Genomic DNA, 72,089 nt, shown 5'->3' on the forward strand with positions numbered 1-72,089 from the left:
ATATGTCCATTTAACATTTCCAAAACCCTAGGTTAGTCATCCTTGGGTCCTCATGACCCAATCTTACCCAAGAACACCCAAAATCACCAAATATGGGTTTTATGTTCATCACTAACCCAAACTCTAACCCTTAAACAAATTAAAATAAGGAAATCAAAGTTAGAGCTTACCACCACAATCACAACGTAGCTAGTGATTAGATGAACAACTTTAACACACGCGGTTTGGCCCGAAATCAACTTCTTCCTCCTTGATTTGAGCTCTCTCTCTCTCTCAAAAGGGGTTTCTCTCTCTAAACTTGAAGTAGAAAGATGAAGGTGGTTGAAAGTGGAGTTATGACACTCCATCCACTCATCTTGTGGCCCTTAACTCGGCCTTAAGTGAATTTACCAAAAAGCCCTTCCAAAATATCAATAAAAAGAAACAGAATCCGGCTACAGTAGTAGTGCGCCACGCGCACCCTTAAGTGTGCGTTGAGCGCACCCTGGTCTGGACAGGCACTGACCTCTGTTTAACTGCACAATATTTCCCACACTTCAAGTACCCTATTTACACCACTGTACAATAATTATTCGGGTCTTACACAAACCTCATCTCAAAAACTACAAAATACTCCCCTCAACTATAACTTACTTACAAAAACTACCTTGCACTTCAGGGGGTAAAACATAAATTCTCTCAACTAAAATAAAAAGCTCCACCCACAAACTTCAACATCCCGTATCTTTCTCCTCGTCCCGAGTTAAATTTCACCGACCACACCGTTAAACTCGAAATATTTTTATGAACAAAACAAAACTAACTACATTCGAAACGGACACTTTTTAAAAAACGCTAAACACAACGACAACCTGTATCTTCCCACTCGCAGCGAGTTAAATTTTTTCGAAAACAGCGTCAGACTCGAAATAATTTTACGAACAAAACGAAAATAAGTACGTTCAAAACGGACACTTTTTAAAAAACGCTAAACACAACGACATCCCGTATCTTCCTACTCGTCGGGATTTAAATTTTTCCAACAGCACCGTTAGACTCGAATAATTTTATCAACAAAACGAAACTAACTACGTTCGAACCGGATAATTTTTAAAAAACACTAAAGACGACGACACCTAAAACGGCGCTTAACACATGAGTTGTTTCCCTTCTGTAAATGCATAAAGCTACGTTAAATACGAATATGCAGACCGAAAGCCCCCGTCGCATCGCACGGGCCGGATCCGGAATAGTTATTATTATTATAGAAGTTGTGATGTGGTCCAGCGGTTGATGGCTTGCCTCCTTTAGGGGAGGTCAGGAGTTCAACCCTCGTTGACTACATATTAAAAACATAATTTCATCCCTGACATGAAGTATCCACCCATGGCACCTTTTCCATATCGTTTGGGGGGTAAAGGGGAGGGGGTTTTACTTGATCGTGCCCTTGGATCGGTTTTCAAGGTTTCCTCTCGGGCAGCGATGGGGACAGGGTTATTATCTTAACGGGTGGTTTAGTAACCTCGAGTGATCCCAATCGCTGGTCGTTCCCTTGGATCGGTTTCAAGGTTTTCTTCCGGGCAACGATGGGGACGGAGTTATTATCGCAATGGGTGATTTAGTCCCCTCAAGTGATCTCAATCGCTGTTAAAAAAATAGTTATTATTATAAAGTGAATGAATAATAAAAAATGAATAATAAATATCCGATGTGTGTTTTAATTTCTTAATGATAGTTTTTAGTACTATCAATAGAAAAAATCATTTTAAAATATAGCTTTGAAAAATATGGGCATGTATGTATAGAAAACTAAATTTATAAATTTATATGAGCGTGTAAAGTATCTAGATATTTAGCAAAGGGTTAACACTTAATACATTAAAGGTTATTCTACTTTTCAAGAATATTGGTTTAGGTCATTATATTTATTTTGTGTCTTATTATATTATTATACTTAAAATAATATTTTTTCATTACTCTAATATATAAAAATAATTTATTCGACCACATAGGCATGCCTGAGTAGTCAACGAGTTTCCAATGAAGCACACCAACCGGGTTTGATTCCTGGCTACGTCAAATCGTTCAAAAGGAGAGTGTGACTAGAGGTTGCACATAATGCGCAATTCACCCGGTACCAGATCTCGTGTTCGGAAAACTTGATTACCTGAAGTTTACCCTTTTGGAGAGCCAATGTGCTCGTTCATAATGGATTTTGCTCGCTAACAAAAAAAAAATAAATTATTCTACTATCTTTTCTTTTTTCATTAAGATAACTAAACTAGCAGTTGAAAATATTATTATATGCATGCTTCTTGCACATATGAGTAAACTAGAGTTGTGTATCAAGTAATTTGTGTGGCATTACTTGTTGGTGATTTAATGTCATATAACAATAACAATTGTATTATTTTATTTAAAATTATCTAGTTATACTTAACATCAAATTTGAAGAGTGGAGTATACGATCGTAAAAATTGATTAGATATTATCACTAAAATAGTGGAGGTCAAGGACTTAAGGGGGTGGCAAACCCCTTGCGGGATCCAAGGGGCAGCGCCCCTGGTTGGGGTGTCGAAAATTTTAGACACTATATGTTTTATCAAAAGTTGTCTGCCAACGGATTTTCCCGCCAAAACTGGAGGGTTACACCCTTTGGTTTATCAACCGAATTGAAAACTGATTTCCCTTCGAGAAAATCATTTTACTTGCTTTTCATTCTGAAACGCATAAAATACATCCTCTCTAATATCAAGATTTGTATTGTTTTTGCCAACAATTGAATCATGTTCTTGTTTTGTGCCAATTAGAATTTCGTGATATCCGAGGTTTGTAGTGTCGAAATGCTTAATTGAAAAGGTATTTCACAATTCAAGAACTGATCAGATTATCAATTTTATACTCTCGTTTTCTAAAAGTAGTGAATAAATAGTAAACATTACAAGTATCTAAAAATGCAAACGTTATATCATAATTTTGTTGCAAATTAAATCTTTTTTGAATCATGTTTACAAAAAGTTATTTATATACACATAAATTAACTAGAGAAAGGTAAACTATGTTACACCATGTGGTGTTTTTATTTACTTGTTGGTATATAAACAAATTTTCAATATAAAATGGTCAAAGTTTATTTTTATATTCATCCGTGTGGCATAATGTATTAGACAAACAAAAGTAAGACATAGTCTCAAACGTGTACTTGTTTAACTATTTGCAAAAGTCCAAACATATCAAAGAAGGTTTGGATGATCATATAAGACCATAAGCCGTTATACAACTATTTACATGCAGTTAATACTACATAACTGAGTATTTAGAAGTCTTGTAGAGGAAATAGTAATTTGTATGAATGTAATTATACATTCTGTTGTTACATCGATCCGTAAAGATACTTGAATTTGTTATTAATATAATAGAGTTTCTTTACCTTTTACCTAGTTTCTTTACCACCGAGCCTTTGGCTGAGTGGTATCTTGGAGGAGAACTTTGTGGAATTTCTGCGTCGTCCCGGGTTCGAATCCTAGAGGTGGCTGGACTTTGTGGAATTGTGTGTGTGTTGCGTGGCAAATGATCGCGAAGATGGTCGTTTTTGGTGATGCCGAAACAACCGGTTAAAAAGATAGATTTTATTTAATTTAAAATCTAGTTTTTGTTTCATCTTAAATAATATGTCAACTTTTTTGTCATCTCAAGATGATGGTGAGATCAAATGGGGTGATTTTTACTAGCTGTTTCCAAATTTCTTTACTTTGCAATTATAATGTGCAGATAAACATAAATATTTAAAAAATTGTGTGCAGAGTACCGGAATAAAAATATAGAGTTCAGTTATAAACTGTTAAATTTGTTATATCACACATTGTGATAGTATTAGGAATTGATTTATTTATCAAGCAGAAAGTTCATTTTTCAGTTCAACTTAGATTCACTGATCATTAGTCATTACTTCACTTTTAATTTAAATATATGCATATAGTTAACCACAATAGTATCACACCAAAAAAAAAAAAAAAAAAAGCTTCTTTACGTCTTTATACTGCCCATAGATAATGGTTGGTCCCTTTTCCTTGAACAGTTTTTGTGTAGGCATTTATTCAGAATTATTTAGTACAGTAACTTTTTCTCTAACTGCCTTGTCTTTTTGACTTAGTTTTGGTAAGTAAGCCTTAAATGCCCGTTACTCGCATAATATTTTCGACCTTTTATTATTGTTACATTTGCTAACGTTTTTGTTGCCTGCATGGAAAAAGAAAAAAAGAAAAAAAAATGCTTGATTGAACACACATTTGGTCATCTGAACTATTGTTAATTGTATTAGAAATCTTGGTATCTATCTATTCCATCCAACATATACATCTATAACAACTTTATAATTTGTGTCATTTTTTGGGACAGAAATAGTAGTAGTCTAGTAGATAACTAAAGTAGGGCTTGGCAATTATTATTATTTTTTTATTTTATTTTATAAACAAACACTCCAGTTTCTTAACATCATAGCAACTCTGTACCCGGAGTGTAATTCCTTTTTTCCTGAAAATAATTGCAAAAGATCAACTTTTTGACATCTAAGACCCAAATCTTCCTCATTTGACCCGTGGTAAATGCGTCATATACTCATATTCAACCAGTTCCTAAGTTATTGGGTCAAAATTGTCACCACTATCAAGAAACTTTGAATAGGTTGCCCCCTTTTGACATCCAGTATCATGAGCTAAATACTGCTATAATAACATTGCTATAATAACATGAGAACATACTGAAATTTCAGCTCTATATCTGGATGTCTACTTGGGGAAAATTACCATTTTTTGGCGAAAAAACATAAATTAAATTAAACTAATAAAGAAATCGCAACAATTACAATTGCTATAGACGGTGTTGTTTGTTTTTTAGTCTGCAGATCTTATTATGTCTTATGTTTGCGCGCTCGCGGACGTTTTTAATGCAGACGGTCTGTTTTTCTGAAGACGTAAGATAAAACAATGACTTATTTTGTCTGCAACTTCCCAAACTTAAAATATGTTTCTAAGTACTACATGCATAATTAACTTATGTTGCACACATAAAAATAAACAATCTTCACTATTTAGCATAAATACTTTTAGGTTACATCTTCTTTACAAACATAGTCCGCATATCTTCAGAAAAAAAACATCTTATAAACAAACAGCACCTAACTAGTCTACTTGATAAGATCCACTAATCTACTAACCAATACACATGTAGAACTCAAAAACGTGAGCATTTATTTATTACTTTTAATTTAACATTTTTAATTAATAATTAATATATTGTACTTGTGTAGCATGTATAAACAGAAGGATGCTAATTTTATCATTTACAACTTACAAACTCTGCCTAAGTTGAATTGTGATTCATTTCCAAGCACACGAAGCAACCAAATCGCGATTCATCCACCCAAGAAACAAAGCACCGTCTCGTTCTTCGAGTCTATACTTGTTCGAATAGTTCTGCAACAAAGATTTAATAGTCGAATTCACAAGAGAGCTCAAAGGGTACGGTTTAAATCCCGCCATTGTAAACCGCGACCTCCATTTTCCAAGCAGCTCGTGTCTCTCGACCCTTTCAGCCCCCTCACACGCAATAATATTAACTATATCACGTGCAAGACAATGTTGTTCGACATTAATTCGTTGTTGATGGTCTCTAGCAAGAGTCACATCGATCGATTCAAATATAGCCGTGTAGTAATTAAACGTTTCTTGAAACCTATTAAAAAACGGGGCGGTATTAACATTTGACTCCTGTTCAACGAGCGTTACAACTTTAGGAGATAAACTTTTAGCGAGTCTCAAAATCCGATCCCTATGATTTTGCGGATCGACACTCTCGTCTGGCATATGATGAAGCATAAACGCGAAATTAACAGCTAATGATTCACCAGGTTGAATATCGAGATGTTCAATCTCGATATCGGTACCAGAAACCGACACCCCGTTAAACTCAAACGGAATGTTACAAGATAACGCTAGTTCCGTTAACCGTTTACCAACAATACTAACACCTCCACCTCTAGCGTACGCGTTAGTTGAATCATCAACACCCGTTATTTTAAGCCTAGGAGGGCCCCCAGGCCGAGAAGCAAGAGCCTGGATTAAAGTCGCCCATTGACCACCCTGCGCGATCTGAAAATCAATTATGTGAATTGTGTTCTCGTTTTTCATAGCTTCAGCAATCGCACCATTAGCAGACAAATAACCGAATTTGAAATAAGGGCACGCTTCATATAACAAACGCATATACGAAAAAAGTTCACCGCCAGTTGGTTCTTTGCATCTTAACGCGTTATAAATCGAACTACCTGAAGACGATAACCTAGCAACAAGCCCTTCGATCATGTAAGCAGCTAATCGTTGTTCCGGCTTGCCAGATACAGACACCATAGAGCGTAATTCAGATATTAACCAGTTAGCAGTTATCGAATCGTTTTCTGCAACTGCTTTCGCACAAGCAATAAGCAGCTCTTTAAAGTCTCTTCTTGATATCATTTCAGTCACTGTTGTACTTTCAACAATGTCTGTATGTAGCTGATTAATATCACCCCATGAAGAAGAAGAAACATCGAATGTTTCGATAAAATCTTGATCGGTTCCGAACATAGCGTTTTCGAGTTCTCGCAGTCTGTATTGTAGATCATCGGCGTTATCTGTAAAACCAGCCCGACTTACGCAGTCGGGCGAATTGTAAGTTTCTGGTAGGTAAGAGTGAGCATCTTGTTGTGAAGTGGAGCTGCCGTTTGATGAATAACTGGCTGTTGAAGATGAGTAGTTACCGATTTCGGGTGTCTGAACTGAAAATCGGTTTCCTTGAGTCATATTAGTCGAATATGAATTTCGATTCATCGTCTCAGATTCGAGTGCAATTGATTTTTGAAGATCAGCTGTTTAATTAATAACACATCAAAATTTGTCCAAATCAAAATCACACTAACTTAGTGCACTAAATTAACAGCATATCATATAAGTTAATGAATCATGAATGAATTATAAAGTTACATGTGACATGTCCTAAAAGCAATTAGTTCAAGCAAAAAACTAATCATGAAACTATTTCAAATTTTACCAAATTTCAACAGGTTTTTTTTAGCATGAAGACTAAAAAGGACTAGAAAATTAATAATTAACTGAAGTTAAACGCAATTAATCATTTAAGTATACGCGTATCGAACAACAGCTTCAAAATTGCTAATTAATCTCATAAAGTTGAGATCGAGGGTGAAATTGATTTGACGTACCTCTTGTTTGACGTAATTTGTTTCTGAATTCTTGTTTTTTTGATTTTGAATTTGACTTATAGGGCTTGAATTGATTTGTGGATTGAATTGATTTTTCCTTTTTCTTTTGAGAGGTGAAGAAGCATATGTAATTGAATCAAGTCCACTTTCAATACGAGTACGAGTGTTCTGCTATTTATAGCCAACAATTTCTTTTATTAAGTAAGAAGAGTCAAATAAAAAAAACAAATAAAAAGAGAGAGAGAGAGAGAGAGAGAGAGAGAGAGGTGTTGAATAAGAACAAAAAAAAATCAAAAGTAACTACAAAAAGAAGCGTTGAAAAGAATGTACTGTATTTATTTCTTGTGAAGTAAAAGTAAATGAAAATTTTAGCCTTACATCCGAATTAGTGTAAAGAACAAATTTTCCCAACGAAATCTACAAATGAGATCAATTCTACCCGGGCGTTAAATTAAATCGTTAGATGATGTGGAGTTCGAGTGACGCCATCTGACGAAATTAACCCAGCAACAGCTTCTAACGCTTTTAAGCGTTGGTCCATACACAAATGGAAAAAACTTGCACGTTAAATTGTCTCCATCCAATCAAACACACCCATTTTTCCTTTTTCTAAATTTTATTTTATCATAACTCAACTTTCAATCAGAGTTTACCACACAACCCTATAAAAATTGACACAAAAATCTAACATATTGGGTTAACGAATATCAAATACAGTCACAGTCAAAAATCAATTTTTTCACCAAAAAGGACATGACGTCAACGTCACAGACATGATTAGAGATGGTCTGATAAATATCGTTATTCATAATTCATCAAAGTTATCGTATTTAAAAATAAAACGATAACTCACACACTTAACACCTACTAATTCGCCAATATATTTACGACGAAATTTGAACCCTAAACCTCTTTTGATTTGATTGAAATGCTTGTTAAATACCCAAGTTGTATTAAAAGCATTATAACTTTCTAATACCCACATATTTTATTCTATGTAAAAGTGGGCTTTTTACACGATATCCTTCATAGCAATGACTTTTCAACTTTTAGTGTAGGATGCTACTTGCCAGATTAATTTGTTTTACAAAAATATTTTTTTATTTTTTGGCTCAAAATATAAATAAATATTAGACCACTGTAGAGTGAGGAGCCACTTTCCCGCGGTTTGGTTGAAGAAAAACCTGGATGCTGACGTCGTCTACCGAACCGTGTGAACACCGTTGAACTTTAAACTAGGATCCTTATACTTTGATGAATTTGGATATTAGGCCCCCCGCTTGTTGATATATTCTTTTTGGGTAAAGATTTTGTTGATATACTGTATTTCTTAATTTAATGAATCAAATAGTGGGATCATTTTCACTAGCTTCACTTACATGTCAAATTTACTATGTTGTTCCTGGCAACACGAGCATACACAATGTAGTAAAAAAGTTATGTATACTTAGCTATTAATACTATTTAATAATGTAAATTCTTTTGGGTGACAACATTGAATTGTGTGAGTTTTTTAAATTTTAACTACTTACACTCGTGTCTACGATTTTTAAATCTGCCAGGGCAAACAAACATGTAGTGATTTTTTCATTTAGTTAAACTTGATGCCTTGTCTTTAAAAAAAAAAGGAAAAGTTCGATTCACATAATGCTTGTGATGAAGCTATAGTTCTAGGAATTTTGAACTTTGAATAGAGAATTTGCTAACTTCTAATAATTCAATTCATATGTGCTTTAAACACCCCTAACAATGGAATTGAGATATAAATCTATTGATTACCATGAAAGGTGCAAATCAAACTTAATCGTATATTTGTTGTTACTTGTTTATACACATAGTTTTGTGATACCGTATAAGGGGGTTTACATGTAAATCGGTAGAATCTAAGGGAGTTTAACTGTATTTATAAAAAAGTCTTCTTGACATTTCTTATCGTCAACTTGATGCTATTGACCGTGTTTGTCGCTATACGACCCTTTTCTATGGTCCACGCGAGCTCGAACGTTACCCAAAATTAACTGGTCCACATCGCGCATACAAAACTGCTAAAATTGAATTTGGATTTTGTTTATAAGCGTATCTATTTGTAACATACTAACATCGTGAATATTTAGGAACGTGCATGATGTACCAAATTGTATTCATCAACAGTCAACACACAGCCTAGATCCTATGGTTAATAAATAAAAAGTTCATTATCTGGAAAAGGTTTTAGACCATACGAGCCGAAATTGACCAGTAATGATTAAGAAATAATGTAAAGTCAAAATTTGTAAGCTTAAAATAGATTTATGGGGTGTTTGAAGATTACCACGTCATCAAAAAATAAATAGATATTTAAAATTGTTTGGTAAAAAAGTGATCATTAGTGTTTTACTAGAGAGAAAATATGGTATTTAAAAAGTAGGTTGTGACAAGTTTTTTCAAAACGTTGTTCTGAAAATGTTGGATCCCATGCTAGGATCTTTTGATCAAAGAACAAGAACCAATTGACAATTTGAGTTAAACTATGAACAATATGATGAACATGAGATGAACAATGAACAAATTCAAAGATAATCAGCTGATAATAACCAAGATTACATGTACAATAATGATAAACGATTATAATAACTAGTACACGAATCTAAGCTAATCACTTTGCCATTTTCATGGTGGTTGGAGCATCAATCCACCATGGATCCTCTCCACCATGAAGGTGAAGAGGTGGAGCCCACCTCACTCTAACTTTCAAGTTCTCACACATACTATGGAGGTGCTCAAATGACAAATGAACCAAGTAACTCTTCATATAGAAGGTTTTGTCACATATGCTCATGTGACTAGAGTTTACTTGTTCAATACAATCATAGGTGTACAATGGAATAATAAACGTTATTCGCCCAGCGACGGCCATACAAATATGCATCAACAAATTCCCCCTTAGACGTTGCTGGCGAATTATTGTAAACACCTCTTGCAATTTTCAGTCAATCTCTGCAGTAGTACCATAATCTAATGAATCACAAGCTCCATCAAAAGTCTTCCAGGATACGTAAAAAAGCCAAACTTCGAACATCAATGTTTCCGCTCATTGAAGTCGAAATGCTAATAGTCATCCCGTAGTTTCTTCAAACTCCACTCGTACGTGTTACCCATAGTACTAAAGCAACCAGATTCCCCCTAAGACTGAACTCGAACAAATTTTCGATGATCTAGTCTTCATACAAACCAATAAGCTCAATATCATCAACTGTAGAACCTCCCCCTTTCTAATAGCTGCATCCTAATACACTTTATCAAGCACATATCGTCTTTATGACTCAAACATTATAGGCATATAATAAAGGCTTCAATCCCACAACTAACGATCCCAAACATATCAATAAGTACTCCAAATAGTCACCAAGAATGACAAATGTATGATCCTGTGATTACGTAACAATAACCCAAAACAAATTCCCTCTACAAAGTGGAATCAAAAAAATGCGGAAGATAAAATATAACGTCAATGGCCCATAATAGTCGTATGCTCCAGACTACCCCACAATAATATCTCAAAAAACAAGTGTTTTCGTATTCTGTAAGACCCAAATATTTATTGTACATGGAGTATTTATGGTGTACATAAAGCGTGTGAAGCGTGGAACAAATTGGAAGCTGGCAGACTGTTCTGAACTTTGTGCGCGCCGCGCATGGCCAGGTGTGCGCGCCGCGCACCTCACCTGCGATAGATTTCCTGTTTTGTTTTAATTAGAGTTAAATGAGGGGCTTTTGTGTCTTTTCACTTGGGGACGGATTTGTAGCCTTATTATCAGACTTGGAGTCAATTTTGGATGATATTCACATCCACACAAACACTCTCATCCATTCTTAGAGAGAGAGAGAGAGAGATTTCTAGAGAGAGATTTGGGGAAAAATGAAATGTCCCGTTCTTATTGATTAAAAACGTTCCATATTAATTGATTTCGTTGCGAGGTTTTGACCTCTATATGAGACGTTTTTCAAAGACTGCATTCATTTTTAAAACAAACCATAACCTTTATTTCATAAATAAAGGTTTAAAAAGCTTTACGTAGATTATCAAATAATGATAATCTAAAATATCCTGTTTACACACGACCATTACATAATGGTTTACAATACAAATATGTTACATCGAATTCAGTTTCTTGAATGCAGTTTTTACACAATACCATACAAACATGGACTCCAAATCTTGTCCTTATTTTAGTATGCAACAGCGGAAGCTCTTAATATTCACCTGAGAATAAACATGCTTTAAACGTCAACAAAAATGTTGGTGAGTTATAGGTTTAACCTATATATATCAAATCGTAACAATAGACCACAAGATTTCATATTTCAATACACATCCCATACATAGAGATAAAAATCATTCATATGGTGAACACCTGGTAACCGACAATAACAAGATGCATATATAAGAATATCCCCATCATTCCGGGACACCCTTCGGATATGATATAAATTTCGAAGTACTAAAGCATCCGGTACTTTGGATGGGGTTTGTTAGGCCCAATAGATCTATCTTTAGGATTCGCGTCAATTAGGGTGTCTGTTCCCTAATTCTTAGATTACCAGACTTAATAAAAAGGGGCATATTCGATTTCGATAATTCAACCATAGAATGTAGTTTCACGTACTTGTGTCTATTTTGTAAATCATTTATAAAACCTGCATGTATTCTCATCCCAAAAATATTAGATTTTAAAAGTGGGACTATAACTCACTTTCACAGATTTTTACTTCGTCGGGAAGTAAGACTTGGCCACTGGTTGATTCACGAACCTATAACAATATATACATATATATCAAAGTATGTTCAAAAATATATTTACAACACTTTTAATATATTTTGATGTTTTAAGTTTATTAAGTCAGCTGTCCTCGTTAGTAACCTACAACTAGTTGTCCACAGTTAGATGTACAGAAATAAATCAATAAATATTATCTTGAATCAATCCACGACCCAGTGTATACGTATCTCAGTATTGATCACAACTCAAACTATATATATTTTGGAATCAACCTCAACCCTGTATAGCTAACTCCAACATTCACATATAGAGTGTCTATGGTTGTTCCGAAATATATATAGATGTGTCGATATGATAGGTCGAAACATTGTATACGTGTCTATGGTATCTCAAGATTACATAATATACAATACAAGTTGATTAAGTTATGGTTGGAATAGATTTGTTACCAATTTTCACGTAGCTAAAATGAGAAAAATTATCCAAATCTTGTTTTACCCATAACTTCTTCATTTTAAATCCGTTTTGAGTGAATCAAATTGCTATGGTTTCATATTGAACTCTATTTTATGAATCTAAACAGAAAAAGTATAGGTTTATAGTCGGAAAAATAAGTTACAAGTCGTTTTTGTAAAGGTAGTCATTTCAGTCGAAAGAACGACGTCTAGATGACCATTTTAGAAAACATACTTCCACTTTGAGTTTAACCATAATTTTTGGATATAGTTTCATGTTCATAATAAAAATCATTTTCTCAGAATAACAACTTTTAAATCAAAGTTTATCATAGTTTTTAATTAACTAACCCAAAACAGCCCGCGGTGTTACTACGACGGCGTAAATCCGGTTTTACGGTGTTTTTCGTGTTTCCAGGTTTTAAATCATTAAGTTAGCATATCATATAGATATAGAACATGTGTTTAGTTGATTTTAAAAGTCAAGTTAGAAGGATTAACTTTTGTTTGCGAACAAGTTTAGAATTAACTAAACTATGTTCTAGTGATTACAAGTTTAAACCTTCGAATAAGATAGCTTTATATGTATGAATCGAATGATGTTATGAACATCATTACTACCTTAATTTCCTTGGATAAACCTACTGGAAAAGAGAAAAATGGATCTAGCTTCAATGGATCCTTGGATGGCTCGAAGTTCTTGAAGCAGAATCATGACACGAAAACAAGTTCAAGTAAGATCATCACTTGAAATAAGATTGTTATAGTTATAGAAATTGAACCAAAGTTTGAATATGACTATTACCTTGTATTAGAATGATAACCTACTGTAAGAAACAAAGATTTCTTGAGGTTGGATGATCACCTTACAAGATTGGAAGTGAGCTAGCAAACTTGAAAGTATTCTTGATTTTATGAAACTAGAACTTTTGGAATTTATGAAGAACACTTAGAACTTGAAGATAGAACTTGAGAGAGATCAATTAGATGAAGAAAATTGAAGAATGAAAGTGTTTGTAGGTGTTTTTGGTCGTTGGTGTATGGATTAGATATAAAGGATATGTAATTTTGTTTTCATGTAAATAAGTCATGAATGATTACTCATATTTTTGTAATTTTATGAGATATTTCATGCTAGTTGCCAAATGATGGTTCCCACATGTGTTAGGTGACTCACATGGGCTGCTAAGAGCTGATCATTGGAGTGTATATACCAATAGTACATACATCTAAAAGCTGTGTATTGTACGAGTACGAATACGGGTGCATACGAGTAGAATTGTTGATGAAACTGAACGAGGATGTAATTGTAAGCATTTTTGTTAAGTAGAAGTATTTTGATAAGTGTATTGAAGTCTTTCAAGAGTGTATAAATACATATTAAAACACTACATGTATATACATTTTAACTGAGTCGTTAAGTCATCGTTAGTCGTTACATGTAAGTGTTGTTTTGAAACCTTTAGGTTAACGATCTTGTTAAATGTTGTTAACCCAATGTTTATAATATCAAATGAGATTTTAAATTATTATATTATCATGATATTATCATGTATGAATATCTCTTAATATGATATATATACATTAAATGTCTTTACAACGATAATCGTTACATATATGTCTCGTTTAAAAATCATTAAGTTAGTAGTCTTGTTTTTACATATGTAGTTCATTGTTAATATACTTAATGATATGTTTACTTATCATAGTATCATGTTAACTATATATATATCCATATATATGTCATCATATAGTTTTTACAAGTTTTAACGTTCGTGAATCACCGGTCAACTTGGGTGGTCAATTGTCTATATGAAACATATTTCAATTAATCAAGTCTTAACAAGTTTGATTGCTTAACATGTTGGAAACATTTAATCATGTAAATATCAATCTCAATTAATATATATAAACATGGAAAAGTTCGGGTCACTACAGTACCTACCCGTTAAATAAATTTCGTCCCGAAATTTTAAGCTGTTGAAGGTGTTGACGAATCTTCTGGAAATAGATGCGGGTATTTCTTCTTCATCTGATCTTCACGCTCCCAGGTGAACTCGGGTCCTCTACGAGCATTCCATCGAACCTTAACAATTGGTATCTTGTTTTGCTTAAGTCTTTTAACCTCACGATCCATTATTTCGACGGGTTCTTCGATGAATTGAAGTTTTTCGTTGATTTGGATTTCATCTAACGGAATAGTGAGATCTTCTTTAGCAAAACATTTCTTTAAATTCGAGACGTGGAAAGTGTTATGTACAGCCGCGAGTTGTTGAGGTAACTCTAGTCGGTAAGCTACTGGTCCGACACGATCAATAATCTTGAATGGTCCAATATACCTTGGATTTAATTTCCCTCGTTTACCAAATCGAACAACGCCTTTCCAAGGTGCAACTTTAAGCATGACCATCTCTCCAATTTCAAATTCTATATCTTTTCTTTTAATGTCAGCGTAGCTCTTTTGTCGACTTTGGGCGGTTTTCAACCGTTGTTGAATTTGGATGATCTTCTCGGTAGTTTCTTGTATAATCTCCGGACCCGTAATCTGTCTATCCCCCACTTCACTCCAACAAATCGGAGACCTGCACTTTCTACCATAAAGTGCTTCAAACGGCGCCATCTCAATGCTTGAATGGTAGCTGTTGTTGTAGGAAAATTCTGCTAACGGTAGATGTCGATCCCAACTGTTTCCGAAATCAATAACACATGCTCGTAGCATGTCTTCAAGCGTTTGTATCGTCCTTTCGCTCTGCCCATCAGTTTGTGGATGATAGGCAGTACTCATGTCTAGACGAGTTCCTAATGCTTGCTGTAATGTCTGCCAGAATCTTGAAATAAATCTGCCATCCCTATCAGAGATAATAGAGATTGGTATTCCATGTCTGGAGACGACTTCCTTCAAATACAGTCGTGCTAACTTCTCCATCTTGTCATCTTCTCTTATTGGTAGGAAGTGTGCTGATTTGGTGAGACGATCAACTATTACCCAAATAGTATCAAAACCACTTGCAGTCCTTGGCAATTTAGTGATGAAATCCATGGTAATGTTTTCCCATTTCCATTCCGGGATTTCGGGTTGTTGAAGTAGACCTGATGGTTTCTGGTGCTCAGCTTTGACCTTAGAACACGTCAAACATTCTCCTACGTATTTAGCAACATCGGCTTTCATACCCGGCCACCAAAAATGTTTCTTGAGATCCTTGTACATCTTCCCCGTTCCAGGATGTATTGAGTATCTGGTTTTATGAGCTTCTCTAAGTACCATTTCTCTCATATCTCCAAATTTTGGTACCCAAATCCTTTCAGCCCTATACCGGGTTCCGTCTTCCCGAATATTAAGATGCTTCTCCGATCCTTTGGGTATTTCATCCTTTAAATTTCCCTCTTTTAAAACTCCTTGTTGCGCCTCCTTTATTTGAGTAGTAATGTTATTATGAATCATTATATTCATAGATTTTACTCGAATGGGTTCTCTGTCCTTCCTGCTCAAGGCATCGGCTACCACATTTGCCTTCCCCGGGTGGTAACGAATCTCAAAGTCGTAATCATTCAATAATTCAATCCACCTACGCTGCCTCATATTCAGTTGTTTCTGATTAAATATGTGTTGAAGACTTTTGTGGTCGGTATATATAATACTTTTGACCCCATATAAGTAGTGCCTCCAAGTCTTTAATGCAAAAACAACCGCGCCTAATTCCAAATCATGCGTCGTATAATTTTGTTCGTGAATCTTCAACTGTCTAGACGCATAAGCAATCACCTTCGTTCGTTGCATTAATACACAACCGAGACCTTGCTTTGATGCATCACAATAAATCACAAAATCATCATTCCCTTCAGGCAATGACAATATAGGTGCCGTAGTTAGCTTTTTCTTCAATAACTGAAACGCTTTCTCTTGTTCATCATTCCATTCAAATTTCTTCCCTTTATGCGTTAATGCAGTCAAGGGTTTTGCTATTCTGGAAAAGTCTTGGATGAACCTTCTGTAGTAACCAGCTAGTCCTAAAAACTGGCGTATGTGTTTCGGAGTTTTCGGGGTTTCCCACTTTTCAACAGTTTCTATCTTTGCCGGATCCACCTTAATACCTTCTTTGTTCACTATGTGACCGAGGAATTGAACTTCTTCCAACCAAAATGCACACTTTGAAAACTTAGCGTACAATTCTTCCTTCCTCAATACTTCTAACACCTTTCTCAAATGTTCACCGTGTTCTTGGTCATTCTTTGAGTAAATAAGTATGTCATCAATGAAAACAATGACAAACTTGTCAAGGTATGGTCCACACACTCGGTTCATAAGGTCCATGAACACAGCTGGTGCATTAGTTAAACCAAACGGCATGACCATAAACTCGTAATGACCGTAACGTGTTCTGAAAGCAGTCTTTGGAATATCATCTTCTTTCACCCGCATTTGATGATACCCGGAACGTAAGTCAATCTTTGAATAAACAGACGAGCCTTGTAGTTGATCAAATAAGTCGTCGATTCTCGGTAGTGGGTAGCGGTTCTTGATGGTAAGTTTGTTCAACTCTCGGTAGTCGATACACAACCTGAATGTACCATCTTTCTTCTTGACAAACAAAACAGGAGCTCCCCACGGTGATGTGCTTGGTCGAATGAAACCACGCTCTAAAAGTTCTTGTAATTGGCTTTGCAGTTCCTTCATCTCGCTGGGTGCGAGTCTGTAAGGAGCACGAGCTATTGGTGCAGCTCCTGGTACAAGATCTATTTGAAATTCAACGGATCGATGTGGGGGTAATCCCGGTAATTCTTTCGGAAATACATCGGGAAATTCTTTTGCAATGGGAACATCATTGATGCTCTTTTCTTCAGTTTGTACTTTCTCGACGTGTGCTAGAACAGCATAGCAACCTTTTCTTATAAGTTTTTGTGCCTTCAAATTACTAATAAGATGTAGCTTCGTGTTGCCCTTTTCTCCGTACACCATTAAGGGTTTTCCTTTTTCTCGTATAATGCGAATTGCATTTTTGTAACAAACGATCTCCGCTTTCACTTCTTTCAACCAGTCCATACCGATTATCACATCAAAACTCCCTAACTCTACTGGTATCAAATCAATCTTAAATGTTTCGCTAACCAGTTTAATTTCTCGATTCCGACATATATTATCTGCTGAAATTAATTTACCATTTGCTAATTCGAGTAAAAATTTACTATCCAAAGGCGTCAATGGACAACTTAATTTAGCACAAAAATCTCTACTCATATAGCTTCTATCCGCACCCGAATCAAATAAAACGTAAGCAGATTTATTGTCAATAAGAAACGTACCCGTAACAAGCTCCGGGTCTTCCTGTGCCTCTACCGCATTAATATTGAAAACTCTTCCACGGCCTTGTCCATTCGTGTTCTCCTGGTTCGGGCAATTTCTAATAATGTGGCCTGGTTTTCCACATTTATAACAAACTACATTGGCATAACTTGCTCCGACACTACTTGCTCCGCCATTACTCGTTCCGACACCATTTGTTCCTTTCGTTCTATTAACCCCTGGTCCGTAGACCTCACACTTCGCCGCGCTATGACCATTTCTTTTACACTTGTTGCAAAATTTGGTGCAGAACCCCGAGTGATTCTTTTCACACCTTTGGCATAGCTGCTTCTGATTGTTGTTGTTGTTGCGGTTATTATTGTTGTTGGGATGATTGTTGTAGTTGCTGCTGTTGTTGTTGTTGTTGTTGTTGGGCCGTTTGTTGTAGTTGCGATTGATGTTGCGATTGTTGGGATAATTGTTGCGATTATTGTTGTAATTGCTGTTGTTGTTGTATTGGTGATTCTTATCACCGTTTTCCTCCCACTTTCTTTTGACTTGCTTCACATTGGCCTCTTCAGCAGTCTGTTCTTTAATTCTTTCTTCAATCTGGTTCACTAGTTTGTGAGCCATTCTACATGCCTGTTGTATGGAGGCAGGCTCGTGTGAACTTATATCTTCTTGGATTCTTTCCGGTAATCCTTTCACAAACGCGTCGATCTTCTCTTCCTCATCTTCGAATGCTCCCGGACACAATAGGCACAATTCTGTGAATCGTCTTTCGTACGTGGTAATATCAAATCCTTGGGTTCGTAACCCTCTAAGTTCTGTCTTGAGCTTATTGACCTCAGTTCTGGGACGGTACTTCTCGTTCATCAAGTGCTTGAATGCTGACCACGGTAGTGCGTACGCATCATCTTGTCCCACTTGCTCTAGATAGGTATTCCACCATGTTAACGCAGAACCTGTGAAGGTATGCGTAGCGTACTTCACTTTGTCCTCTTCAGTACACTTACTTATGGCAAACACCGATTCAACCTTCTCGGTCCACCGTTTCAATCCGATCGGTCCTTCGGTTCCATCAAATTCCAAAGGTTTGCAGGCAGTGAATTCTTTGTAGGTGCATCCTACACGATTTCCTGTACTGCTAGATCCAAGGTTATTGTTGGTATGTAGCGCAGCCTGTACTGCGGCTATGTTTGAAGCTAGAAAAGTACGGAATTCCTCTTCATTCATATTCACGGTGTGTCGAGTAGTCGGTGCCATTTCCTTCAAAATAGTTAAATGGAACAAGTTAATCATACAGAATATTAAGAGTAGTTAATAGTATTTCGTAGCATAATATGAACTCATTTATAAAAGCTTTTTCTTCATATTAGCGTTTTATAAGTTTAAATTCGGGTAGTACCTACCCGTTAAGTTCATACTTAGTAGCTAATATACAATTCAACTACTACAATTCTATATGAAAAACTGATTGTAATAATATTTCGCGTTCAACTTTTATACAATATTTTACAAACTTACAATACCGCTTATTTTACATAAAGCATGAAATATAGCACACAATAACTTTGATACAAGATAGTTGTGAAGACAATTCTAGCTAGTACACAAGTCGTTCGGCAAAGGCAATAAAGACACGTAATTCATACGTCCAGAAACAAGTCATGCATTCTGGTTTTACTAGGACTACTTCCCATCCTTGGTCTTGTGCAACATAACCGTTATGGCCGTTGATAAGACAGCGTGTTGTAACGTCATCAAAGGGACGAGGGTTACGTAATGTCCAACAGTCCCGTAATAATCTAAAAACCTCATTTCTTACCCCAATTACCGACTCCGTCACTTGTGGAAACGTTTTGTTTAATAGTTGTAGCCCGATGTTCTTGTTCTCACTTTGGTGAGAAGCGAACATTACTAATCCGTAAGCATAACATGCTTCTTTATGTTGCATGTTAGCCGCTTTTTCTAAATCACGAAGTCCAATATTCGGATATATTGAGTCAAAATAATTTCTTAACCCGTTGCGTAAAATAGCATTTGGGTTCCCCGCAATATATGCGTCAAAGTAAACACATCGTAACTTATGGGTTTCCCAATGTGATATCCCCCATCTTTCAAACGAAAGTCTCTTATAAACCAAGACATTCTTGGAACGTTCTTCGAATGTCTTACAAACTGATCTCGCCTTAAATAGTTGTGCCGAGGAATTCTGGCCGACTCTAGACAAGATTTCATCAATCATGTCTCCGGGTAGGTCTCTTAAAATATTGGGTTGTCTATCCATTTTGTGTTTTTAAACTGTAAAATAGACAAGAGTTAGATTCATAAAAAAATACTTATTAATACAAGCAATTTTTACATATATCATAAAGCATAAGAACACTATATTACACCACACGAATACAACTATCTTATTCCGACTCGGTCGTTTCTTCTTCTTCGGTTTTGGTTCGTTTTGCCAAGTTTCTAGGGATATATGACGTTCCCCTAATACGAGTCGTCGTTGTCCACATTGGTTTAGAAAAACCTGGTGGTTTAGAGGTTCCCGGGTCATTGTTACAACTTAAGAACTTCGGGGGTTGACGATACATATAAAGTTCATCGGGGTTGGAATTAGATTTCTCTATTTTTATGCCCTTTCCCTTATTATTTTCTTTTGCCTTTTTAAATTCAGTTGGGGTAATTTCTATAACATCATTGGAATTCTCGTCGGAATCCGATTCATCGGAGAATTGGTAATCCTCCCAATATTTTGCTTCCTTGGCGGAAACACCATTGACCATAATTAACCTTGGTCGGTTGGTTGAGGATTCTCTTTTACTTAACCGTTTTATTATTTCCCCCACCGGTTCCGATTCTTCTTCCGGTTCCGATTCTTCGTCCGGTTCCGATTCTTCTTCCGGTTCCGACTCTTCTTCCGGTTCCTCTTCGGGAACTTGTGAATCAGTCCACGAATAATTCCAATTTACATTTGACTCTTCATTATTATTAGGTGAGTCAATGGGACTTGTTCTAGAGGTAGACATCTATCACATAATATCAAACACGTTAAGAGATTAATATATCACATAATATTCATATGTTAAAAATATATAGTTTCCAACAAAAATGTTAAGCAATCATTTTTAAAGAAAACACGGTCGAAGTCCAGAATCACTAATGCATCCTAACAAACTCGATAAGACACACTAATGCAAATTTTCTGGTTCTCTAAGACCAACGCTCGGATACCAACTGAAATGTCCCGTTCTTATTGATTAAAAACGTTCCATATTAATTGATTTCGTTGCGAGGTTTTGACCTCTATATGAGACGTTTTTCAAAGACTGCATTCATTTTTAAAACAAACCATAACCTTTATTTCATAAATAAAGGTTTAAAAAGCTTTACGTAGATTATCAAATAATGATAATCTAAAATATCCTGTTTACACACGACCATTACATAATGGTTTACAATACAAATATGTTACATCGAATTCAGTTTCTTGAATGCAGTTTTTACACAATACCATACAAACATGGACTCCAAATCTTGTCCTTATTTTAGTATGCAACAGCGGAAGCTCTTAATATTCACCTGAGAATAAACATGCTTTAAACGTCAACAAAAATGTTGGTGAGTTATAGGTTTAACCTATATATATCAAATCGTAACAATAGACCACAAGATTTCATATTTCAATACACATCCCATACATAGAGATAAAAATCATTCATATGGTGAACACCTGGTAACCGACAATAACAAGATGCATATATAAGAATATCCCCATCATTCCGGGACACCCTTCGGATATGATATAAATTTCGAAGTACTAAAGCATCCGGTACTTTGGATGGGGTTTGTTAGGCCCAATAGATCTATCTTTAGGATTCGCGTCAATTAGGGTGTCTGTTCCCTAATTCTTAGATTACCAGACTTAATAAAAAGGGGCATATTCGATTTCGATAATTCAACCATAGAATGTAGTTTCACGTACTTGTGTCTATTTTGTAAATCATTTATAAAACCTGCATGTATTCTCATCCCAAAAATATTAGATTTTAAAAGTGGGACTATAACTCACTTTCACATATTTTTACTTCGTCGGGAAGTAAGACTTGGCCACTGGTTGATTCACGAACCTATAACAATATATACATATATATCAAAGTATGTTCAAAAATATATTTACAACACTTTTAATATATTTTGATGTTTTAAGTTTATTAAGTCAGCTGTCCTCGTTAGTAACCTACAACTAGTTGTCCACAGTTAGATGTACAGAAATAAATCAATAAATATTATCTTGAATCAATCCACGACCCAGTGTATACGTATCTCAGTATTGATCACAACTCAAACTATATATATTTTGGAATCAACCTCAACCCTGTATAGCTAACTCCAACATTCACATATAGAGTGTCTATGGTTGTTCCGAAATATATATAGATGTGTCGATATGATAGGTCGAAACATTGTATACGTGTCTATGGTATCTCAAGATTACATAATATACAATACAAGTTGATTAAGTTATGGTTGGAATAGATTTGTTACCAATTTTCACGTAGCTAAAATGAGAAAAATTATCCAAATCTTGTTTTACCCATAACTTCTTCATTTTAAATCCGTTTTGAGTGAATCAAATTGCTATGGTTTCATATTGAACTCTATTTTATGAATCTAAACAGAAAAAGTATAGGTTTATAGTCGGAAAAATAAGTTACAAGTCGTTTTTGTAAAGGTAGTCATTTCAGTCGAAAGAACGACGTCTAGATGACCATTTTAGAAAACATACTTCCACTTTGAGTTTAACCATAATTTTTGGATATAGTTTCATGTTCATAATAAAAATCATTTTCTCAGAATAACAACTTTTAAATCAAAGTTTATCATAGTTTTTAATTAACTAACCCAAAACAGCCCGCGGTGTTACTACGACGGCGTAAATCCGGTTTTACGGTGTTTTTCGTGTTTCCAGGTTTTAAATCATTAAGTTAGCATATCATATAGATATAGAACATGTGTTTAGTTGATTTTAAAAGTCAAGTTAGAAGGATTAACTTTTGTTTGCGAACAAGTTTAGAATTAACTAAACTATGTTCTAGTGATTACAAGTTTAAACCTTCGAATAAGATAGCTTTATATGTATGAATCGAATGATGTTATGAACATCATTACTACCTTAATTTCCTTGGATAAACCTACTGGAAAAGAGAAAAATGGATCTAGCTTCAATGGATCCTTGGATGGCTCGAAGTTCTTGAAGCAGAATCATGACACGAAAACAAGTTCAAGTAAGATCATCACTTGAAATAAGATTGTTATAGTTATAGAAATTGAACCAAAGTTTGAATATGACTATTACCTTGTATTAGAATGATAACCTACTGTAAGAAACAAAGATTTCTTGAGGTTGGATGATCACCTTACAAGATTGGAAGTGAGCTAGCAAACTTGAAAGTATTCTTGATTTTATGAAACTAGAACTTTTGGAATTTATGAAGAACACTTAGAACTTGAAGATAGAACTTGAGAGAGATCAATTAGATGAAGAAAATTGAAGAATGAAAGTGTTTGTAGGTGTTTTTGGTCGTTGGTGTATGGATTAGATATAAAGGATATGTAATTTTGTTTTCATGTAAATAAGTCATGAATGATTACTCATATTTTTGTAATTTTATGAGATATTTCATGCTAGTTGCCAAATGATGGTTCCCACATGTGTTAGGTGACTCACATGGGCTGCTAAGAGCTGATCATTGGAGTGTATATACCAATAGTACATACATCTAAAAGCTGTGTATTGTACGAGTACGAATACGGGTGCATACGAGTAGAATTGTTGATGAAACTGAACGAGGATGTAATTGTAAGCATTTTTGTTAAGTAGAAGTATTTTGATAAGTGTATTGAAGTATTTCAAAAGTGTATAAATACATATTAAAACACTACATGTATATACATTTTAACTGAGTCGTTAAGTCATCGTTAGTCGTTACATGTAAGTGTTGTTTTGAAACCTTTAGGTTAACGATCTTGTTAAATGTTGTTAACCCAATGTTTATAATATCAAATGAGATTTTAAATTATTATATTATCATGATATTATCATGTATGAATATCTCTTAATATGATATATATACATTAAATGTCTTTACAACGATAATCGTTACATATATGTCTCGTTTAAAAATCATTAAGTTAGTAGTCTTGTTTTTACATATGTAGTTCATTGTTAATATACTTAATGATATGTTTACTTATCATAGTATCATGTTAACTATATATATATCCATATATATGTCATCATATAGTTTTTACAAGTTTTAACGTTCGTGAATCACCGGTCAACTTGGGTGGTCAATTGTCTATATGAAACATATTTCAATTAATCAAGTCTTAACAAGTTTGATTGCTTAACATGTTGGAAACATTTAATCATGTAAATATCAATCTCAATTAATATATATAAACATGGAAAAGTTCGGGTCACTACAAAAAAGGAGCTCGAATCGATCTAAAGCTCGAGTGTTAAAGTTGTTTATCTCGCTCCTAGCTACGGTGTGGTAGTATTGGTTCTTTCCATTGACGTGTTGCGGATTATTCGGTCGCATCCATCAAGGCGTTAAGGTGAGTGGAATGATTATACATGTGTGTATGTAATGTATTTACTTGTACAAAATGCGATGTGGGTTTTAAGTTCGGGTATGCGAACCACATCGTGTTGACTTATGATATGGGTTTAAAGTTCGGGCGTTCGATACCATATCATTGTGTGCGAGTGTGTGGGTGTAATGTGGGTTTAAAGTTCGGGCGATCGATACCACATTGTACTTTTCATGTAATTAGGTTTTAAAGTTCGAGCGTCGATACCTTATTATCATGAGTAATGCGTAGGATACGGGTTTTAAGTTCGGGCGTTCGATACCATATCCTCATGTGTGTGTGGTGTGATATGTGGGTTTTAAGTTCGGGCGATCGATACCACATTGAGCGTAACGGGTGGTCATAAGTTCGGGCGTCAATACCACTCAAGGGACTAGTGATGCATACTAGTGACATCTGCGTGGCTAACGGTTCATTCGAGAGAATCATTCCCTTTGTATTTTGGTTAACCACGGTTGTGTAGTTGTAGTGTAGCATATTATATTATTCGTGTTATATGCTATTGTTGTGCTAGCTTGTGTTATCGGAGATTTAGCATTATACTTGCGATGGTATGCTAATTAGTTTGCTAGCGTGTATGCGGTAATTGTGTAAGTGATTGCAAGTAAGTAGGTTATATATGTGTATGTATAATTAATGCATTCACTAAGCGTTTTACTTACCCTCTCGTTGTTTACCTTTTTATAGACTCCGGCGTGGACAAGGGAAAGGGTATTCGTTTGGACTAGTGATCCCGCTTCGTTATGTTAGGAGAAGCTTTTGGACGTTTAACTTTTGAAGTTTGACCGAGATTTGGGTAGTTTAACCCCCAAACACCATGCTCAAAGTGTCGTTTAGAATTTAAACTAATGTGGTCGAAACTTATATTTTGTACGAAACTCGTAATTCGGCATATGTGGGCCCGGTTTCGTAAAACTTGTTTTATTATTGAAACGTGTTAGTTTTAACTATTATAATGTGATGTGAAAAGCTTTTCGTCTAAAAGTGTCGGGAAGTGGGAGATCTTTAACGCAAAATTGGAAAATTTGGACAGCGGGCTGCCAGGCCATGTGGGCGCCGCGCACATAAGGGGCAGTTCACCGTATTTAATTATAGAGATCTTAATTTTGCTTAACTTCTGAACATATAAAAAAAAATATCCTTGATAGTTCTATTCTCAGTGATTCTGGTAATTTGACAAATCAAATCGTGTTAATACGTTCTTTCTTGTTTAGAACATGAAGTTCATTCAAAACTCCATACTTACGAATTCTGGACCATTACTCGCTTTACTAAGAGGTCGAGAAGATAATAAAAGGCAAAGAGCTCCAAAAATATAAGAGAGAATATAAAGCCCGATAACAACACATAAATTACAAACCGTTGATATTAATACGAATAGCAATATAAAAGACACGGTATAATTAAGAATAGTATCACCCTAAGGTAATAGTAGAAGTAAACAGATTTTTCTGGTGGAAGATTGAAAAGAAGGATGACAGAAATGAGAATTAGGAAAATATCAAGGATTAGAACGGGATTAAGCATTTTCACAATCTTTTGGATGTATGAACTAAGAAAGAAAGTATAGGAATTGTGAGAATAATGGAACGGAAGAGTTTAATTTATAATGGAAATATCAGACAGAGTAATCGAGGCAGTTCACCGTATTTAATTATAGAGATCTTAATTTTCTTATTCGTCGAAAAATCAAATCTTTTAGATTTCGAATATTTTTCTTAAATCCCTTTAATTCCGGAAATCAACTTTGACTAGGTCACCGGTTAAGACGAGCCTGCAATTATTCATTTCACTCTTTTGTGATAACTTCATTCGTACTATTCGAATTATCGAATTGCTTTATACATATTACTCAATGATAAAAAAAAAACTCTATTTATCAACTCATATTCGTCATGAAAACATTTTTATTGTTAGTCATGACCACCTTGATCAAATTTCGGGACGAAATTTCTTTAACGGGTAGGTACTGTGACGACCCGAAAATTTTCGACCAGATTTAAACTTAATCTTTATATGATTTCAACACGATAAGCAAAGTCTGTTAGGTTGAGTCTCAAAAATTTTGAACTGTTCAATTGACCTACGACCATTCCCGACGATTCACGAACAACTATATGTAAATAGATACATATATATTTATATATATATATATATATATATATATATATATATATATATATTAATTATTATAAATTAAAATATTATATGAGTTAATTAATATTGTATTGTAAATAAAATAATATATGATAAAATAAATCTATATATATGTAAGGTATATTGAATATATATTTATATGGTTTCGAATTTATTTAGTAAGCGAAAATAACACTCGTTTGTCAGTCGATCGATATTAAGCAAATTAAATTCGAACTTATATGATTATAAAATAAACGGTGATCCGAAAATGAGTTCTATAAATTTTAGGCTTACTAAAAATGTATTTAGGAACTATCTGTTGAATTTTAAAAAAATTTATATTTTACTTGGGGTTGAGAGTGAATAATTAATGTAATTTTTATTTAATAGTTAATGATCGAATTTTATACCATAATGACTAAAATAAATAAATATAGTTAATTTAAAAATATGAAATTTTTCTGAACACTTTTATCCGCCACTAATTATCAACGGGATACGAAATCCTACCCGTGAAAACTGTCGGTAGTTTTTAGTGGCTGCTGCACGTTCTTAATTGAATGTAACATATTATTAAATTCTTCTTATTATTATATATATATTTATATTTATTATCCTACATCTACTTCTATATATTTACATATACATAAGATTACACCTACAATATTCAACAACTACAACCGGCTACTTCACCTTCACCGTCCGGCACACCATCACTTCCATCGGCTCATCACCACCACCTTCACCTACAACCGCTACCAACCGCTGTGAACCACTACTCTATCTATTCTCCTTCCTTCTTGATTTTCTTATTTCTCGTGAACTATCATAAATTCATCACCTTCACACTAATATTTCTGTTGTAGCCATCTTTCTATTTTGATCATAAACACCTTCAAACACCATCATACTGCTACGCTTGTAATCTCTGTTTCTGTTTTATGATTGAAAGCCAAACACGCCACCCATTTAACCTGCAATTCTCTTGTGAACTGTTGCTCTTTTTCTGATGCGTACAATTGCTTAACAGCTCAGGCATCAACCAACAACAAGCCACCTCTCAGCCATCAAGCAACCATCACTACTATTCTGTCGCGTTTCTATTATTCTGTCCAACACCATCTTGCAAACTTCAAACAACCTCGATCCACCACTTTTCTCTTAATTCGAAAACCATCACAGTTACCACTTCTTTTGCTTCTTTCTTTTCTGTTTCGTTCCATGAAATCAACAAGACAACCACCACCACAAACTGCTACTGCAGTTTACGTATTTATCTATATTCCTCTTTAATCTTCTGTTTCTGGTCACAATCACGAAGAAGATGATGAAAATAAAGGAAGAAGATGAACAGTAAATAAGGAGTTTGAGCTGTGATGATAACGATGAGATGGGAGGAAGTTACAGCGAGGATGGTGTTATCTTTCCTGTCTCAATCCGCTATAAAAAAAAGAAATTGATATAATTGTTGGGCTACTGTATTTCTGTTGGGCTTCTGTTTCTCTGTTGGGCCGTGAGCCATTTTCTGTTTCTTTGTTGGGCCGTAATCCAAGTTCCTGCTGGGCTGCTGCTGCGTTAGATATTAATTGATGTTCTGTGAAATTTTCTAATAAATTAACTGATTTAAGAAGATGAAATAGAAAATAAATACAGGTTTTATAAATTAAAGTTTAGGTTAAATCAGAAAGATAGGAATGGAAGAGTGGTTTAGAAGGGGTGTCGAATTAGCGAGAGGTCACAGGTTCAATCCCGGTTTGGGGCATTTTTTTTGAAGAAAACCTTTAAAGGTAGTTTTCTAGTAATCATCATCATTATTATTATTATTATTATTATTATTATTATTATTATTATTATTATTATTATTATTATTATTATTATTATTATTGTCAAGATTATTATGATTATGAACATGTTAATAATATAACATAATTATTTTACGAAGTTAATAAAAGATGATATGGTTAGGATTATGGAAAAAGATTATAATTATATTAACACATGTACGATAAAGATTATGATTATGAATTAGAACTGTAGAGTTCATAATTATAAGTAAGGAATTAAACATGAAGGGTATTATGACTATTAATATTATCATTATTATTAATATATATATATATATATATATATATATATATATATATATATATAATTATTATTAAGATCATCATTTTTAATCAACTATCGTTTTTATTAAAAATATCATTTTATTATTATTATTATTAGTATTATTAAAATTAACATTTTTATTTTTATTAGAATTATCATTAAAAGTATTATTAATATTAATATTAATATTATTATTATTATTATTATTATTATTATTATTATCAAATCTATTTTTTATTATTATTATCATTATTTTATTATTATTATAATTATTTTTTTTACAAACAAAAGATATTTATATAAAAATATATATTTATTATACATATCATAAGTATAGTAATAATAGATTTTTAATATATTAACTAATATAATTTATATTAATATAACATTTATTAAAGAATATATATCATATAAGTATTTTAACAAATTATAAGGATTAATTATATTATATATAAGGATATTAACCTATATATATTATAAAATATATAAAATGTGTTAATATATATATACTTGATATAGGTTCGTGAATCCGAGGCCAACCCTGCATTGTTCAGTTCCGTCGTATGCATATTTTTACTACAAAATATCGTATTGTGAGTTTCATTACTCCCTTTTTATATATATTTTTGGGACTGAGAATACATGCGTTGATTTTACTAATGTTTTACGAAATAGACACAAGTGATCAAAAACTACATTCTATGGCTGGATTATGAATATTGAATATCACCCCTTTTTAGCTTGGTAACCTAATAATTAGGAAACGGGTATGACCCCTAATTGACGTGAATCCTAATGATAGATCTATGGACCTCGACAAGTCCCATCCGGGGTACGGATGCTTTAGTACTTCGAGATTATTATTATTATACAGACGAGAGGTTCTGTTTGGGGATATTCTATGCATTAAAGTTAAGTCGGTTATCAAGCGTTCACCATATGAATGATTTTTAATTCGCGAGTTACGCCTGTTATTTTGTACTCGGGTTACGTGTACAATTAAATATATGAAATCTTGTGGTCTATTAAAATGATGGAAATGAATGTTTATGATAAACTAATGAACTCACCAACCTTTTGGTTGACACTTGAAAGCATGTTTATTCTCAGGTTTGAAAGAAATCTTCCGCTGTGCATTTGCTCATTTAGAGATATTACTTGGAGTCATTCATGACATATTTCAAAAGACGTTGCATTCGAGTCGTTGAGTTCAACAAGATTACTATTAAGTCATTTATAGTTGGATATATTATGAAAGGGTATGTATGCCTGTCAACTGTCGATGAAATAAAAGTTTGTCTTTTAAAACGAATGCAATCTTTGTAAAATATATCATATAGAGGTCGAATACCTCGCAATGTAATCATATGCTATTGTATTCGTCCTTATGGATTAGGAGGGGTCGTCTCAGCTTTTGTGTCTTTTCACTTGGGGACGGATTTGTAGCCTTATTATCAGACTTGGAGTCAATTTTGGATGATATTCACATCCACACAAACACACTCATCCATTCTTAGAGAGAGAGAGAGAGAGAGAGAGAGATTTCTAGAGAGAGATTTGGAGATTTGGGGAAGAAGGAGCTCGAATCGATCTAAAGCTCGAGTGTTAAAGTTGTTTATCTCGCTCCTAGCTACGTTGTGGTAGTATTGGTACTTTCCATTGACGTGTTGCGGATTATTCGGTCGCATCCATCAAGGCGTTAAGGTGAGTGGAATGATTATACATGTGTGTATGTAATGTATTTACTTGTACGAAATGCGATGTGGGTTTTAAGTCCGGGTATGCGATACCACATCGTGTTGACTTATGATATGAGTTTAAAGTTCGGGCGTTCGATACCATATCATTGTGTGCGTGTGTGTGGGTGTAATGTGGGTTTAAAGTTCGGGCGATCGATACCACATTGTACTTTTCATGTAATAAGGGTTTAAAGTTCGAGCGTCGATACCTTATTATCATGAGTAATGCGTGGGATACGGGTTTTAAGTTCGGGCGTTCGATACCATATCCTCATGTGTGTGTGGCATGATATGTGGGTTTTAAGTTCGGGCGATCGATACCACATTAAGCGTAACGGGTGGTCATAAGTCAGGGCGTCGATACCACTCAAGGGACTAGTGATGCATACTAGTGGCGTCTGCGTGGCTAACAATATATATACAAGTAATACGTCAAATATCGAATGAATTTAGGGATGGCACCCGTGGGTAACGGGTACGGGTTCTATATACCCGCGACCCGCCCGTCGGGTTTCTTTTTTGCACTTTGAGACCCGTTACCCGCCCGCGAGTAAAAAATTTTCGCCCATGCCCGTGAGCCGCGGATACCCGTGACCCGCGGGTAACCCGTGGGTAATAATAATATACAATTTTTTATTAGAAAATCCAAATAATTTTATTAGTTATAAATTCATATGCACAAGTTATATGTATAATGACATGAAAATTAAGTTTTTTACTTGTATATAATATTATATTTTTAATCATTATTTAAATACTAGTAAAATAGCTTTTAAATTTTATAATTGTAATATTAATTCGTAGGTAAATTAAGAAAAACCTCATGTATTCACGGGTCGGGTTTTACCCACGACGGGTAGTGTATACCCGCGACCCGCCCGCGACCTGTCGACGGGTATAAATTTTTACCCTTACCCGCGGGTAAGATTTAATGATTTTACCCGCCCATCGCAGATCGGGTACCCGCGGGTCACGGGTTTTTTCTCGCCCATTGCCATCCCTAAATGAATTAGATCGACATTCAACTATCTATATATAACAATATATAATATCATCACTCAATTAAATATCCAATTTTCAACCAACTGAATGTACAACATTTTTTAAATGTAGACTTAAAAGCGATGCTTAAGAAATGCAGACGTGCTGAATTTACTTGTACAGTAACAATAACTACCCGGTCTCAACAAATAACTATTCCATAATCAGTGTTGTAAATCTCCCGAGATCTCGTTTTTAGAAGGCAACCGAGACGAGATGTTCGTATTCCGAGATTTCTCGGTCAACGGGGTCAAACTTAGTCAAAGCCATGATTTTTCGGATTTTCTTGCTAATTTGTAAGATTTTCTTGTAAAATTCGTAATTTCTAAGATTCTTTCGCTCACTTCTCGGATATTTTTGTAAATTCTCGTAAAAACATCTATAAATATACATATATTTATGTTTTTATGTAAATTTTTATTAAAAAAAACTATAAATTAACGTAAGTCGACGTCCGAGATCTCCCGGAGAATATTCTGAGATGCCGAGATCTCCCTAAAAAAACCAAACGAGATCTCCCCGATATCCGAATTCTCCAATCTTGTCCATAATCACTTGAATGTATAGCCTTTTATTCATTTAATTTATCATTACTCGTATTAGAAGGTACCGCTTAGGGCTATCAATAGAATCACTCTTATTATTTATAATAACGTCTACATTACAACGTTTTTGCTATACACTAAAGTGTTATACCTTATGTTAGTAATGCGTTTTACTAAAATTTGATGGTAATAAAAATATGATTAGTAATGCAAACAATTTATCTAGAACGATACTAATAATAGCAACAAAATAACGTAAAGAAGAAAGTAGGTACGACTTGTACACAACAGTACACTATAGGGGGCCGTTCAACTACAAAAATTATTTACCTCTATCCGACTATTCTATTCTATTTGATTTGATATATTATAATATAACACTAGTTGTCATCATTTAAGTTTCAATGTCAAATTCAAACTAATCAATGAAAGGTACACTGAGACGTTTGTTTTGAAGTGTTGTTTGGCACCTAAACTTGGCAGCACACCAAGCAGATTACATGACTTACGACTTACTCATGAACATGCTTATAAAAATGCGACAAAATTTCAAGGCCTAAGACCATTTGTATCAGTTCAAAGTGACGCCTGTCACTTGCCTACATGGACTCAAGAAACGCCTAAATGGCTTGTATCCGTGTGTCACTTGGTGTCACTTGAGGCGTTTCCTTTCCCTCCGTTTGATTCCAACGGAAGAAGAAACACACGTTTCTTATTATTTTATATTTTTTATTAATTTAAAAATATTATTTTTATCACCTTTTAATACTTAACCCAATTATATTTTAACACATCATCACAATATTCCTAACCAACACGAAAAAGAAACACCACCACTACTCCACTCATAAAAGAAACACGTCATAATCATCAAAAAGTGAAAAAAGACAAGTGACACGACAAGTAACACCACTCACCAATACAAATGGTCTAAAGGAGACGAGGTCAAATCATAAGTAAAACAAAGCACGGTCTGCAGATTGATTCGAGGGATTATGAACAGGATATATATTACTATATCATATAATTATATCATTATATTATATTATATTTATATCAGATATCATAAGAATACGTTTAATGGACAATGATAATACCCAGGCTAAAAAACAACATTCCTAACTATATGAAGAAAAAAAAACTTGGCTAAAGATTTGGGAAAGGAGCAACTCAAGACCCAAAAATATCCTGGATTGTAAACCACGAATATTAACAAAACATTGCTCAAGATTTTAGTGGACTGCAAATAAAATAAGGGAAACAAAATTAGCACGCAGACTCGTATACATGCTAATTTGGTTCGTGCAACATTAATTATGTGACTTCACATCGTAGTAATCATTTTTTAGAGCTTGTAAAACGGATAAGGTATTCAATGCTCGGGTTGCATGAGGAGGGCGAGTATTTTTACTTAGATATACGCAGCCTAACCAAGTTATCCCGTGACTGTTTACGTCCCTTAACCTAGCCACCCCAAAATATGCTGCTAATGAAGTTTGTACCTGAGACTTCTTGTAAAGATATCAAGACCTCAACCACTAAGCAATTTTTTGATGTTTCTTTAGTGACTGTGTAAACTATAAAATTGACTATAACACAAATTTCTTATTCTTAAAGGTAATATTAATCAGATTTGGACTTTCAAGAATCATGCATGATGTTGCTAGAAGACTAATGGTATGTTTCATAAGGAGCTTTTTATAGCTTTTAGGAGCTTCTAGCTTATATAGCTTTTATGCTTTCATCTAATAAAAAACTTCGTTTGGTTAAAAGAGCTTAAAGCTTTTAGACAAAGGGAAAAAGTAAAAGCTAAAAGCTACTAGAACTAGCATTTGAGGAAAAGCTCCTAGCTTTTTGCCAATTTATGTTATAGCAACAACAACACCTAAGTATATCTAAAAAAATCTAAAAAATCTACCAGCTACTGACTACCAACTACCAGCTAGTTTTACTAAACATAGCCAGATTGTTGAAAATAAACCTAGAATATAGGATTGCCTAACTATACGTAGCTCTAATTATGTGATCATGAAATTCTGGTTTTGGTTCTGGAAGTCACCATTAGAATCCATAAAGAAGTGTATAGGTTATAATTAGTATATACTCATTTACCATTTCACCTAATGCAATAAACTACAGTCATTCTTGCAACACTAGTTTCTTAGATTCAGGACTAGAAGACATGGGCACATAAACATCTAGCACCTTGATAAACATATATGTACTACTAAAACCTTGATCATCTCAAGTTCTACAAAGTCTACATAGGAGATCGATAAATACAGGAACAAGATCTAATTCATGATAACTTGTTAAAAAGTAGAAAAATGAAATGAGTTATTTTTAGCAGCTTATGAGCTTTACCTACTTGAGTTTATGGGCTTATGAGCTTTTATCGGAAAGACTAAGGAGTTCAGCGCTGAATGCTGAACTATTCAACATTTATCGTGTTAGTTTTTGACCTCTGAATGAATGACATATGATGTTGAATGGTTCAGCATTCAGTGTTGAATCATTCATAGTTGAGACACTCTTTTAACCATTTTGCACCAAAATTTTATGTATATTCTCCTTATATCAAATCAAGAACACTTATTAAACAATTATATTGAAAATTTTATTTATTTAAAGGGCTAATTGTCCATTCGGAGTGATTATCAAACATGTTATTATTATTCAGATTCAGAATCTCTGAATTATTCAGATTATGAATCATTCAATTTTATGAAAAGCACCCTAAGTTTAAAGTAATGAGGAAAGTAAACTTATTGCCCTTTTCAAATTTCATTAAGCCGGTAAGTTGTGAAAATACACTTACCTAAACATCCCTCAATACCGCATAATTTCAGATTCCATAACATAAATGCAAACTTTGCAACAATTTCATTTTAAATCATTAATAAACAACATTGCATAAACATAGCAGTATGGTAGCACAACTGTTTCCAAATGCCAATACAACAATGCATCATCAAAATATAAACCATTCATCTGTAGAACTCAGCAATTAGAAACTTTATTAGCAAAATACCAGCTAACACAATTGTCCAGAATTAAAACCCTAAGTTTTAGGGAAAGCACTAACTCGAATAATTGGGGGAAAACACAAATCATTTCTTGCAACGAGCAACCTCACCGTCATTAGGGAAGAAACCCATCAGACGTCCGGCAGAGTTCTGGTAAGCATACATAAACCCACCCATAACTCCGATCAAACCTCCGGTGACCATCGAAGGACCTCTGATTCCGGGCTTAATTCCTGCAAATATCGAAACTTTTTAAGTAAAATTAACAAGATTTAGAAGGTATATAAGAAATTGATGTGAAGATAGAGATGGGTTAGTAACCGGAAAGGTAACCGACGGTGACGGAGAGGCCGGAGATGGTTGTAAGACGGAGGTAATCGAGAGTGTTGAAATTAGCGACTGTTTTAGTGAATGGTGGATTGCGATCTATGACTGGGTATTCTGGTTTAGCTGATGCGGTGATATCTGTGTTCATCTTTTTTAATTTTTTTGATTTTGCTTGTAAACTCAACAAGATACTGAAATGAATCTATATTTCCGTGTGTAGCTTTTGGTGGAGGTGAAATGTCATGATTAATTGGGCTGGTTGGGCCTTTTAGTGTTTATGTTCGTTATCTAGGCTTACGGACTAAAAGCCCATTTTTGGCAAACAAAAATACTCCGTAATGTTATAATAATAATAATAATATAGATATGGATAGTCAATTTTGGTGTATACATATAGTCAATTTTGGTACACAAAGTATGTATTTTTATATTGAGATTTTAGGCTATAAATACTCATGAATGCAAGCATTAAACTTGCACCATTTCTCACACTTACAAAGTGTTTCTTTCTTTCTCTCCATTATCATCTTTGTTCTTACACTTCATTATTAGTATTCTAAATCAAGAATCAAATCACTAAAGGTAGTTATAAGCCTACTGAATTATAACATCAAGAATCAAACCACTAAAGGTAGTTATAAGCCTACTGAATTATAACATCAAGAATCAAACCACTAAAGGTAGTTATAAGCCTACTGAATTATAACACGTTATCAGCACGATAATCTTAATACTAAATATGGTTGTCTCTGCCACCAAAATGATATATGGTCGGTTATACCACCAAAATGATATATGGTCGGTTATACCACCAAAATGATATATGGTCGGTTATACCACCAGAATGATATAGGTCGGTTATACCACCTGAAAAAATATATGGTCGACACTGTCGCCAAATTTTCATTTATGTTTACTAATATTTATATTTTTGTTATATAACATTTATTTATGATTGCTTACACATGGTCGACACTGTCACCTACTTATCATTTATGTTATATTAAATTTATGTTTAATGTTTATATACTTATGAATATAAATTGACTCTAATTTATCATGATGTTTGTTTTAATTTTTGATAATAGAAAATGTCGAATCTGGAAAAGCTTAAATTTACTCCTTTAGAATCAACTGGAAACAACTACATGCCATGGGTTATAAAAGTAAAAATGCATCTTAAATCAATGGGCATTCTTGAAACCATAAATGAAAACAACACTTGTTCTGAAAAAGAACAAGCTACGGCATGTTGCTTTATTCATCAACATATTGATGAATGCTTACAAAATAATTATGTGACTGTAGAAGATCCCCATGTTTTATGGGAAGGTCTCAAAAGCAGATTCAATAATCAAAGAGAAATTTTACTTCCAGCTGCAATGGAACAATGGAGAACATTAAGGTTCCAAGACTTTAAGAAAGTAAATGAATACAGCTCAGCTCTGTATAATACATGTTCACAACTTAAATTCTGTGGACATGAAATTAGTGATGCAGACATGATGGAGAAAACTTTCTCCACAATGAATGCTGCAAACATCACAGTGCAAAGAAATTTGAGAATGCTAAAGTTCAAAACATATCCTGAACTTAATTCATATCTCTTAGTTGCAGAGCAAAATGATGAGCTATTAATGAAAAATCAGCAATCCCGTCCTACTGGTACACTTGCAATCCCTGAAGCAAATACTGCAAATAATTATAAACAGGGACAAGGACGCGGGCAAGGTCGTGGTTATAATAACCATCACCATCATCATGCCAAAAGCCATAACTATGGTAGAAACCATCCTTATGGTAATGGTAATGGGCGTGGACGTGGTCGTGGTCGTGGCCGTGGTGGTCAAAGAAATAGTAATCCACGAAAATATAAATATCAACCACAAAACAAGCCCATTAAACAAGATGTTGAAGAAAATTCTTCTAAAAATTCTGAAGAATCTTGCTACAGATGTGGTAGAATGGGCCACTGGGCTAATACTTGCCGAACATCTAAACATCTTGTTAAGATGTATCAGGATTCGCTGAAAGGTAAAGAAAAGGAAGTAAATTTTGTGGATAATATTGATCCAACAGTCACTGAGAAACCATCTGATTTATATGAAGATTTCTTGAATGTTTAAGTTGTGTGTCTTTTGAAAAATAAACGATTTAATATCGTCTGTCTTTGTCATTATGTTTGCTAAATGTTTCAGTACTATCTATTTGCGTTTAAAATATTGTGTAATATTAATGTACTCACTATTTATTTCTTATATATGAAGTTCAATATGAATTTTGCTGGAATACAACATCAATCAAGTGGTGGAGATCTCTGTATAGCAGACAGTGGAACTACACACACTATACTTAAATCCGAGAAATATTTTATTGATCTAAAACCAACGGAAGGAACTATACATACAATATCAGGACCTGCTAACTTGATAAAAGGGATAGGAAAGGCAAATTTCATACTACCAAATGGTACAAAATTTTTTATAAATGATGCCTTATTTTCTCCCAAGTCAAGCAGAAATTTATTGAGTTTCTCCGACATATACCTTAACGGGTATGATTATCAGTCAGTGACAACAGAAAATGAGAAATATTTAAGTATCACTGACAAGAGTCATGTGGTTGAAAAACTGCCAAGACTTAGTTCTGGATTACATTATACACATATAAATGTACCAGAAATACATATGGTAGTTAACGAAAAATATATTGATCCTGGTGTATTCAGTTTATGGCATAACAGATTAGGCCATCCAGGATCAACAATGATGAAAAGGATTATTGAATGTACTCATGGACATCCACTAAAGGATAGAAAAATCCATCATGATACAATGGTTCCATGTACATCTTGCTCTCTTGGAAAATTGATAACTAGACCCTCACCACTTAAGGTTGAGAAAGAATCACCAATGTTTCTTGAAAGAATTCAAGGTGATATATGTGGACCAATTCATCCACCATGTGGACCATTTAGATATTTCATGGTTCTAATAGACGCATCTAGCAGATGGTCTCATGTTTGTCTGTTATCAAGCCGTAATGTGGCATTTGCAAAATTTCTTGCCCAAATTATTAAATTGAGAGCTCATTTTCCTGATTACACCATTAAAAGGGTGAGACTTGATAATGCTGGTGAATTTACATCTCAAGCATTTAATGACTATTGCATGTCTATAGGAATTGTTGTTGAACATTCTGTTGCTCATGTGCATACACAAAATGGTTTAGCCGAGTCATTGATTAAACGTTTACAGTTAATCGCTAGACCATTGATAATGAGAACAAAACTCCCTGTATCTATATGGGGTCATGCAATTTTACATGCTGCTGCATTGATTCGCATCAGACCAAGTGCAAGTCATAAATATTCCCCCCTACAACTTGCTTTTGGTCAAGAGCCAAATATTTCCCATCTTAGAACATTTGGTTGTGCAGTGTATGTTCCAATTGCGACACCACAACGTACAAAAATGGGTCCTCAAAGGAGGTTGGGAATATATGTTGGATATGAAACATCTTCAATATTAAGGTATATTGAACCTATGACAGGTGACGTTTTTACAGCACGTTTTGCTGATTGTCATTTTAATGAAACATTGTTCCCTAGATTAGGGGGAGAAATGAAAAATAAAGAAAATGATGTTTCATGGTGTGAACCTCAATTAAAGTATCTTGATCCTCGCACAAAAGAATGCGAGACAGAAGTTCAAAAGATAATGCATATACAAGAACTTGCAAATCAATTGCCTGATGCATTTACAGATACAAAAACGGTGACAAAATCATATATACCAGCAGTAAATACTCCAGCTCGAATTGAAATTCCAAAAGCTGGCAATAACGTCACTCATGAATCTTTGCCACGTCAGAAACGTGGAAGACCAATCGGTTCAAAGGATAAAAATCCTCGAAAAAGAAAATCAGCTGATAATGAAGTAAAAGAAAGTGTTCAAGAAGAACCACAAATCAGTACTCCTACTGCAGAGGAGATTGATGATGTCAATACAGAAATTGCAATCAATTATGCATATTCAAAAATATTATGGAACCGAAATGAAATGAAAAATCTTGATGAGAAATTTTCATTTAATGTTGCATATGACATCATGAATAATGATGATGATCCAGAACCAACATCTATGGTTGAATGTCAAAATAGACATGATTGGGCTCAATGGAAAGAAGCAATACGAGCTGAATTAGAATCACTCAATAAAAGAAAAGTTTTCGGATCCATCATTCTCACTCCTAAAGATGTGAAACCTGTAGGATACAGATGGATTTTTGTCCGAAAAAGAAATGAGAAAAATGAAGTTACAAGGTATAAAGCTAGACTTGTAGCTCAAGGTTTTTCTCAAAGACCGGGAATTGATTATGAAGAAACTTATTCTCCTGTTATGGATGCAATTACTTTTAGGTACTTAATCAGTCTGGCAGTTTCTAAAAATTTAGAAATGCATCTCATGGATGTTGTGACTGCTTATCTATATGGATCACTTGATAGTGATATATATATGAAGATACCTGAAGGATTTAAGGTACCAGAAGCATCAAATGCAAAACCCAAAGAAATGTATTCGATTAAATTACAAAGATCTTTATATGGGTTAAAACAATCGGGACGTATGTGGTATAACCGATTAAGTGATTACTTGATAAGCAAAGGGTATACAAATAATCTTACTTGCCCTTGTGTTTTCATTAAGAAAACAACATCCGGATATGTGATCATAGCTGTTTATGTTGATGATCTTAACATCATAGGTACAAATAAAGAGATCCATGAAGCCATTCAACTTCTAAAGAAAGAATTTGAAATGAAAGATCTCGGAAAAACCAAGTATTGCCTTGGTTTACAAATTGAGCATATGCCTAATGGTTTACTTGTACATCAAACAACATATACTGAAAAGATTTTGAAACGTTTCAATATGGACAAGGCAAAACCATTAAGTACTCCTATGGTTGTTAGATCACTCAATGTTGAAGCTGATCCATTTCGTCCATGTGAAGATCAAGAAGACATTCTTGGACCAGAAGTACCATATCTTAGTGCAATTGGAGCTCTTATGTATCTTACAAATTGTACAAGACCTGACATTTCTTTTGCAGTTAATTTGTTGGCAAGGTTCAGCTCTGCTCCTACCAAAAGACACTGGAATGGGATCAAACACATATTTCGATACCTTCGAGGAACTACTGATTTAGGATTATTTTATTCTAACGAATCAAAACAAGATTTGGTTGGTTATGCAGATGCAGGTTATTTATCTGATCCACATAAAGCTAAATCTCAAACTGGATATGTATTCCTAAATGGAGGTACTGCAATATCATGGCGTTCTCAAAAACAAACACTTGTTGCTACATCGTCAAATCATGCCGAAGTGATTGCATTACATGAAGCTACTCGAGAATGTTTTTGGTTGAGATCAATGACACAACTCATTACTGATTCTTGTGGACTAGAACGCGATAAAAGTCCAACAACTATCTATGAAGATAATGCAGCTTGCATAGCACAGATGAAAGAAGGGTATATCAAAAGTGACCGAACAAAACACATACCACCTAGATTCTTCTCATACACTCAAAATCTCATTAAGGACAACCAGATTGAAATGAGATATGTGCAATCTAGCAAAAACTCTGCTGATCTTTTCACGAAAGCACTTCCAACTGCTATTTTCAGAACACACGTTCATAACATTGGCATGAGACATGTTCAAAAGATGTAACAGCTGAAGCGATGTCTACTTGAGGGGGAGTCAACTCCATGCTGCACTCTTTTTCCCTTAGCTAAAGTTTTTTCCCACTGGGTTTTCTTTAGCAAGGTTTTTAACGAGGCAGTAATTTATAGTTGATCTTCAACAAAATAAAATTGCTATCCAAGGGGGAGTGTTATAATAATAATAATAATATAGATATGGATAGTCAATTTTGGTGTATACATATAGTCAATTTTGGTACACAAAGTATGTATTTTTATATTGAGATTTTAGGCTATAAATACTCATGAATGCAAGCATTAAACTTGCACCATTTCTCACACTTACAAAGTGTTTCTTTCTTTCTCTCCATTATCATCTTTGTTCTTACACTTCATTATTAGTATTCTAAATCAAGAATCAAATCACTAAAGGTAGTTATAAGCCTACTGAATTATAACATCAAGAATCAAACCACTAAAGGTAGTTATAAGCCTACTGAATTATAACATCAAGAATCAAACCACTAAAGGTAGTTATAAGCCTACTGAATTATAACACGTAATACTTTAATTAGCATTTTCTTTGGACTTCGGGTGATTCCATCAGATTTTAGGTGTAGAATTTGGTATTTTAGTAGGCTAATTGTACTTGTTTTAGTTTTGGTTATATGTTTTGTATCTTTTTTAACGGAGAAATCTCGACATCAAAGGCTCTTTTTTGTCATCCACACACGCGTTTGGAGGAAACCCACGATGTTGGCAGTATCATCGAAGGTTGGAAAAACCCCCAGAAACCTTCCCAAATCGAATTGATGTTGACAGTACCATCAAATGTTGGAAACTTACTGCTTAGAGTGAGAATCGAACCTGAGTTGGCATTACCTCAAATTGGATCTCATCCAAACCACTCAAGCCAAGCATTGGTGGTTGGTATTGGGAGCATAGCGATATGGTTAGTTCAATTGTTGTATTCAAGTATATCGCGGGATGTATAGGCTAGTTTAATTGTTGTATTCAAGTATATTGCAGGGTGTACATTCTCAAATCGGTTGTACTCAATTTGATCTTCTGATCTATTTTCTTACTACCTTTTTAGCCAAAAAAATATTATATTTTCTTACAAACTATAAAAATTTGTCAAAGATAATATTTGTAAAAATATCCTCGCATAACACAAACGCAAATTTCTTTACTAGTTAGTTCGATCTAACTAACTTTTAACTTTTTAACTGTGACTCGAAAATGAGATAGATGCAACATGAAAAACTCAATTGCTATACGCAAACACTAATTATGTGAACTTAATTTTTTTTCGATCGTCTAAGATGAATATTGTTGTTATTCGTAAGAATTCTTACTTAACTTATCAATGTCATTTTGAAGTAACAAATTACTATGTGAAATCATGCTATAAAATTATTAACTTGAAAATACCGATTAAAGACTACCACATCACATAAATACAAACAGTGTACCCGATCATGTAATAGTATAGAAAATGGTAATATTCACGTATCATTCAAGGATATGGATGTAATTAAAAAATGTAAACTAAAATGCATTTAACTAAAACAAATAAACAAGTAACAAATAAGTAAACAAGTGAGGATTTTTCCTTTAACGATCGGAATGTCAAAGAAACTTATTTTTTAAACTGAATCAAACAATAAAGCGGTAAAAGAAAGCAAGCACTCAGATCAACACAAATATGTTTACCTAGACTATGTTCACTTTTATGTTAGATTATTAAGATTATGACCTAATCAACTTTATATTACGCGTGAAGAGATGTAGCTAGGTCTACCTGTACGGTCATGGTGTAGTTACTTAAACTAACTAAAATCAACAAACCTATTAGCTTAACCCTATGATGCCATATGGTCGCGGTCACAACTAATTGCGCTAACTGATCGTCGCAACAATCCATTAATACCCGATTTCTCGATTGAACTTAATTCGTCCCTTGGACGAGATGGACGAATAATCTATGCGACTAATTGTAAATTACTAAACATAACTGTTGAGTTGTCAATTCAATACAATCAAGCAAAATAACTGTTTAAGTCGAATTATTACTAACGAGCAAAAGTCGTTATTTTATTCAAGCATTAAATCATGCAATACGAATTTAATCCAAGCAAAAACAAAAACAGTTATTTAGTCTGCGTGAACGCAATTAAACTAACCAACAATTATAGTATCCATGTAAACCAACCAAAATTAAAGATCAAATTATTCCAAGACAAAGAATCGACCTAAAATTTGAATGATCTTGAGTTGAAAACGTGATTGTAGCGTGTTCCCTGATGATTAGATTGTGTTGAATGCCTTGAAAATCTCCCAAGAACTCCTGAAAATCGCCTAGGGAACAACCCAAACGGCTAGGGTTGTTCTAAACTTGCCAGCTGCTCAAAAATCCAAAGATTTGTATTTATAGTTTTCTGGACCGACACGCCATAACGGCGCTTTCAATGCGGAAGCGGCGCTTCCATGACGGGAAATCTCTCAAACCCTAGATCAATGCGGCTTTTTACGGGCGCTTTCTATCATCAAGGCGACGTTTTCTTAGGAAAGCGACACATACTTCTTCAGCTCGGAACTCTCGACAATTTTTAGAAGAGGGCTTGATTTCAAAGCGGCGCCTTCTAGCTCCAAGCGACTCTTTCCTCTTCAAAGGGTCGAAGAAGGCTTCCCTCTCTCCAGTTCATAAATATGGTGAATCTTCAAAAAATCAAAGTGGAGTTATGATGGCCGATTACGAAAACTTTATGAAATAACAAAAACTCATAACTTATTGATTTTATATTTGGAAAGGATGTTAATATTTCGAGATGTGATTTTAATAAATTCACTTTTAATATGTTTCAGTATCTGTATATGTGATTTTAATAAATTCACTTTTAACATGTTTCGGTATGTGTATAGTACAAGTAATTTATGCATATAAAGTGAGTGGAAAACTCCTTTTTTCTCTTTAAAGATTTAAATGTTTGATGAGCCAGCGGGTAAATGAGGGTTTAAGAGAATTAACTCAATTAAGACAGTAGTAATCAACGAATATGTGAACCAAGTCACGACAGCAAGACAATAATGCATTCATGGTGGCCAGTGACACTACTGATTCTTCTTATTCTACTGAATCTACATCGGAGTATTTTCTAGGGTTTTAGTTTATCCATATCTCCAAATACTGCTCAAATGACGGTTTCCTCTATCATCTTCCCCTCAAATTCCATTCTCTATTCTCCGTTCCCAAATCACCACTCTGTTTTCTATCTACAAACCTTTACAAGTCACTTACAAAATCAGCTTAATTCAACAATATCATCAACATCAAGAAACAAAAGAGGAAGCTGTACCAGGTCTGCTGCTGTATCTTCATCACATTCGAATGCTAAAATCTTAAAGTCAAATCGCAGGACTAGGTTCGGTCAACGTCTCTCTCCTTATGACAGTGACAATGAAAATGAATCTATGCATGACCATCATGATGATGACGATGATGATGACGAAGATGATTGGCTCTCTGATGTGAGCTTTACGTATATGAGTATTATAATTATTTTATATTATATTCTTGTATATTTGCTTCGCCTGTTTTGGGTTTTCCCAAAGTTTACATTTTTAGGGTTCTACAGCAGCTTTTTTCTATAATTGTGAGGTTTTGAAGTTTATTGAATGGTGTTTTATGCTTATTATTTAATTATTTATTACTGTAGTTGGTTTCTTGAAAAGTTCCGTAATATGAAGTTGGATTCAACAATTGGTATTAAGTGGAACTTTGTAGATTTGTTGTGTAACATTGTATCTAAGTATGTTGCATACAATTTTGAAAAAGAAAGATATGGCACATTTTTATGCAATTAAAGAAAGTAAATAATCAATGATTGAGTTGTTCTAGTCAACACCATTTCATTGACTATTTGGTGTTTCTGCAGGATCCAGGACCAGGTTTTGATGACGATAGACTCAGATGCAAACCACAAGCTGCAAGCAATCGCAATGGAGGTATTTCATTTGCATTTTGAGAATCTAGTAAATATCTTATTATTTTCAATTTCTTATAATTAAATAATCTGTAGGCAGCATGTTTTCACGAACGGGTAGGAAGCAGAAGATCACTAACGGTAATGGAAAAGTCATGTTAGACAGAAACAGCTATATGGCGAAAGATAAGGTAGATCTTACCTATCTAGTTACATTTCAATAGATGTGGAAATATTGATTCGTTCACATAAGGATGGCCTAATGGGTCATTTGGGTAATGTTATCTAACGGGTCATATGGAAAATAAAATAGAATGGCTCAAATGAAAAGGGTCATAATTTGGCCACAATGTATTTATATTATAGTATTGTTTAACACACTTTAAGTTGGTTAATTAATTGATAGAAATCGACCAAAAGAGTATCTTGAGCCAACCCAACCCGATATGAACCATAAATATTCATTTTGACCCGTTACCCAATTTGTTCCTTTTGTTATGTGAGTGGCGCTTGATCTATTCAGTTACTAACAGGATGCAGGGAAGTCTTCAAAGAACAAATATCGACGTTTATTAGAGGAAGTTGATGTAGACGAGAAATGGTTTCCGTTACTCGACTACTTGACAACATTTGGTCTTAAAGATTCTCACTTTATACAGATGTACGGGCGACACATACCTTCACTTCAAATAAACGTTAACGCTGCACAAGAAAGATTGGATTTTTTAATGAGTGTTGGTGTAAAAAGTAAAGATATAAAAAAAATACTTATGAGACAGCCACAGATTTTGCAGTATACAGTCGAAAGCAATCTTAAATCCCATGTTGCGTTCTTGGTCAGTTTGGGTATTCAAGATTCAAGAATCGGGCAGATAATAACTGCTACACCATCTATCTTTTCTTATAGTGTTGAAAATTCGTTAAAGCCTACGGTTAGATATTTGATTGAAGAAGTTGGTATTAAAGAAAGTGAGTTGAGTAAAGTTGTGCAGTTGAGCCCGCAAATTTTGGTTCAACGGATTGATAATTCTTGGAACGCGCGTTATAGATTTCTTACTAAAGAACTTGGTGCGCCTAGGGATAATATAGTAAAAATGGTCACAAAACATCCTCAACTTCTTCATTATAGCATTGAAGACGGGTTATTACCAAGGATTAACTTTTTGAGGAGTATCGGCATGCGCAATTCAGACATATTGAAAGTTTCGACTAGCCTAACACAGGTATATCTTACTGGTTTAGGTAAAAGTGGCAAAATGGGCAGGTTAGCAAAATGGTTTAGGTTGAAGTGGCATGCACAAAATAACTCTTGTGGCGGTTTGGTGAATAGACCGTCCAATTTTGCCTAAAACCATCTATTTAATTGGTCAACGCTAAAAGTCAGGTCAAAGTTGGAAGTCGGTCATCATTCGTCAAACGTTGACTTTTTGTCTGGCCTCGTTCTAGTATAAACGAAAATCCCAAGCCCATTTAAACATTGGCTGGGAAAAACACTGACTTTTACATAGTATCACTTTAAGATAAATTACTCCCTCCGTCTCAATTTCAAGGTCCCAACCGACCAGTCTCCTTCTCGTGTCTTTTTCAACCTTGGTTTAGGTAGAGATGGCAAATTGGACGGGTTGGGTAATTGGTCATAACGGGCAATTTTGGTACCACTTGAAAGGAGTCAGGTTGACTTGAAGTATTTATTATCAAAAATACTAAAAAAAAGATCTGATATTTTGTTATTCTAATGTGTTTAATTTTCTTTTGCTGATACTGCAGGTGTTTTCATTATCTCTTGAGGAAAACTTGAAGCCGAAGTACTTGTATCTAGTCAACGAACTTCAAAATGAGGTCACATCGTTGACCAAGTACCCAACATATCTAAGCTTATCTCTAGACCAGAGAATTCGTCCCCGTCATCGGTTTCTGGTTGCACTAAAAAAAGCTCCTAAAGGACCGTTTCCGTTAAGTTCATTTGTTCCAACTGACGAAACTTTTTGCCAGCAGTGGGCAGGAACTAGCTTAGATAAATATTTAGACTTTCGTCAAAGGCTACTACTTAAAGATTTGGCAAAAAAATATGAACGATCATGACCCCGTCAAGTTATGATGCTTTAATTATCGCATCAAAATTTTTGATACGTTGGTAAGTGTTCGAACTCTATTTATTTATAGTTATTTGCTTTTATGTGCAAAGGTTACTACATTTTTATACCGTTGTGTGATCCTGTTTTTATGGTACTGCAGTGAGCGATCCAACTTCTTTTAACTAGTTTTGAGATAAGTCCTAGTCCATTTGTCAATTGGTTAGTAACGAATCAACATGGTCTCCAAAATGATGCTTTCAAGGTTAGTACCATTTTTTCTACATTTTCAACTACAAAGTGTATATATTTTAAAATAAGGTATTTTTATTTAGATGTACGCGGTTTAACCAGGTTAACCTGTGATGTTTCCAACTCTCAAGGGTCCCTGAAATTCTGAAAAAATATTTTTTGATAAAAAGTGTCTCGAGTTCCTGATACCCAACGTACTTATTTTGCCACCTCTAATTATAACTTTCATACATTTTTTTTTTTTTCCCCTTTTTCAAAGCATCTTTCATACAGGTTAGAATCTTTATTATTCTAGAATTAACCTGTTAAATGATGAGAAAGTTACCTTTGTAATATGAGAAGATTTTCAAGAAGCAAAAGCTTGTAATCTATGTCTGGATTTGATGATTCTGATATACTGAAAAAGAATATGAAATATGATCGACTCCAGGAATTTATATTGTATTATTTGGCACCCCGTCACCATTTTTTTCCCCTTATTAATGCAGGTTCAGTTTGTTAATTGTGGCTCTGCAAGCGAAAAATTGAATCTTTTGTCCACGAACTACCAAGATTAACTATGTCTACTGCCAGATCGATCGTTTTGTATACGTAAGAACATGCCTATATGTTATAAATATTTCTTCTTTTTTGAACTGGAGCGAACAAATTGCAAGTAGGAAGGTATAGATGGTATTTTTCATTTTGCATTCGTATAGTTACTTCACTCGACACAAATTAGCTTGCTAAGCAATATATATGTATAAAAGACACTTGTATTTCGTTTTGTTTATTTCTTTTTTCGTTTTTGATTTGGTTTGCTTAGAATTGTAGAGATGTGATCAAAGATGGTATTTTTGTAGGTTATGTATTTGTTTCAATGTTTGTTGATGATGTATTGTTGATGTTGAATGGTATGTAGTTTTTTTGAACTGGCCTTTTGTAATGTGAAGAGACATAGTTTGGTTAAAAATAATGGAGATATAATCCTACATTCCTACCTCATCAAATGATACTGGACCTTTATTTATGCATTAAGAATTAGAATTAGTTTGATGTGGATTGCTGCATTTGGGCCCAATTTGTGGATAAGAAGTGATCTAGTGATTCAACATTTTGAGAAATGTAAAAGTGAAAGCTAAATGTTCTTTTTCCTTTCAACTATTAGCCATTTACAAAGATCACTACTAAGACCATAAATAATGGTTGTGTTTATGTGGGGTGGATAAAAGGTTTTTTTAAGTTATGCCGCTGATATGATAATGATGGGAGAAAGGAGAATTGTAACGGGAAAGGTTGTTGGGGAATGTTGAGGATGATGTGACAAAATATAATTGAAGTTTGGGTTTAAAAATTGGTTAAATAATAGGAAAAGAATTAAAATCAAAATAAAAAACGCTCATGAATTTCTTCATTTGTCTTTGCTAAAAACATAAACATTTTTTTTTTTTGACAAACGCACTCGCTACATGCCTTTGTGGGGCGTTTATCATGCCATATAAGCGTGGATAAGGACACAAACGTTGCATTATCCATGGTCTAGCCATCACACATTATCTCATCAAAATAGACTAACATATATTAACACTTTCTCACCATCACATAATCACTTTCAACTATCACACACTTCTTCAAAAATACTGAGATTCATTATTTTCATATCAACTATTATATCTAAGTATATGTTATTATATCGAAGTATATGATGGGAAATAAATAGTACATCTCAGATTACCATAAGCTTAGTCCTTGAGTACGCGTGGTTATCGTGAAAAGCAGCACTAAGTGGTGTGGGTTGCTTTGTGCCAACAGTTGCTCTCGAACGCAAGTTGAGGGTGATTGCTTGGCGCCAACAGTCACCCTCAATGACAGTTTGAGGGCGAGACATATTCATAATCGTTGGTACTCGTCTAACTGACTCTCTTCTTATCTTAAATACAGTTAAAAAATATTTATATTTATTTGCTCACTATCCAAATAAATCTTTTTTTTAACATATTTTATCTCTCAATTTTTCGGTATATACATATTCAAACCTTTACATTTAGTTTAACCATATTTTTTAAGCTTACAACACCACAAATAATATTTAAAAATATTATATTATATTATAACTCTGTTTTAGATGGAACACCATGCCACTCTCTTTTACCACCTTAATCACACAATTAACATTGCTTTAACCAAGACAGTCAAACCTCAAATCTCTAATTTCTCATACACCAATGCCATCCTTTTAAGTTTCCAACTAATAATTATATAATTATATATCTATGTAACTAAATTCAGTAATCAAAACATATCCTTATTCTATAACCTATTGACCATACAAGCTCTAAGTTTATATTATTATATATAAATATATAAATATGTATCTAATCGAGTATCTTATCAGGACTTGGAAAAATATAATTAAAACTTAACATTAATATAAGGTAGCTACCAAAATATTTAAGTTTCTGAAAGCTTTATCTACCATTAATAATTCAAAGTTAGCATAAGAAAACACATATCAATCTCATAATATCTATTCTCCTTATACTTTCTTACAATTATATCAACTAACCAAAACTATAACACTTTTTTTCTATTCATTCTTCTTCTTCAGTTTGCTATTACTATTTACTTCCAACTTCACTCTAAACGTTCCGTTCCGTTCCGTTCAATCAAACAGCTTCAACTACATTTGCTTGTTAGAATCCTTGTTGCAGGCAAACGGGCTATCCGGAAGATCCAAACTTTTACCGTATTCACTACACGAATACACAATATAAACCACACAAGTTACTTCACAAAGTTACCAGGCAAAAAAAAAAAAAAAAAAACATTTTAAAGATATTAGTAATAGAGATGAGGCAGTACTCTTGATCAGCAGCATAGTTATTGTCCACATGATCTAACACACACAAAAGAAAGAATCAAGATTAGGCATCAACGATTTAAAAGTTAATTTAAAAATATAAAAAAAGATTTTTCTAATGACAACATGTCTTAACGTGCATAAAGGTATTGTACAATTCAGTAACCGTCAACTTAAAGTCAACATATAACTGTTATGTACAACACATTTATGTACGTTTACGACAACCATCTTTAGAAAAATCTAAAAAAATTTGATAAAATTTAGAACGTGAAATTATGTTACCTTCGAGTGCGTTTTGATCATCAAAGTTGTTTTGAAGGTAGGAAGGTCCCCGTGCCATTTCTAACTGCGAAAGGTGCATCATTTCTAGCTGTACTGCTAACTCATGCTCCTCTACTAATTGTCTACCGAACATTCTAGAACGTTCAAACCCTGTTTTAACACGTTTACGATTCAAAATGGGTCCCACTAACAACAAACGTAAACATTTGTTTCGTAAACAAAAAAAATCTTACTAGCTGGAAAATCAGGATCCATGTCAATATGGTGAGAATGGTAACACATTGGAGACTCGAGTTTCTCAAAGTACTTTCTGAATAACAATGTAAGCATATGTAAGTTATACGGGTATATGTGTATCAGACTATCAGTATATGTATATATACGAAGTAAAAAAAAAAAAATAAGAGAACGAATAAACACGAGGGACTAATAAAATACCTATCAAACAGTTTCAATTTTTCTCTGTAAGGTTTTACAAGAACACGAGCACCGCAAACAAAATGCGGGTTCCCTTTCGATAAAACCATTTGCACAGTTTCAGCATCGTAAAAAGTTACAAAACCGAACATTCGTTGTTGTTGGCAAGGGATTCTCACATCTTGAACAGGACCAAAAGTGCTACAAAAAACCATAATCAACAACAGTTTCAGTTTCACAACACAAAACTAGACCCGCCCATTTTGCCACATCCAAATATTAGTTAGTTTAAGGTTTTACCTGAAGTAGTTAGCAACATCGTCTTCACTAAATGTGCTATCAGCTGGAAAAGTCAAATATATTTGCTTCGAACCACTAACAATAGGACCAGGACTCAAATTATTACGCTCATAGCGGTTTTCGGTGTACCTAGAAGCATCGTCTGCAAGAACTACTGCATGTTGCCCATGAGGTCTGCAACTTAAATTTATCACAAGTTTTAGTTGTGACTCAAACGAAAGGGCGTTGATAAATCCAACACTAAAAATTGATAGATCCGCAACTTTATGCATTGATGAGTTGTACAGTACAACTCATCAATGCATTGATTAGCTGTACACTAAAATAACAGCCTAACTAGATTTAAAGATTCAAGCAAACCTGTCAATCAGTCGAATACTGTTTTTCAAGCGAGCAAGAAGCTTAGTCAAACTATAACCCGTTTTACCATTTCTTTGACTTTCGGTTTGGTACCCTTCAGCTTGAAGTGTCCTCCCATATCTTTCGTAATAGACCATAGGTAACGTAGCAATCGAGATCGGATTACCCCTTCTAGATTTCAAAATTTCCGTTATTTCAAACTCGAGCGTTTCGAGTGAACCGGGTGAACACGCACCTTGATCATCGTATTCATTCGAATTAAAGTCAAACGCGGATTGCACATGAACGAACTTACAATTATAGCCGTGTTTACAATGCCCTCTACTAAAATAATGACAAATCTTATTCGCGTTAACATCTCTTCTTCCTCTAACGCTAATATTTCCATCCGGAGAGTAACAATTTTCGGGAAAATTTCTATTTAAAGATTCGTAATCATTTAAGCCTAAAAAGTGATCATGGTTTTGATACCTACAATCATCATGAACCATGCTAGAATAGTGTAATGGCATATGGTGTGGTATTTGCAAAGCTGATGGGGTCGAAAAGGGTCTATGTGAATGAAACGGGCCGGATTGAAATGATGGTGATATAGGAGGTGAAGGAACAGGTTTCGGGCCCAAATTGAGATCAAGTTTGGCTTTTTGAATCAGGGTTTGAATCAAATTATCGGTGCCAAAAGCTAGACGAATCATTTCGCGATCCGCATGGTCTTGTAAGTATATGTAACCCATGATTTTTCGGGTGATAGTCTCTGTTTCGGTTTCTAGTATTCTGTTGTATACAATTTTTGCAGCCTCAAAAGCTTCCATTTTTACATCTGCCCAAAAAAACCCCAAATCAGACATTGTTCTAAAATGTCACTAAATTCATTTAACTAAATATACATAAATAATAATCTAAATCATATATATATATATATATATATATATATATATATATATATATATATATATATATATATATATATATATATATATATATATATATATATATATATATATATATATATATATATATATATATACTTGATTTCATATTGATGTATAAACACATAAAACCCCAAAATGAGAAATTGTTCAAAAATATAATTAAATACATCTAAGTAAACTCGAGAGTAATACTAATCATTTCAATAACTTAACCATAAAGAAACCCTAAATTAGCATTTCATATGGGCGGAGGGGGGATCAAGTGGGGTCAGCCGCCCCCGACGATCGAAATTTTTTTAGTGTATTTTTGTGTTAAATTTGACGTTTTTTCCAATTTTTTACGTTTTGACCACATCAGCCCAATATATGTAAAAATCTACAGTTCTACACAATAGTCCAATATTAAACATAAGTCTATGATTTTTAACAAAAATACTACATAAACATGAATTGCGTGATACAAAAAGGGTTTTGTTTATAAATATAAAAAACTGAAAAATTTTGAACTTCTTGAAACCCTAGTTCCATTTCTTTCAAGATTTTTAAATTTAATTCTGGTATAAAAAAAAAGCGTAAAGATTAAATTTTGAAGAAAACCCATTTCTTAAAACATGAAACAAATCATAAAAAGTTACAATCTTTAAAAATAGAAAGAAAAAAAAACTTACTCAAGAGAAATAAATCTTGAAAACAGAGTGAGTTTTCAGAGACAACTACACAAGAACACCATGGTTGGTCATCATCATTACCCTTCTTCTTCTTCTTCTTCTTCTTCTTCTTCTTCCAAGTTTTTTGTTATTGCAAACAAAGGGTTGAATTATCTGCAACAAAAGTAGAAAACAACAAAAACAAATTTGGAAAACAAAGAGACAAAAATTTTGTTTTCAGTAGCCAGAGAGGGCATGTGCGTATTGAGTTTAAATCAGTATTATGTGAAAAAATTAAAAATTCACACACTTACAAAAACAAGTGGGACACTTTATTCATCATCTCTTCCTTTTAGTAAAAAAAGAAAAAAGAAAGAAAAATTCACTCAAAAACACACACAGTCAGAGTGTGTGGATGTTGGTGGTGGTGATGTTTTGAAATGCCCCCACATTTTGTTTTTGCTTCACAGCCCACTACAGCTTGGAGACGTGCATGCTCTATTTACCTTTTTGCCCTTTTTATTATTATTTCTCTAATTTTTAAAAACCAATTGACATATACGGAGTACTTTTTATATTTTTAATTTTAATCTTATACTATGCTTTTTCTTTTTTTAAATACAAACGCACTCACACAATATGATTTTTTATACAAATGCATCATGTAAATACAAAGATTTATACTCATGGTCTCTTCTTAATTAAAGGGTCATCTCAATATCAATAAGCCAATAACCCTTTAATATATACTCCCTCCGTCCCTAAATTATTGTCCAGTATTCCATTTTGAGATGTCCCAAATTAATTGTCTACTTCCATAAATAGAAAGGAAAGGAGATATTTCATTGGTGGATATGGAGAGAGAAGATATTTCATTGGTGGAGAAATAAAGTTAGTGGGATTTCCTAAAACTGTGTGTTTTTTGTCTGGGGACAATTAATCTGGGACGGAGGGAGTATATATTTAACCCTTTAATATTTAATCTTATTATTAATCTTATACTAAAACAAAAAATCATTGGTGTACAAGTTAATGCTCACATAACATAATAGTTATAAAAAAATATATATATTTTAAAACAGTTATTTGTGAGTTTCATCCTTTTTCTATATAATGGTTGAAAATTAACAATCATATTGTGGGTTTAGTATGATATTATTTTATAAAGTCGAATTCGTACATTTGTTGTTATGTCACGAGTTTCATTCATATGTTCAAAGATTATGTTTAGGTACGCAATTATTTTCATATACATATCAACCATATTCAACATACTTAAGCTATAGCAACTTTGTTTCTTAAAAACATGCATTTCATTTGCAGTATGAATAAGAATGTTAAATAATACTAATATTTAATATTTAATATTTAATCATATTCAGTGGTAGTAAATGTACTTACTTTGATATTCATATTATTTTGTATAAGACACCTAATATCTGGATTCATTATATGTATTTTGGTCATGTAGCATTAAATAAAAGAAGTCACATAAAATCTACATTTAAACAAGTTGACATGTTAATAAATACATACAATAATAGTAGTAAATAACAAGTTTTTTATATAAAATGTATATAATATTCAAGTAAACACCGTAAATATTATACTTTTATTAATTACACTTACAAACACTTATACCTCTTTTCCTAATTTGTATAAATGGTTTTGCCTTCTCCGATCATCAACATGTAGTACTTGTTTATGCCTTTAAAAAAAAAAAAAAAAAACATGTAATTGTTTACTACTTATATATTTGTCTTTTTATGTGTCTGATTGAGTATCACTTGTTCATTTTTATAGTAAGCTGATTTTGATACATCTTACTTCAGATAAAATGAGTATTAAAAGTAGCCATCTAGCTATGCTTAATTAAATTCATAATACGACAAACAATTCAAAAATTATATTTAATGTATGCATTAGTTGGTCTATTAACTAATGTTAATAAACTTAGATTTTATATGTAGGTGACATACCCACTTGTTTTTTCTTTTCTTCTACATCATTAGTTAACAATTAAATTTAAATTTTAAAAATTTTAAAATCAAAATTTTATAAAAAAATTAAACTTAAAATGTAATGGATAAGGGGTAGTTTAGTAAAAGAACTGAAAAGTGATGAGCGGTTCTACCGGCATGATCAATGGGGGTGTCCATCTCATCGTTAAAAGCTAGGCTTCAGTTAACAAAACCTCCTATTTTCCCGCCAAGTCTATTTGACCATTCATTGTACAATACAAGATGCAGAATGTACAAATTCTCACAGATCCTTCATGTACCACATATTATATTTGTCATAACTCATAACAAAAAAAAAAAAAAATGGTCTCATAATAAAAGTCTATTAACAAAGAGATGAGTAGTCACATATTAACAACTTGTACATAATTGCTGATAGGTTTCACCGTTTTAAACTATTTTTCATTTGAGTTTTTTGTAAAGTGATTCTTACGGCAAAAAATATTATACACCCAAATAACGGTCGTTCTAGAATTTGTAAGCGATCATTAAGTACAAATAAAAGATATGTTTATAAAAATTCATTTAATTATTATCATTTTGAATTTCTGATCTACAACATTATTTAGTGTAGTCAAATTAATATGTTAATAAACGTATATGTCTATAAATGTACCTAGATATTATTATATCGATAAATTAATAAATTATCAATTTAAAAAATTGACCTATCATTGTGAGCAAGTCTCACATTAATGCATCGGCATTCGAAATTATCATGTCCGTTCATTTTACCTATTTGAATAAACATAAATTAGGACTTTCAAAATTCTCATGTATGTACATTCACACATTAATGAACTTGTCAAGTTCAATTTATATTGGAATTTAAAAAAAAAATTAGTAATTATTAATTTATAGTTTCGCTAGGACCAATATATTTACATGGGATTTCAAAAAAATTATTATCTTATTATTTTATCGATTGGGTTACAAATTTGTACTGGTCTAAAGTTGAGACCGGACAAATTATTAATTTTATCGAGGTTATTAATTTATTTACTATTAAATTACAGATGTTTTACTGCATTAATATGTTTACTTGTTGGGCTTCAATTCTTATTTAAAGTAGCTTACCAATAGATTGTATGTCCAATAGAACATTTAATTTAGGCCCGGCCTTTTTCTCGAAATTAAATGGACGGCCCAAAGTTACTCAGAACTCGGAAGCTTTCAATGATAAATTTGGCTGTGTAAAAAGCTTTAACAAAACTTGTCAATATTTATTGCTACTAAATTTTCTTTTGCTATTTTAGACTAGTGATAAGCAATAATCTTAAAAAACTAAAATCAAACTGAAAACGTATTGTTATTAGTATCGAAAGCAAGCAGACAGAGACTCAGTTTCGGTTTCGGTTCTTAGTTTTGGGACTAATTAGTTTCGGTACAATTGAGATCGGTACAGATTAGGTACGGATAAACCAAATAAAGAACCGATATATTGAAATATGTAAACTTTTTTAGGCCCAAGTTTTACAACATACAATGTTTTATTTCAGATAGGTTCTACTTGATCACGAACTTTTCAAACCCAAAATCCACAAAAAATTGTTCGGTTATAAAAAGTCCTCGTCTTGATCGATAATAAGCATTCACTACCAACAAGTATAATGGTTTCTTCATACTCAAGTAAGTATTTATTTATATCAATGATTTCGTGTTTAAACAGATATCATATCCTCTCCAAATACTCAAGAAAATGTTTGCATTCCAATTCAATTGATGTGCATCCATATATATAACTGAAACAATTAAGTTTAAATGTTTCATGATAAAATAGATAGTTATATGGTTGAATCTTTACATGTGCTTGCTCTTTATATATGCATTTTTTCCATGTACGAGGATATCTTTGTTAGACCATTCACAGTGGTGACGGGGTGATGGGGCGTGATGGAGTGTTTTTGTGGGGTATAGTGCTGATTTGGCAAAGGTGATGACGTGATGGCGTGATGAAGTTTGTAGTGGTGGACGTGATGATTTTGTGATGAGTTAAATTGGTCCCACCATTTTAATTTAATTTTCATTTAGTTTGATTTATTTTTTTCACTTGTTTGTTTTTTTATAAAAAAATAATACATATTAAATAATAAAAATTTACAAAAACGCACTTAAATTAATAAAAAGCAAACCATTACAATTTATTAAAGTCCTAAAAATTAAAAAGTACGATAATTTAAAAATCCTAATACAATTACTTTATTAAATTCCTAAAACTTAAAACGTAGTTCATAATATAAATTACTCGTCGTCACTTGAAAGCTCGATATAATCTTTGTATATCTCGGCCATCTTTTTCTTGAACTTTAAAGCGGATTTCCTTTCTTTCGGATCGGCAATATCTTCTAAATTAAGTTTAAATAATTTTATGACCTCCACTGCAGATCGTGTTCGTTCTTCCTCTACAATTTGATCCATAATGTTGTTTCGCCTCTCCACTTCTCTTTCCTTATTGTCTGACCATTTCGAAGCCAACTCGTCGAATCTTGAAGAGTTGGAAGAGTTCGTACCACGTGATGAAGTACCCGCATCAGACGAACCAGATTTTTTAGCAGCCTTCTTTGATCGTTCTCTTTCCATTGGCCGTTGAATCGCATCGGCTCCAAATTGCTCCTGAAGGTTGCTTAACCGATCTTCCCCGAGATTGACTGTTTGGTTTTCGCCAACCACATCATCGTCTTCATCTTCGAGTTGAAGTTGTGAACCTCTTCTTCTACGCACACCACTTCCACCAATTGCAGGTTGTGTATACCACTTCGGCTTCCTCTTCAAGAATTCCCAAACATCCTTGTAAGCCCACGGCTTTGATGCTCGTTCTTGCCATTTTTGCACCGTTAAATTATACACGTCATCTTCGTTACGACCACTACGCCTTGGGTTACGTTCTTCTTCATTGTATAAGGCAGTAAAATCTTTGCACGCCTTATCCATATGACGCCATTTCCCACTTAACTGATCGTCATTTGGTAAAAAATCTTGATCGTTACTGTTAAACTTATTACGAACTCTAGTCCAAAATGCCGAACCTCTTTGTGAGTTACCTTGAACACCATCTTCCGAGCAATCAATCCAACATGACGCCAACCAAATTTCTTCGCTTGGAGTCCACAATTTTTTATGTTGTGGTTCTTTCGCAACCCCTTTGCCTTTTCGTTTATGACTTGAACGCACCCGAACTTGTGGTTCTTGACTTCCACCACGAACTTCATCTACTTCTTCGTTATCTAAAGGCGTAAAAGTTTGTTGTGTTTGTGTCCATGGTTGCGTATTTGGAAGTTGAAATGGTATAACACCGGGTTGCGAGTAATTGGAAAATTGTGATGGTAATTGTTGTTGATAAGTGATGTTATGCGAGGTGTATATGAAATAGCTTATATTTTACTAGGAAAAACTATTAAATACGATACAATTTTACACAAGATATTTATTTATTTATAGAATGGATATACCTAAACCTTGCTACAACACTTATAGGCAGTGTACCTAATCGTACAGTAGTGTAGTTTTTAGTAAGTCCGGTTCGTTCCACAGGGAAATCTTTAAACAAAGCTTAACGCTATATTAGTTTAAATTATAAAAATACAAATATATATATATAAGTAATATTATTATTATAAAAGGGGGGTTTTACCGTTTAATGACCGGTTTGTCGATTTTTAAAACTTTAGTCGCAGTTAAAACCTAATGTAAAAATATATAAAAATAAATACAACTTAATTTAAAACGTAGATTAAATAATGATAATGAAATTGCGATAAAATAAAATTTCGATAATTAAAAAGTACGATAATTAAAAGTGCAATTAAATACGATGACAATAAATAAAAGTGCGATAATTAGAAGTGCAATTAAATATGAAGATAAAGGAATTATGCTTATTTAAACTTCCGTAATCATGATGTTTGACGTGTTGATTTTTAGTTTTATGCCCATGGGTTAATTGTCCTTTGTCCTGGATTATTTAATATGTCCGTCTGGTTTTTGTCCATAACAGTCCATCAGTCATAAATATAAAGTCTCGTCAAATTATCCTTATACCCGAAGTCAAATATTTCAACTAATTGGGGACTTAAACTGTAACAAGGTCTTAATACTTTGTTTAATAATTACACCAGGATATCGACTGCGTGTAACCCAAGGTTTTAATACTTTGTTATCAATTATGCCAAGTGTCCTTGTACATAATTTCACCCCTGTTTTAATAATTTCATAGACTATTAATCCATTCCCGTGTCCGGTTAAATGAACGATTATTCGTACATATAAATATCCCGCCCATCGTGTCCGATCGAGTGTATATGGTTATTTATAGGGACGTCCAATTGTAAATCTTTATATTAAAATTAACAAACTATCATTTAGTTAAACAAATATAAAGGCCATTAATAGCCCATAGTCTAATTTCCACAAGTGTCGTTCTTTTGTCCAAACCCCAATTATGGTGCGAAGCCCAATTACCCAAATTTAATATTTTTAGCCCAACATCATGATTACTTCGGTATTAAATAAGCATAATAATAACTTAGCTACGAGACATTAAATTAAAAAGGTTGAACATAACTTACAATGATTAAAAATAGCGTAGCGTTACACGGACAGAATTTCGACTTACACACTTATAACATTCGCTAACATACCCTTATTATTAGAAATTAAAATTAAAATTAAAATTAAAATATATAATATATATATATATATATATATATATATATATATATATATATATATATATATATATATCGTATGATGAATGAGGAGAAAAAGATTGATTAAATGATGCACCAAAGCTCGAAATTTATAGGCCTGTGAGCTGAAAAAGGGGCTCATGCGATCGCATGAGCTTTGCTCTTCAAGGCCATGCGATCGCATGGCCATCTGGGGAGGCTAACATGCTCTTGTTTTTTCTGCCGACGGTTTTAATTAAATATATATAATATATAAATAATTTTAAGAATTATTTATATATTATATTATATTTATGTGCATAGTTGACTTGTAATTTTTAGTCCGTTGCGTCGAGCGTTGAGAGTTGACTCTGGTCCCGGTTCCGAATTTTCGAACGTCCTTGCGTACAATTTAATATCTTGTATTTTGTGTTTCGAATCTTGTACTCTTGTAATTTTGAGACGTTTCTCATCAATAATTGGAACCTCTTTGATTGTATTTTGTACTTTTGAGCTTTTTGGTCGTTTGCGTCTTCAATTCATCGAATCTGTCTTTTGTCTTCACCTTTTATTATTTAAACGAATATCACTTGTAAATAGAACAATTGCAACTAAAAGCTTGTCTTTCTTGAGAGATAATGCTATGAAATATATGTTCGTTTTTAGCATTATCAAATATTCCCACACTTGAGCGTTGCTTGTCCTCAAGCAATATAGTCTTGAAATATACTAGAATCACTTCTTTATTCTTCACACTTTGTACATCAGTGATTTCTTTACGGCGGTATAAACAATGGTAGTAACGATGTGGTTTACAGTCCCACATGACTATAAAAATTTAGATCCATTAAGGAAATTGGATCTTTATGAAAACATTTGATCTTTTGAAAATTCAATCTAGTTTTTACCCTAGATAAGTTTTCCGGAATAACCCTTCTCCGGTGTTTGCAAATTATTTTTGTGGGTTTGGTGGGTTTCAGATTTGAAAACTTTAGCTCAAAACTTGTGGTTTTGTGTCACCCACTTGCTAACCTTGTATTGGAAAAGCAACACGTCCAGTATACTTGCTCCGTTTATTACCTTTCGGTAAACTACCGTCCGGTCGTAAAGGAAAGCATTGAACAAGCAACTGTTAAGGCAACGTCCCCTGACATGCTTTTAATTATGGTCTATAACGTATCGGATGCAATTACTATCCTTTGTAGGAGCAATAGTAAAGCTCACCCTTATAATTTTTCGGTCTGGCACAAGGTCCTGTCTTTGACCATGCTATGCAACCACCGTTCTTACGGTTGACACCCGATTTGGTTCAGGTGACCTAATGAATTTCAGGTGAATTCCTAGGATTTTACGTTCAATGGTAATGAACGCATTGAAAATGGGTTTTCAGAAAACAAATCGGTTTGCAATTTTGATCAAAATATTTTCTCGTTCAAGCTCGAGTTTAGATATCATCGAATTCCATGAGTTTGTAATTCTCAATCTTTAAGGTCAATCTCTAGGATTGAGTAATATCAGGCTTAAAAGCTGATTTTTGATCTTTAAGGATATTATCCTTTTCTGGGGATCTGATTCATTAGTCTTATCAAGCTAATTTGCACGGCGTCCTCCCCATTTTACGAGACAGATCCTCTCATGGTTAGGATAAGTCTGACCACTTGGCGACCCTGTTTGATGCTGAGGTCCGTAGATTTCCTGCTGATTTTAGTGATGAATTTTCTAGATTTTTCGTCAACCTACAGCTGGTCTGGACGACAACTTCATGACCTAAATCAAGAAGCGCGTTTCTTTTTCGGAAGACTTTACTTCCTTTTAATGATGGAATTGATTCATCGTGTAGATCCATCTTTCTTTCAAATATATTACAGTAAATCGGGTAAAACTGATTAAAATCGTCCAAAACAAAAGTATCTTCAGTTATTTGTTACAAAAATATGTGTGATATATGTTTTAAATAACTTGGTAAATTTTCCCACACTTGGCTTTTATTTTCCTTTTTATTGTCATCTATTCCATTTTAAATGAATTCTAACATTTTGGGTTGTTTCTCAATTTATGTCCTTTCCGAGGTAACAATAATTTCGGTGTTAACACCTAGTTTTATCGTTCATAAATATGTATAAACATGATTTTGAATTCATTTAATTGAAAATTTTGAAAAAATTTACTAGAATTGGGTAGTCAGTATATAAGACTAGGGTTGTTCTTTATTATCAGAGAGCACTGGATTCTAATACAACTACTGCGTTACTAGTATTTCTAATGGTAACCAAGTGTACAAGTCAAAAATTTTTTAAAATTCCGAAAGAATTTAACCCCTTCCCATACTTAAGATCTTGCAATGCCCTCATTTGCAAGAAATCAGTAACATTTTAAATTATTGAGGGTGATTAGCGTAGAAAATTGATTAAATTTTACCAAAATTTCCAAACATATTGGCGTTTGTTTGCTGAATGATAAATGGTGCATATTATTTGTTCATTCCATCTTGTTGTTACATCACATTTATTTTTCGTTTTGTCGTCAAAAGTACTAGCTTTTGCTGAACTTAATGCCAGTATTTGAAAATGCGCTGTTTTACCCTGTTTTGTACAATCGACAATATACATACAATACAAATATAAACATGCATGACAATTTGAAATGGGACTTAAAATCCCACTTTCAAATCAAATATGAAATATTAGAACAACATAATAATAAAAATGATAGAAATTACACAAATATATCCAATAACATAAGTTAAAACATGAAAAAGTAAAAAGATAAAAACATAAAAATCGTAAAAATAACCAATGGAACCAAATCAGTCTGGATAGGGGTTCCAGTTCATCTCATCAGGTGGGTTCCATTGTTGGTTATAGGTGTTCTGATAGGCTTGGTTATAGTCATATCGGTTAAAGGGTGGTCGGATGTCGGGGTTGTGTGGCGGAAAATGAGCAGGTCGAGTAGGTACGTAATTATTTGGTACCTGATATGATAGCTGGCTCATGATTTGGCGCTGATGAACTAACCAGCTATCGTGTTGGCGTCGCCTATAGTCCTCGTATACTCGCTCGGAGTTCCACTGCTCGTACATACTATGTCTGGCCGCGCTCGTCATTGCTTCCTCATCTATACGAACGTGGACGTCAAGAATAGCATCTCGAAAGACATCCCTAATGTCTTCCGCTTCCTCCATTTCCTCGTCTGAACCTCTCTCTACCTGAGGATGATTACCTTCATAGGGAATTGCCTGGTTGCGTCTACTCTTCAATACCTTAGCACCCGTATAAACCCTCAATCCTATGGTCTCATCATGTTCTCTACAAACCTGTAATGGACCCCCTTGGTTCCTATCAACACCTAAATACTCTCCAATGAGAGTAACAAAAATACCTCCTCCTATTATACTCCCGTCCTGCATTCCTTCTACCATTTTAGATAAATAAAAACCAACACAGTAAGGGATATTAACAAAGCTTTTCGGGTCTCGAATACACTTTAGGTAAAATAAATCATGTAAGGTCATTTTTTCCTTATTGTGACCTCTCTGTGTAATCGAGTTAGCCAAAAATCTATGAATTATACGAAGCTCGGCTTTGTTAATATGTAAGTAGGAGTGTTTTCCTCCCAGTGTAAAAACATTATAGTTTGACATACGCCTCCAAACGGCGTTCGCGTCAAAATTCCTATCTACCCTTTCACCACGATAAATCAAATTCATACAATCGGGTAGTAGCAATTCACTAGGAGTGTAAATCTGTAATGCCCTGGCCATGTCCATTATGGACATTCTGTACATCCTACCGCCAAGGATAAATCTAAGAAAACTTCTATCATCTAACCTATCTACATCTACATTTAACGCTATAGTACTCATCAACTCAACACACCATTCCTTATATACAGGTCTACGAATGGTGAAAAGACGTTTCCAATCTGTAAAAGAAGAACTGCCATACCTTTGAATCAAATGCTGTCTAACACGGTCAGCTAGATGGACCGTTTCCAAAGGATTCCAATCAATTACCCTCGGCACCTCTACCTCTTTTGTTACCAATTTAAATTTATTACTTTGATATGCCGGGTAATCTCTCCATCGTCTATTGAATCTCAGATTAGGATGCAATGTGTGTTCAGGAATCGTTGAGTATTCTACAGGTGGATGTGGCGGAAATACTATGAATTCATTAGGTAACTGTAGTGGGTCATAATAAGGTACGTGCTGATCAGGCTGTTGTTGTGGTTCCTGTTGTGGTACTTGTTCAGGTTCATATTGCATTTCTGGTTCTGGTGCTGGAGCAGGTCGTCTAGATGTTGATGATCCTGAACCTCCAGTATCAGCTTTCTGCAAAACACATTAAACACAAAGTTTGTGCATCCAAATATGTATTAGTGTTAGCAAAATAACAACTTAAAACAATCACAATAACATGTTAAATCAAAATTAAACTTATACACATTTTCACATTTTTTACAATTCTATACTTTTTCAAATAAGCACATATGAAAATGTATACAAAGTTCATAAGCATTTAACTCAAATAACATGTCAAAATAGTCATTACTAACAATTAAACAAGTCTCAATTGGCAATTATATCAAATTAATCAAGTTCATGAATTTTCGCCTAAAAAGTCCACTTTAATCTTTAAAAATCATGTTTAGGATCAATGTTTGGATCATTTAACTACCTAAACATGTTACACTACTCAATTAAGCAATAATTCATGACAAAAATCGGCCATAACCTGTTTATATCAAAAAGTCCCAAATTGCTCAAGAACACAATGAAATGTCCCGTTCTTATTGATTAAAAACGTTCCATATTAATTGATTTCGTTGCGAGGTTTTGACCTCTATATGAGACGTTTTTCAAAGACTGTATTCATTTTTAAAACAAACCATAACCTTCATTTCATAAATAAAGGTTTAAAAAGCTTTACGTAGATTATCAAATAATGATAATCTAAAATATCCTGTTTACACACGACCATTACATAATGGTTTACAATACAAATATGTTACATCGAAATCAGTTTCTTGAATGCAGTTTTTACACAATATCATACAAACATGGACTCCAAATCTTGTCCTTATTTTAGTATGCAACAGCGGAAGCTCTTAGTATTCACCTGAGAATAAACATGCTTTAAACGTCAACAAAAATGTTGGTGAGTTATAGGTTTAACCTATATGTATCAAATCGTAACAATAAACCACAAGATTTCATATTTCAATACACATCCCATACATAGAGATAAAAATCATTCATATGGTGAACACCTGGTAACTGACATTAACAAGATGCATATATATAAGAATATCCCCATCATTCCGGGACACCCTTCGGATATGATATAAATTTCGAAGTACTAAAGCATCCGGTACTTTGGATGGGGTTTGTTAGACCCAATAGATTTATCTTTAGGATTCGCGTCAATTAGGGTGTTTGTTCCCTAATTCTTAGATTACCAGACTTAATAAAAAGGGGCATATTCGATTTCGATAATTCAACCATAGAATGTAGTTTCACGTACTTGTGTCTATTTTGTAAATCATTTATAAAACCTGCATGTATTCTCATCCCAAAAATATTAGATTTTAAAAGTGGGACTATAACTCACTTTCACAGATTTTTACTTCGTCGAGAAGTAAGACTTAGCCACTAGTTGATTCACGAACCTATAACAATATATACATATATATCAAAGTATGTTTAAAATATATTTACAACACTTTTAATATATTTTGATGTTTTAAGTTTATTAAGTCAGCTGTCCTCGTTAGTAACCTACAACTAGTTGTCCACAGTTAGATGTACAGAAATAAATCGATAAATATTATCTTGAATCAATCCATGACCCAGTGTATACGTATCTCAGTATTGATCACAACTCAAACTATATATATTTTGGAATCAACCTCAACCCTGTATAGCTAACTCCAACATTCACATATAGAGTGCCTATGGTTGTTCCGAAATATATATAGATGTGTCGACATGATAGGTCGAAACATTGTATACGTGTCTATGGTATCTCAAGATTACATAATATACAATACAAGTTGATTAAGTTATGGTTGGAATAGATTTGTTACCAATTTTCACGTAGCTAAAATGAGAAAAATTATCCAATATTGTTTTACCCATAACTTCTTCATTTTAAATCCGTTTTGAGTGAATCAAATTGCTATGGTTTCATATTGAACTCTATTTTATGAATCTAAATAGAAAAAGTATAGGTTTATAGTCGGAAAAATAAGTTACAAGTCGTTTTTGTAAAGGTAGTCATTTCAGTCGAAAGAACGACGTCTAGATGACCATTTTAGAAAACATACTTCCACTTTGAGTTTAACCATAATTTTTGGATATAGTTTCATGTTCATAATAAAAATCATTTTCTCAGAATAACAACTTTTAAATCAAAGTTTATCATAGTTTTTAATTAACTAACCCAAAACAGCCCGCGGTGTTACTACGACGGCGTAAATCCAGTTTTACGGTGTTTTTCGTGTTTCCAGGTTTTAAATCATTAAGTTAGCATATCATATAGATATAGAACATGTGTGTAGTTAATTTTAAAAGTCAAGTTAGAAGGATTAACTTTTGTTTGCGAACAAGTTTAGAATTAACTAAACTATGTTCTAGTGATTACGAGTTTAAACCTTCGAATAAGATAGTTTTATATATAAGAATCGAATGATGTTATGAACATCATTACTACCTCAAGTTTAGTAGGTAAACCTACTGGAAGTTACAAGAAATGATCTAGCTTCAAAGGATCTTGGATGACTTGAAAGTTCTTGAAGTAGGATCATGACACAAAAACAAGTTCAAGTAAGATTTTTTACTCGAATTAAGATAGTTTATAGTTATAGAAATTGAATCAAAGTTTGAATATGAATATTACCTTGAATAAGAAAGATAACCTACTGTATATAACAAAGGTTTCTTGATCTTAGATGATTACTTGGAATGGATTAGAAAGCTTGGAAGTAAATTAGTAAACTTGAAGGGATTTTTGAAGTGTTCTTGAAGTGTTCTTCCTATGATGATTATAGCTTGATTCTTGAAGTGATTTTTGATGAAGATGATGATTAACTACTGGAAAAATACGTTCATAATAGTGTGTGTGTGTTGAGAGAGAATTAGAAAGAGAATTGGAAGTGAAATGGAGTGAATGATGAGTGGTAATTGGTGAGTGGTGAGTGGGGTTAAAAAGAGTTCTAGTTAGTTGACTAGCTCATGGTAGAAGTTAAAATTGATTATTCATACATGACATAATCAAGAGTGGAATCCCATGCTAGTTCCTATTGGTATATACTCATAGTAAGTACGTTTTGAAGCTGTGTATAATACGGGTAAGAATACGACTAGAATTCTTGATGAAAGAAAAGAATGGAAAAGTAACTGTAACCATTTTCGTTAAGTATGAGTGTTTTGATATATGTCTTGAAGTCTTCCAAAAGTATTTTAATACATCTAAATACACTACATGTATATACATTTTAACTGAGTCGTTAAGTCATCGTTAGTCGTTACATGTAAGTGTTGTTTTGAAACCTTTAAGTTAACGATCTCAATTAATGTTGTTAACCCATTGTTTATTATATCTAATGAGATGTTAAATTATTATATTATCATGATATTATGATATATTAATATATCTTAATATGATATATATACATTTAAATGTCGTTACAACGATAATCGTTACATATATGTCTCGTTTCGAAATCCTTAAGTTAGTAGTCTTGTTTATATGTATATAACTCATTGTTAATATACTTATGGAGATACTTACTTATCATAATCTCATGTTAACCATATGTATATCCATATATATATCGTCATGTCGTTTTTACAAGTTTTAACGTTCGTGAATCGCCGGTCAACTTGGGTGGTCAATTGTCTATATGAAACATATTTCAATTAATCAAGTCTTAACAAGTTTGATTGCTTAACATGTTGAAAACATTTAATCATGTAAATATCAATCTCAATTAATATATATAAACATGGAAAAGTTCGGGTCACTACAGTAGCTACCCGTTAAATAAATTTCGTCCCGAAATTTTAAGCTGTTGAAGGTGTTGACGAATCTTCTGGAAATAGATGCGGGTATTTCTTCTTCATCTGATCTTCACACTCCCAGGTGAACTCGGGTCCTCTACGAGCATTCCATCGAACCTTAACAATTGGTATCTTGTTTTGCTTAAGTCTTTTAACCTCACGATCCATTATTTCGACGGGTTCTTCGATGAATTGGAGTTTTTCGTTGATTTGGATTTCATCTAATGGAATAGTGAGATCTTCTTTAGCAAAACATTTCTTCAAATTCGAGACGTGGAAAGTGTTATGTACAGCCGCGAGTTGTTGAGGTTACTCAAGTCGGTAAGCTACTGGTCCGACACGATCAATAATCTTGAATGGTCCAATATACTTTGGATTTAATTTCCCTCGTTTACCAAATCGAACAACGCCTTTCCAAGGTGCAACTTTAAGCATGACCATCTCTCCAATTTCAAATTCTATATCTTTTCTTTTAATGTCAGCGTAGCTCTTTTGTCGACTTTTGGCGATTTTCAACCGTTGTTGAATTTGGATGATCTTCTCGGTAGTTTCTTGTATAATCTCCGGACCCGTAATCTGTCTATCCCCCACTTCACTCCAACAAATTGGAGACCTGCACTTTCTACCATAAAGTGCTTCAAACGGCGCCATCTCAATGCTTGAATGGTAGCTGTTGTTGTAGAAAAATTCTGCTAATCGTAGATGTCGATCCTAACTGTTTTCGAAATCAATAACACATGCTCGTAGCATGTCTTCAAGCATTTGTATCGTCCTTTCGCTCTGCCCATCAGTTTGTGGATGATAGGCAGTACTCATGTCTAGACGAGTTCCTAATGCTTGCTGTAATGTCTGCCAGAATCTTGAAATAAATCTGCCATCCCTATCAGAGATAATAGAGATTGGTATTCCATGTATGGAGACGACTTCCTTCAAATACAGTCGTACTAACTTCTCCATCTTGTCATCTTCTCTTATTGGCAGGAAATGTGCTGATTTGGTGAGATGATCAACTATTACCCAAATAGTATCAAAACCACTTGCAGTCCTTAGCAATTTAGTGATGAAATCCATGGTAATGTTTTTCCATTTTCATTCCGGGATTTCGGGTTGTTGAAGTAGACCTGATGGTTTCTGATGCTCAGCTTTGACCTTAGAACACGTCAAACATTCTCCTACGTATTTAGCAACATCGACTTTCATACCCGGCCAACAAAAATATTTCCTGAATCCTTGTACATCTTCCCCATTCCAGGATGTATTGAGTATCTGGTTTTATGAGCTTCTCTAAGTACCATTTCTCTCATATCTCTAAATTTTGGTACCCAAATCCTTTCAGCCCTATACCGGGTTCCGTCTTCCCGAATATTAAGATGTTTCTCCGATCCTTTGGGTATTTCTTCCTTTAAATTTCCCTCTTTTAAAACTCCTTGTTGCGCCTCCTTTATTTGAGTAGTAAGGTTATTATAAATCATTATATTCATAGATTTTACTCGAATGGGTTCTCTGTCCTTCCTGCTCAAGGCATCGGCTACCACATTTGCCTTCCCCGGGTGGTAACGAATCTCAAAGTCGTAATCATTCAATAATTCAATCCACCTACGCTGCCTCATATTCAGTTGTTTCTGATTAAATATGTGTTGAAGACTTTTGTGGTCGGTATATATAATACTTTTGACCCCATATAAGTAGTGCCTCCAAGTCTTTAATGCAAAAACAACCGCGCCTAATTCCAAATCATGCGTCGTATAATTTTGTTCGTGAATCTTTAATTGTCTAGACGCATAAGCAATCACCTTCGTTCGTTGCATTAATACACAACCAAGACCTTGCTTTGATGTGTCACAATAAATCACAAAATCATCATTCCCTTCAGGCAATGACAATATAGGTGCCGTAGTTAGCTTTTTCTTCAATAACTGAAACGCTTTCTCTTGTTCATCATTCCATTCAAATTTCTTCCCTTTATGCGTTAATGAAGTCAAGGGTTTTGCTATTCTGGAAAAGTCTTGGATGAACCTTCTGTAGTAACCAGCTAGTCCTAAAAACTGGCGTATGTGTTTCGGAGTTTTCGGGGTTTCCCACTTTTCAACAGTTTCTATCTTTGCCGGATCCACCTTAATACATTCTTTGTTCACTATGTGACCGAGGAATTGAACTTCTTCCAACCAAAATGCACACTTTGAAAACTTAGCGTACAATTCTTCCTTCCTCAATACTTCTAACACCTTTCTCAAATGTTCACCGTGTTCTTGGTCATTCTTTGAGTAAATAAGTATGTCATCAATGAAAACAATGACAAACTTGTCAAGGTATGGTCCACACACTCGGTTCATAAGGTCCATGAACACAGCTGGTGCATTAGTTAAACCAAACGGCATGACCATAAACTCGTAATGACCTTAACGTGTTCTGAAAGCAGTCTTTGGAATATCATCTTCTTTCACCCGCATTTGATGATACCCGGAACGTAAGTCAATCTTTGAATAAACAGACGAGCCTTGTAGTTGATCAAATAAGTCGTCGATTCTCGGTAGTGGGTAGCGGTTCTTGATGGTAAGTTTGTTCAACTCTCGGTAGTCGATACACAACCTGAATGTACCATCTTTTTTTCTTGACAAACAAAACAGGAGCTCCCCACGGTGATGTGCTTGGTCGAATGAAACCACGCTCTAAAAGTTCTTGTAATTGGCTTTGCAGTTCTTTCATCTCGCTGGGTGCGAGTCTGTAAGGAGCACGAGCTATTGGTGCAGCTCCTGGTACAAGATCTATTTGAAATTCAAGGGATCGATGTGGGGGTAATCCCGGTAATTCTTTCGGAAATACATCGGGAAATTCTTTTACGATGGGAACATCATTGATGCTCTTTTCTTTCGTTTGTACTTTCTCGACGTGTGCTAGAACAGCATAGCAACCTTTTCTTATTAGTTTTTGTGCCTTCAAATTACTAATAAGATGTAGCTTCGTGTTGCCCTTTTCTCCGTACACCATTAAGGGTTTTCCTTTTTCTCGTATAATGCGAATTGCATTTTTGTAACAAACGATCTCTGCTTTCACTTCTTTCAACCAGTCCATACCAATTATCACATCAAAACTCCCTAACTCTACTGGTATCAAATCAATCTTAAATGTTTCGCTAACCAGTTTAATTTCTCGATTCCGACATATATTATCTGCTGAAATTAATTTACCATTTGCTAATTCGAGTAAAAATTTACTATCCAAAGGCGTCAATGGACAACTTAATTTAGCACAAAAATCTCTACTCATATAGCTTCTATCCGCACCCGAATCAAATAAAACGTAAACAGATTTATTGTCAATAAGAAACGTACCCGTAACAAGCTCCGGGTCTTCCTGTGCCTCTGCCGCATTAATATTGAAAACTCTTCCGCGGCCTTGTCCATTCGTGTTCTCCTGGTTCGGGCAATTTCTAATAATGTGGCCCGGTTTTCCACATTTATAACAAACTACATTGGCATAACTTGCTCCGACACTACTTGCTCCGCCATTACTCGTTCCGACACCATTTGTTCCTTTCGTTCTATTAACCCCTGGTCCGTAGACCTCACACTTCGCCGCGCTATGACCATTTCTTTTACACTTGTTGCAAAATTTGGTGCAGAACCCCGAGTGATACTTTTCACACCTTTGGCATAGCTGCTTCTGATTGTTGTTGTTGTTGCGGTTATTATTGTTGTTGGGATGATTGTTGTAGTTGCTGTTGTTGTTGTTGTTGTTGTTGTTGTTGTTGTTGGGCCGTTTGTTGTAGTTGCGATTGATGTTGCGATTGTTGGGATAATTGTTGCGATTATTGTTGTAATTGCTGTTGTTGTTGTATTGGTGATTCTTATCACCGTTTTCCTCCCACTTTCTTTTGACTTGCTTCACATTGGCCTCTTCAGCAGTCTGTTCTTTAATTCTTTCTTCAATCTGGTTCACTAGTTTGTGAGCCATTCTACATGCCTGTTGTATGGAGGCGGGCTCGTGTGAAATTATATCTTCTTGTATTCTTTCCGGTAATCCTTTCACAAACGCGTCGATCTTCTCTTCCTCATCTTCGAATGCTCCCGGACGTAATAGGCACAATTCTGTGAATCGTCTTTCGTACGTGGTAATATCAAATCCTTGGTTTCGTAACCCTCTAAGTTCTGTCTTGAGCTTATTGACCTCGGTTCTGGGACGGTACTTCTCGTTCATCAAGTGCTTGCATGCTGACCACG

The 72,089-nt window shown here is 34.0% G+C and overlaps 4 protein-coding genes across 5 annotated transcripts; 1 reads left to right on the forward strand and 3 right to left on the reverse strand.

The window, feature by feature from the left end:
- Positions 1-5,256: 5,256 nt before the first annotated feature.
- LOC139850627 (scarecrow-like protein 21) lies at positions 5,257-7,009 on the reverse strand. Its single transcript, XM_071840180.1, has one exon. The coding sequence runs from the start codon at positions 6,843-6,845 to the stop codon at positions 5,358-5,360; it is 1,488 nt and encodes a 495-aa protein (XP_071696281.1). The 5' UTR covers positions 6,846-7,009; the 3' UTR covers positions 5,257-5,357.
- A 27,943-nt stretch (positions 7,010-34,952) lies between these two features.
- LOC139846487 (uncharacterized) lies at positions 34,953-35,481 on the reverse strand. Its single transcript, XM_071835971.1, has 2 exons — positions 35,317-35,481; positions 34,953-35,228 (listed from the first exon to the last, which is right to left on the reverse strand). The coding sequence occupies exons 1-2, from the start codon at positions 35,468-35,470 to the stop codon at positions 35,080-35,082; spliced, it is 303 nt and encodes a 100-aa protein (XP_071692072.1). The 5' UTR covers positions 35,471-35,481; the 3' UTR covers positions 34,953-35,079.
- Positions 35,482-44,079: 8,598 nt separating this feature from the next.
- LOC139847680 (transcription termination factor MTERF9, chloroplastic) lies at positions 44,080-48,266 on the forward strand. The gene is made up of 7 exons (XM_071837404.1): positions 44,080-44,566; positions 44,974-45,043; positions 45,118-45,212; positions 45,555-46,244; positions 46,789-47,155; positions 47,257-47,358; positions 47,834-48,266. Exons 1-5 carry the CDS (start codon positions 44,234-44,236, stop codon positions 47,101-47,103), a joined length of 1,503 nt encoding a protein of 500 aa, XP_071693505.1. The 5' UTR covers positions 44,080-44,233; the 3' UTR covers positions 47,104-47,155; positions 47,257-47,358; positions 47,834-48,266.
- Positions 48,267-49,798: 1,532 nt separating this feature from the next.
- Positions 49,799-53,503, reverse strand: LOC139847810 (zinc finger CCCH domain-containing protein 18-like). 2 transcript variants are annotated; one of them, XM_071837534.1, is made up of 8 exons: positions 53,147-53,503; positions 51,547-52,366; positions 51,187-51,360; positions 50,908-51,087; positions 50,703-50,779; positions 50,470-50,619; positions 50,187-50,220; positions 49,799-50,077 (listed from the first exon to the last, which is right to left on the reverse strand). In XM_071837534.1, the coding sequence occupies exons 2-8, from the start codon at positions 52,356-52,358 to the stop codon at positions 50,005-50,007; spliced, it is 1,500 nt and encodes a 499-aa protein (XP_071693635.1). In that variant the 5' UTR covers positions 52,359-52,366; positions 53,147-53,503; the 3' UTR covers positions 49,799-50,004. The 2 variants fall into 2 exon arrangements, with proteins under 2 accessions (XP_071693635.1, XP_071693634.1); XM_071837533.1 differs by having other exon boundaries at positions 51,187-51,366.
- Positions 53,504-72,089: the final 18,586 nt, after the last annotated feature.

The sequence above is a fragment of the Rutidosis leptorrhynchoides genome, chromosome 5 (genome assembly GCF_046630445.1).
Source record: "Rutidosis leptorrhynchoides isolate AG116_Rl617_1_P2 chromosome 5, CSIRO_AGI_Rlap_v1, whole genome shotgun sequence".
Taxonomy (NCBI): domain Eukaryota; kingdom Viridiplantae; phylum Streptophyta; class Magnoliopsida; order Asterales; family Asteraceae; genus Rutidosis; species Rutidosis leptorrhynchoides.

What these genes read in the sequence shown, in the direction of transcription:
- LOC139850627 (XM_071840180.1), bottom strand. Translation starts at nt 6,845, where the DNA reads ATGAATCGAAATTCATATTCGACTAATATGACTCAAGGAAACCGATTT.
- LOC139846487 (XM_071835971.1), bottom strand. Translation starts at nt 35,470, where the DNA reads ATGAACACAGATATCACCGCATCAGCTAAACCAGAATACCCAGTCATA. An exon ending in CACCGTCGGTTACCTTTCCG is followed by an intron (nt 35,229 to 35,316) that starts GTTACTAACCCA and finishes CGATATTTGCAG; the next exon opens with GAATTAAGCCCGGAATCAGA.
- LOC139847680 (XM_071837404.1), top strand. Translation starts at nt 44,234, where the DNA reads ATGACGGTTTCCTCTATCATCTTCCCCTCAAATTCCATTCTCTATTCT. An exon ending in TGCAAGCAATCGCAATGGAG is followed by an intron (nt 45,044 to 45,117) that starts GTATTTCATTTG and finishes AATAATCTGTAG; the next exon opens with GCAGCATGTTTTCACGAACG. An exon ending in GCTATATGGCGAAAGATAAG is followed by an intron (nt 45,213 to 45,554) that starts GTAGATCTTACC and finishes AGTTACTAACAG; the next exon opens with GATGCAGGGAAGTCTTCAAA.
- LOC139847810 (XM_071837533.1), bottom strand. Translation starts at nt 52,358, where the DNA reads ATGGAAGCTTTTGAGGCTGCAAAAATTGTATACAACAGAATACTAGAA. An exon ending in GATGTTGCTAACTACTTCAG is followed by an intron (nt 51,088 to 51,186) that starts GTAAAACCTTAA and finishes GGTTTTTTGTAG; the next exon opens with CACTTTTGGTCCTGTTCAAG. An exon ending in AACTATGCTGCTGATCAAGA is followed by an intron (nt 50,078 to 50,186) that starts GTACTGCCTCAT and finishes GTATTCGTGTAG; the next exon opens with TGAATACGGTAAAAGTTTGG.